We start from the raw sequence: 72,089 nt of genomic DNA on the forward strand, positions 1-72,089 counted from the left end.
ATGAGTCTCATTCCAAAATATAGGGACATTCAAGATCAAGACACACACACACTTACACAAGAACTCCACGCTTATTTATAGGGTTTATTGACATGCACACTTGATCAAAATGTCAGATTAACATCTGCACCGACACAGATACACGGATCAAGTCCAGGGACGTTCTTTTGCCGTAACTTCTTTACTAAAAGGTTTTCGATAAACCCAAAGGCATGCAAGTCAGAACACATCACTTCCATTAGACATTCTGCCCTCTGTGCAGTCATAATACAGCTCCTATATCCCTTATAAATCCTGTAACAAACAATGTGTTTCATACACCTACGCCTGGAGCTGACGTGTCTAAGGCGGAACATGACCTAACCACAACAAATCACTGACATCTATACCACAGACAATAGACAAAACAAAAAGGACATTACAACAAACAAGAAAAACACAAGACGTTACCAGGCAGACAAGATACCATTGGAAGGGAGAGGCCACAGACATTTTCAAAAGGGGATTTCTTAATCATCTTATGAGACTAGTTAAATATGTCAGTATGAGAGCAGTATAGGAATCAAAGGATATTAAGAAAAGCACATATAATTTTTCTTCTCATGCTGATGTTGTGTCTACTGTATCATCCAGAAACTAATGAAAAACAGAACTGCTTGTAAATAAAGTTTTCGCCATCAGAGATTAATGTGCAGATCTGTGCCCATTGAGGCAAATTCATCCCTGGCATAGCCCCACTGACTCGAGCAGAGTTATGCCAGAGAGGAATATGACCCCTGGGTCCAATATTATAAGAGACCTGTTATCTCCTGCTATCCAGTGGGAGTTATTCCTTTCACTCCATATGCCCCATGAAGCTCACTCTGTCATCTATCATCTATCATGCCGGTGGAGCTTAAATGCAAAGTAAATCAGAGCTATGCTAAAACTCAGCCGAGAACCATTTTGTTTTGCAGGGCTTCCTTCTCTGGGCTCCATTCTGAGAGAGAGCCAAGGTTTTTAAATTGATGTAGGCATGAGAATCCATATTTAGGCACTTCACTACAGGGCCTGATTTTCAGAGGTACTGAGTGCCAACAGCTCCCGTTGGTGACAATGCAGTGAAATGGCTCACGTGCAGGAGGTCCACGGAGAAGGTCAGCTACATGACATAGGCCCTATACTGGTGTCAGCTAATGGAGATTCTCATTTAGCCTGAGTATTTACAAGTGAGTGGCTGTGCCTGTGCTTTCACAGCAGAAGCATCTACGTTTGTCCTCACTGTAACCGGGGAGCTAAAAAGTGGCGTGGCATGCAGCAAGTGACAACTGTGGAGTCCCCAGGGGCTAAGGATTTGGTACTATACGTTCAGTGTAGCCCCTCTGCAAACGGGAAAGGTCAGCTTTGCACTCTGGCTAGGCTACTAGGAGCTGAAGATCATGTTGTAATTTACCATAGATTTGCAATAAGGTCTTGGGTTTAATCTGTGGCTTCAGTGTCATAGTAATTTGATTATTAATGCGCCTTGGTAGATTTCAAATGGGTGACCTTAGGCCCTGATCTTGCACTCAGGGACATTCACGATCTACTCCCAAGAGTATGATGGGATAACATGATTTTGGCAATTAATTGTTCTTTAACTATTCATGGTAAATAGGCCCAATGGCCTGTGATGGGATGTTAGATGGGATGGGAATCTGTGTTACTACAGAGAATTCTTTCCTGGGTATCTGGCTGGTGAATCTTGCCCACATGCTCAGGGTTCAGCTGATCACCATATTTGGGGTCAGGAAGTAATTTTCCTCCAGGGCAGATTGGAAGAGGCCCTGGGGGGGTTTCGCCTTCCTCTGCAGCATGGGGCACGGGTCACTGGCTGGAGGATTCTCTGCACCTTGAAGTCTTTAAACCATGATTTGAGGACTTCAATAGCTCAGACATAGGTGAGAGGTTTATTGCAGGAGTGGGTGGGTGAGATTCTGTGGCCTGCGCTGTGCAGGAGGTCAGACTAGATGATCATAATGGTCCCTTCTGACCTTAATATCTATGAGCATATGAGTAAATTTCTGCACATACTTAAGTATTTGCAAGATCAGGGGCCTGGATTCCACAGCTAAGTACATGGCCAGCAAGCTACAGCTGCCTGTTGAAGCGTATTGTATATTACTCCTGAGGGCATTCTGTGCTAAACAATTAAAAATTATGCACCAAAAAATTTAAAATGCTGCACGCAATATTTTAAAATTCTGAAAAATTCTGAAGGTTTTATTTTTGGTCAATAAATAAATGCAGAGGCTCCAGCACGGCAGTGGGGAGCGCAGGCCACTGGCTGCCTGTAAGTGGGAGATCACCCTACAGCCTCCCCACCGCCTACTTTGGGGACACAGACTCAGTGGTGAGGCTGCACCTGACCCTGACACAGCACAAGGCCTGGTCCTACCCCAGAAACACCCTGGGGCCCTGCCCCTGTGCAGCAAGCGCACCAGGTGTGAGGCATGCAGGCTCAACCAGGCAGCATCCAAGTGAGAAGGGGCTCAGTGTGGGGGGATTCAGGTGTGGGGTGAGAGGATTCTGTGTGGGACAATCTGGGTGCAGGCAGCTCAGTGCGGGTCTAGGTGTGGGGGGATCTGGATGCACAGAGGCTCATTGGGAGGGTTCCAGGTGCAGAGAGGACTCTGCAGGGGCTTCCAGGTGAAAGTGATTGGAGCTTAGCAGAGGGGTCTGGGTGTGGGGATCTCAGCAGGGGGGTCTGGGTTCTGGGGGAGTGGGGCTTGGTGGGGTGTGGGTCTGGGAGGCAGTGACCATGAGTTGGTTGAGTTCAGGATCCTGACTCAGGGAAGAAAGGTAAGCAGCAGGATACGGACCCTGGACTTCAGGAAAGCAGACTTCGACTCCCTCAGGGAACGGATGGCCAGGATCCCCTGGGGGACTAACTTGAAGGGGAAAGGAGTCCAGGAGAGCTGGCTGTATTTCAAGGAATCCCTGTTGAGGTTACAGGGACAAACCATCCCGATGAGTCGAAAGAATAGTAAATATGGCAGGCGACCAGCTTGGCTTAATGGTGAAATCCTAGCGGATCTTAAACATAAAAAAGAAGCTTACAAGAAGTGGAAGGTTGGACTTATGACCAGGGAAGAGTATAAAAATATTGCTCGGGCATGTAGGAATGATATCAGGAGGGCCAAATCGCACCTGGAGCTGCAGCTAGCCAGAGATGTCAAGAGTAACAAGAAGGGTTTCTTCAGGTATGTTGGCAACAAGAAGAAAGCCAAGGAATGTGTGGGCCCCTTAATGAATGAGGGAGGCAACCTAGTGACAGAGGATGTGGAAAAAGCTAATGTACTCAATGCTTTTTTTGCCTCTGTTTTCACTAACAAGGTCAGCTCCCAGACTGCTGCGCTGGGCATCACAAAATGGGGAAGAGATGGCCAGCCCTCTGTGGAGATAGAGGTGGTTAGGGACTATTTAGAAAAGCTGGACATGCACAAGTCCATGGGGCCGGACGAGTTGCATCCGAGAGTGCTGAAGGAATTGGCGGCTGTGATTGCAGAGCCATTGGCCATTATCTTTGAAAACTCGTGGCGAATGGGGGAAGTCCCGGATGACTGGAAAAAGGCTAATGTAGTGCCAATCTTTAAAAAAGGGAAGAAGGAAGATCCTGGGAACTACAGGCCAGTCAGCCTCACCTCAGTCCCTGGAAAAATCATGGAGCAGGTCCTCAAAGAATCAATCCTGAAGCACTTGCATGAGAGGAAAGTGATCAGGAACAGCCAGCATGGATTCACCAAGGGAAGGTCATGCCTGATTAATCTAATTGCCTTTTATGACGAGATTACTGGTTCTGTGGATGAAGGGAAAGCAGTGGATGTATTGTTTCTAGACTTTAGCAAAGCTTTTGACACGGTCTCCCACAGTATTCTTGTCAGCAAGTTAAGGAAGTATGGGCTGGATGAATGCACTATAAGGTGGGTAGAAAGCTGGCTAGATTGTCGGGCTCAACGGGTAGTGATCAATGGCTCCATGTCTAGTTGGCAGCCGGTATCAAGTGGAGTGCCCCAAGGGTCGGTCCTGGGGCCGGTTTTGTTCAATATCTTCATAAATGATCTGGAGGATGGTGTGGATTGCACTCTCAGCAAATTTGCGGATGATACTAAACTGGGAGGAGTGGTAGATACGCTGGAGGGGAGGGATAGGATACAGAAGGACCTAGACAAATTGGAGGATTGGGCCAAAAGAAATCTGATGAGGTTCAATAAGGATAAGTGCAGGATCCTGCACTTAGGATGGAAGAACCCAATGCACAGCTACAGACTAGGGACCGAATGGCTAGGCAGCAGTTCTGCGGAAAAGGACCTAGGGGTGACAGTGGACGAGAAGCTGGATATGAGTCAGCAGTGTGCCCTTGTTGCCAAGAAGGCCAATGGCATTTTGGGATATATAAGTAGGGGCATAGCGAGCAGATTGAGGGACGTGACCGTTCCCCTCTATTCGACATTGGTGAGGCCTCATCTGGAGTACTGTGTCCAGTTTTGGGCCCCACACTTCAAGAAGGATGTGGATAAATTGGAGAGAGTCCAGCGAAGGGCAACAAAAATGATTAGGGGACTGGAACACATGAGTTATGAGGAGAGGCTGAGGGAGCTGGGATTGTTTAGCCTGCAGAAGAGAAGAATGAGGGGGGATTTGATAGCTGCTTTCAACTACCTGAAAGGGGGTTCCAAAGAGGATGGCTCTAGACTGTTCTCAATGGTAGCAGGTGACAGAACGAGGAGTAATGGTCTCAAGTTGCAGTGCGGGAGGTTTAGATTGGATATTAGGAAAAACTTTTTCACTAAGAGGGTGGTGAAACACTGGAATGCGTTACCTAGGGAGGTGGTAGAATCTCCTTCCTTAGAGGTTTTTAAGGTCAGGCTTGACAAAGCCCTGGCTGGGATGATTTAACTGGGAATTGATCCTGCTTCGAGCAGGGGGTTGGACTAGATGACCTTCTGGGGTCCCTTCCAACCCTGATATTCTATGATTCTATGATTCTAATTGGGAGTCAGTGGCATGGGGGTCTGGATGTGGCTCAGGGTGGTGCTGGGGGTGGTGCTCATCAGCGTGGGGGTTTAAGTGCAGGGAGCTCAGTAGGGGGTGGTGTGGGTCTGGAGGCAGGGGTTCTGGGGTCCAGTGACTCCAGGTGCAGGGGTTGACGTTCAATGAGGTGTGGTTCAGGTATGGAGGGCTAGGGGGTTCTGGGTGTGCGGGGTGAGGCTTGGTGGGGGTGTTTGGGTATGGGAGGTCCAGATGCACAGGGGTTGGGCAGATGGGGGAGCAGCTCCCCATATAGTGACCCCTCCCGCAGAGCTGAGGAGCTATGTGGGAAGGAAGCAGGGGAGGATGCTGAGCTTCCTGCAGCTGGGGGAAGTTTCTGGGAGTGCGTCTAACACACAGCCCCAGCCACTCCTTGCAGGGGAAGAGGAAGTCCTGTCTTCTTCTGCTTCCAGCCCAGCTGGGACTAGCAGCTTATCCCGGCTCAGGGTAGGAGCCACTGGCTGAGGTGTCTCCAGCCCGGTGGTGATTTACCTCTACTCTGGCTGCTCCGGATTCCTGAAGCAATGTACCTGCGCAGCGAGGGAGTGGTGCATGACTGTTCTTGCAGCTTCCCTTTGCTTCCCTGTCAGCAAGTCATTTTTCTGCAGGGAAGCAAATAAATCTGTGGGGGACGTGCATGTGCGGTGGTGCAGAATTCCCCCAGGAGTCGTATATTCGTACTGTAGACCCAATGTGAGGCTTGCTGTCAGTATGGAGGTGAGAAAAACAGTCTCTGCATGCCCAATGTGAAATCAGAAGCTAGCTCTAAACATGCTTCTCTGCATCTCCTTGTGGATCCTGCCCATGAAAGACTCCAGGGGAAAAGCAAGAGCCAAAAGTAACATGTTGCAAAGTTCTCTTTAAAAGAAAGCATTACATCTAATCAAGGAAACAGCTTGAGGTTAGCGGCTGGGTCTCTTATTTGTTCTTTTGGCTGTACGGTGGGAAAATGGAGTCACTACAGGATCGTATTTTTTTGCTCAGTCAAGCTGTTAAGGAGACGGCGTTGCTTGGGATGAGACAGAGGAGAAGAAAATTTGAAAGATGGTTTGTTTGCTTTAAAAAGCCATTTAAATTAGCTTTGTGAAATTAGCCTTGCACAGATTGCTGTGAACATGGCTGTAACTGAATAAATCGAGCTACACTTGGGAACATTCTCTAATGCAAACCAGCTTCCTTCCCATGGGCCAGACTCTGCTCTCATTTACACTGGCGCCATTGCCCTTAGAGGGATGCCTCTCGATTTATACTGGCTTAACTGAGAGCAGAGGCCTGACTAACTGCCTCCTGCTAGAGCCAGCTGGGGGCAGGGAGGAAGAGTCTGTGGGGATCCTCTCCCACCCCACCTCATCCCAGCAGGGCTGGAAGGGCTTCACTCCTCCTGCAGAAATGGCTGCAGGGTCTGAACACAAATCTGGTAGCTACCCAGGGATCCACACGGATCAGCAGGAGGCCAGGGTCCTCTGTAAAGGGCCCCCCACCACACACACACACTGCCCAGGCGCCTTAAAATTCAGGTTTGGTAAGAAACCAAAGGGGTGTGTGCATGCCTTCATGTTTCCTCATGTGTGTGGGCATTTGCTTGCCTCTGTGTGTGTATGTGCGTGCATACATGTGTGTGGTTTTGGGCACATGTGTGGTTTGTGTAGAGGCATGATAGGAGGAGAGGGGGCAGGTTTTTTTATTTTTAATTTAAGTGAAAACTATAATAAAATTCAAGGGTGGAATTTTCCAGGCCAGCCAGGGGGGTTGGATGCCTATTTCCCATTCATTTCTAACAGGAATAGAAGGTGGAATTTTCAAGATCACTAGTGGGAGTTAGGCACCTAAATTCCTTTGAAGATCTTGGCCCTAGTTACTAAAGAGCCTAAATCCTATTGAAAATCAGTGGAGCTTGTGCTCCTGAGTCACTTATTTTCACTTTCACTCTTTTGAAAATCCCACTTTGGGCATCGAAATCCCTTTTGCATCTTAGCAAACAGTAACAATAACTGTTGTATTGCCCAGGCGTTCCAGGCATTGATGCAAAGTGCCTTCTTCTGGTTTAGTTTCATCTGCTTTGGAAGTCGATTAAGCTAAACAAGACACTCTCATTACGGAATAAGAGTATCCACACAGGGACCTATTCCAGAATAGCTAGTGCGCTTTACATTCACACTGTACTGTAATCTGAATTAACTTTCAAGTGTGGACAAGCCTAACCTTGCCCACATCTTCTAATAAACCAAACGCCCCGCCCAATATTCTTGTTCTCCACTGCTTGGTTCTTAGAATCTTTTATATCATAACCACCAGCACAGGTTCCAGGGACTTACTGCCAACCACCGTTTTCAGCCCACTGGCTTCTGACCAGTGGAGATGAGGTACCGAGTCTCAAATATCAGACTCATTGATTCAGAACAAAGAATTGTGCTGTAAACTCTGTTGGAGGCTGTGCACATGAATACTTGGAGCCAAATTCTGAAGCGCAGAAGAAATTTATACTCACTCCTCCCTGTCTGCTGAAGGTAGGACAAGAAGTAATGGGCTTAATCTGCAGCAAAGGAGATTTAGGTTCTATATGAGGGAAACATTACTAACTATAAGGGTAGTTAAGCTCTGGACTAGGTTTCCAAGGGAGATTGTGGAATCCTCATCATTGGAGGTTTTTAGTACAGGTTGGACAACCAGCTGTTAGGGAGGGTCTAGATATACTTGTTCCTGCCTCCGCGCAGGGAGTTGGACTAGATTTCCTCTTATGGTTCCTTCCAGCCCAGCATTTCTATTATTTTGTGAATCTAAATGTCATTGATTAAATAATACTTGACCTTTATCTGTAGATCTCAAGGCACTATACAAAGAAAGATTAAGATGGGGAAATGGAGACATGTGGAGGTTAAGTGACGGGCTAAAGTCAAACTGAGAATAGGTTTCTCCATAAGCACTGGACCATGTTGCCTCCCAAATTAAATACAGAGCAGATTTATCTACATGATACCATTTCCCACAATACATTTGCTGCAGGTTATTCTGAAGGATTTATAAAAATTTGGGGTCCATTCTCTAGATAGTCTGTTCTGCTGGGATTGTACCAGTATGGCATCACTTGCCTGCACTAACAACAGGACCACATCTATTGTTAGAGTTACATCCTATTTAACAGCATGTATGAAATGGAGGACACTGAATGTAATGACGATGACGTCGTCATTCATTCATTCATTAAATGGGAGACGCAGAAACAAACTCTGAACCATCTGACTAAAATTTTGTCTTTCTTCTCCAGCAGAGACTTGTTCCCCTGCTCCAAACAAGATGACTAGCCTACACTGCTGATGAAAGAGCTGATGTGGGAAGAAACATTTTTGCATTAGTCTTGCTATTCAACCAATAAACCAGCATATTAGTATACATAGCAGTACATTTTAGTCTCATGATGTTTTTATTAAAAATTTCAGATAATACATTTTCATACAGTCTGATCTAAAATGCCAGCTGCTTCTTTCTGCTTTTTCCCATCAACTCTATTATAGAGCTATTTGTCATGTGTATTACGGTAGTGCCTAAGGACTCTAGGCGTGCATCAGGGCCACATTATGCCACGCGCTGTACAAACACAGACCAAAGAGACACTCCCTACTAACAATCTCACTGCTTTAAAATGATCTTTCTTGTAAGGTCTCAATTCTGAAAAGTTCAATGGTATTGTGAACTAAATAACTTTTTTTTTTAAAGACGTTTGGAATCACTTTCCAGTTCTCTTGTTCTGGTTTGCAGTCTCTTAAGGCCTTGTCCAATGCCCATTGGTTTTAATAGGAATCTTTCCATGGACCTCAATGGGCTTTTGATTAAACCCCAAAAGTTACATTTTCAGCCCAGCCTCTCCTTTTGCATGTGCTCCCTTTTCATGTAGAAATGCTGTTTGTGTGTGTGTAAATCCAGCATATAGCCATGCATGCAAAATTACCTTTTAACTCCTGGCCCCCAAATCAATGCAGCAAACTCACTGGGATTAAGCCAGGGTTATAATAAGGTGCATATATGTTAACACCCTAAATCGAGGTGACCTAATTTACTGACCTTCCAAGCGGCATATGATAACCTTCAGATGTTCGGGAGCCGCAAGACACGTACAACCTTTCTGCATGCATTTTTAAAGATAGTAACATCCTACTTATGGTATCACACAGAGGCCCTGACTTTCAAATTTCCCAGGGGGGCGCTTGACCCCACTCTGCCCCAGGCCCCTCCCCCATGACCCCCTTCCCCCAAGGGACTACCTCGCCCCCTTTCCCAAACACACCCTGTCCTTGCTCTGCCTCTTTCTGCCCCCACTCTTCCTCTTCCCCCACCCCAGCGCCTCCTGCCAGTCGCTGAACAGCTGATCCTTGGCGGGTGGGCGGGAGGCACTGGCCGGGGGGAGCAGGGGAAGGAGCTGATTGGCGAGGCTGCTGGTGGGTGCTCACCACCCACTATTTTTTTCCTGTGGGTGCTCCGGCCCCAGAGCACCCACACAGTCGGGGCCTATGATATCACAGGTAATTATTGCTAGAGCTAGAGGCCTTGTGGGTCACCATCCTGGCCATAAGTCTTTGGAAATCTGGTTGATATGCTGTGAAGGTGATATGGAGGAGCTCACTCAGATGTTGATTTGTAAGGACTGCACGATGTTTCATGAACTTCATCACGGCGTGCAGCAATTCACAGCCATGTGTTATGCTGAACATTGAAATGCATCGCACACTAGTCTTCAGAGTGCCAGTCGTCAGAACTCGATTGTAGACTGTGATTTAGAGCCATCTTTAGAGCCTGGCCCTCGAGGAGTTCCAATAGTTCCATTGCTACCGTAGATGTTTCCGTAACCACAGTTTTGGGAAATGGACAGCCTTCAATGATCACATTAACTATGAATGGGTTTACAAGAAAGGTGAAGCAGGATCTCAACTTCTGCAAGTCTTCAAACCTGGTCTGAAAGTCATCAAGCAGTCCTTGTAATTTACCTCAGCATTCCTCGAGTTTGTGATCTACTTCGATTTCGGGGACTGTGTTTACCCTACTTTTGAGATGGGGAAAGTGGTTGAAGTCTCTTGACACTATGTCTCTTTGCAGAAGATTTAACTTGTTCTGGCAGCTGAAGACTTTCTGAGTAAGGTCAGAAATAATCTTCTCCTTCCCTTGGAGTGCCAGATTGAGAATTTGCAGATGGTGCATAATATCAGAAAAAACCATCAGATCCTGCATCTATTGCTTATCTTCCAGTGGTGGATAGGACTTTTCCTTTTCTTCAAAAAAGCATTGATAGGCCTCCAACAGTTACACAAACCTATTTAAGACATTGCTGGTTGATAACCACCTCACAATACAGTAGAAAGAGACGTCGTTACATTTGTCTTCAAGGTCCAGCTCTTTGATGAAATTTTTGAACTGTCAATGAGTCTTTCCATTCGAGTGGATGAAATTGACAATTTCTAGGATCGTTTTCATAACATTTTAATACTTGAAGTATCTGCCTAAGAGATGTATTTGATGGATGATGCAATGAACAGACAGCAACTCTGGAAATTTGGGATTGATTTGAGTGAGTCCGTTAAGGCCTACTTTTCCCCCCAGCATTTCAGCTGTTCCATCTGTTGCAACACAGACAAGTTTATCCAGTGGTAAATTGGCATTTGTCAACGCTTTGTCAAGTCCATTCTTTATGTCAGCACCGTGTGTTTATTGCCACTAAGTCCAATATTTCTTCTTTCACAATTACATCTTCAGAAACATAGCAAACAAATATCACTATTTGTGGTTTATCTTGTATAGCTGTGGATTCGCTGAAAGGTAGGCTGAATGCTAGAGAATTCTTGAGAATTTTTTGCATCTTGCAACTTCAGCACTGGTCTGGGAGATATGCCTCTCCATAGTGTGGCGCAAAATTGGAATTTGCTTTATTAGTCATTGATATTTTGTGTTACTTGGATCCAAAATTGCAACCAGTTCTGCAACATTCTCCTTAACCAATTCTCCATTAGAAGATGGACATTTAGCATGAGCAATATTTCATGACATAACAAAACTAGCTTCAGTCATTGTGTCAGCTTCCTGATTGAATGCTGAAAGTAGTGTCTGTTGACTCTTTAGGCATAATTTTAATGCGGTTAGCTTGTTTTTCCTTAATTCTGATTCAAGAGGGTATTTAAATGAAAAGTTATTGTGATTTGTTTCATAGTGACGTTTCTAGTTGCTCACTTTGTAGTGAGTGAGCAATGCTTTGCAGATAAGGCACAGGGGTTTACCACCTTTAACAGCAAATGCAAAATCTTCTTCCTGTTCTGTCTTAAAACTTCAGTTTTCTTCTTCATATTTGCGTTTCTTACAATTTGAAGATGTCATTGTTGTCCACTAAATTAACATAGGGTTTGAGTCTAAAACTATTCAAATGCAATCTATGAACAGTAAACACAGTCTGTATTCTGTGGAATGCAGGGAGACTGCAAGCACAGGAGGTCCACCCAGCACAACCTCTGAATGCAGAATGACTCAATTTCCGATACCATGCACATTTGCGAGCTTCTCTTTCTGTTGGTCTCACGCTCACACTATGGAGTTCCCTCAAGAGTGAAAACCAGTTTTGAAATTCTTTTTTTAATTTCATAGCGCTATTAATTCTAGCTGCAAAGTGTGTTGGACTGTAATTTCTTTTACCTGTAAAAGAGCCGCATGCGGCTCGTGAGCTGCGGTTTGGCCACGACTGCCCTAAATCTCATGTCTGCTGGGTCTACCGTGTCAGAGGTGCAGAAAAATGTTGAGCAAGCTTTTCGTTTGCATTATTCACTCTGCTGTGATTGTAGAGAAGGCCATTTGATTGTGCTCAGTCCTCACTCAAAGTCAAATTCAAATGCCTCGGGTTAAAGTTTGTTTGCAGTGTTGTAGCTGTGTTGGTCCCAGGATATTAGAGAGACCAAGTGGGTGAGATAATACTTTGTATTGGACCAGCTTCTGTTGATGAAAGAGACAAGCTTTTGAGCATATACAAAGCTCTTCTTCAGGTCACTCCTGTTAAAGACACAATAGAAGAACTTTACTAAGAAAACAGTCTGTAGACATACAAGTACCAGCACCCTTTGAGCGGATGTACAGTAATTGTGCGATACTTACACAATACCGTAGGCTAGAATACCTCACTGAATAACCCCATATTACTTGTGGCATGAAAGCTAAGAGCTCCATTCAACAGCTGCTCTTTGATATTCCATACTGCCCAAAAAGCAGAACCTCTTTTCCTCCTTGGAGGATTGTCTCCGCGGATTCTACCACTTGGCAGCAGCCTCTTTGCAACAATAAGTCATAGATCCATTAGGGACCTGTATTCTCAAGGTAGAAAGGAAAGCTGCTGACCTTCAGCTGGAGTTTTCTAGGTATATTGCCTCTGCAACTCCATCCTTACCCACCCTCCTTCCCTGCTTCTTTATTAGATTTTGATTAGTGGAAGAGATCTTCATGGTGATTGCTTTTAAACTGGGTCCCACACTCGCAGCATCAAGTCATGCACTGCCAGGAATGGAGATCTGCAGAGGCAACATACTCTGAGAATTCCAGCTACAGGACAGGTTCTTTTCTTATTGTCCAATCAGGACAAATGGGATGGCAGGGGAGAAGGGCTCTCCCAAGTGCCAGCCCTATTCAGATCTGTGGCCATATGGTATTCTTGGGTACCTGCTGTCAGCTTCTGTCCATGACTCCCACCAGGAGGGAACTAGATGGATGAGTCTCACCCTTCTTACTTCACATGGAGTCCTGCTGAACCCAAGGCTAGTGCTGAGTCCCCCAGCTGTGGAAGATTTCATTCCCAAAATTCCCATTGAGCCTCTCTGGCTTCTGGCCCAGTGACATCCTCTCTGCCTTTGTCAATTACTCAATTATCCCACTGCATACGAAGGTGATACTATTCCTTCTCATAACACAAGAACTAGGGGTCACCAAATGAAATTAATAGGCAGCAGGTTTAAAAAAACAAAAGGAGGTATTTCTTCACAAAATGCACAGTCAACCCGTGGAACTCTTTGCCAGAGGATGTTGTGAAGGCCAAGACTATAACAGGGTTCAAAAAAGAACTAGATAAATTCATGGAGGATAGGTCCATCAATGGCTATTAGCAAGGATGGGCAGAGATGGTGTCCCTAGCCTCTGTTTGCCAGAAGCTGGGAGTGGGCAACAGGGGATGGATCACTTGATGATTACATGTTCCGTTCATTCCCTCTGAAACACCTGGCATTGGCCACTGTCCGAAGACATGACACTGGGCTAGATGGACCTTTGATCTGACCCAGTATGGCTGTTCTTATGTTCTTATGTTAACTGGGCAGACTCAGAGGCCAAGTCTACACACACAGATACTACGGTTTAGCCAAAGGTCTGATGTTAAGTTGATTTATGTTCACTGATGGGGTCAGGTTAAACTGGGCTAAGAGGGTCCACATCAGGGGCTCTGGAACGGGGTCGAGAGGGTCAGGGGGCCATGGCCCTCCCATTTTTGAAAGTGGTCAGGCCTCGCCCACCCACTTTTCGCTCCAGATCCCACCCCTGCCCCTCCTTTCCCACCCTGAAAGCCCCGCCCCCGCAGCCAGCCAGCAGCAGGAGCCCAGCCCAGGCAGCTATGGGGAACTGCAGACCCGCCACATGCCCAGGACTGGGGTGGGGGGAGGGCTCTCTCATTGCCACAGGGAACAACAAATTCACTCCTCAGCTGAGGAGCCCAGCATAGTTTCTTTACCACTTCATCCTGACATGAATCTCAGATATTAGCATAAAATATTAAAGGGGGAAGTCATGGTAATTCCAGGTATCACCAGTATCTAACCTGTGGGGCATAAGCTGCTTAGTAGCCACAACAAAGCATACATATTAAACTGTAATGACAAGGATGCAGAAAAGTTATATTAAGCTATCACCTTCAGCATAGCCTGTATGGATATTAAGCTGCACCAAAGATCAGAATCTCACGTCCCTAGAATGTAATTTGAAATAACCATCTGTTTATGGGTGGGCAATGAAGTCTAAATGGAAGACATGTAAACCATACCTTGCAGCACAATTAAGAAAATATCATTACAGATCTCAAAGCAGATTTAGATATTACTTGGGAATGGATGATGGTAGCAGCCTGTTGGAAACAGTAGAGATTTTCCAGGGGTCATTGGTAGGGGAACATGTGGGAACAGAGTTCCTATTGTTATACGCTTTGTGGTACATAGGGCTGGTGAGAGACCGGATTCCCATTTTTAAATGCTTTGGAGGTTCTCAGAGGAAGTCAAGTTCCATTTTAAATATTTTCCAAGCTCATTGGAAATGTTAATGTGTTTTCATTTATTTCCCCCCTCCCTCTTTCCATGCTCTTGATGAGCTTCACACTCCTTGATCATCCCACGGCTACCACTGATCTTTATGCCATTCCCCCTTGGCAATGTGATGTCATCCAGGATCAAAAATGAAGCTGATTTAGATCTAGACGGAAGATCTGCTAGGCAGAGGTGCTGGCGATTCAATAGGCAGTACTCTTTCTGAGTCAGTACAGAATGAATGCCCCAGCACCACATTAGGGAGTGGTATAAGTGGGGCTCTTTTTCAGATGCAATGTGAAATCAAGGTACTGACCCCTTTGGGGCCATTAAAGGAACTTTAAAGGTCATCTAATTATTATTATGTATGGTAGGGTAGTGTCTAGAGGCTCTAACCCAGATCAGAGTTCCATTACGCTAGGTGCTGTACAAACACAGAGTAAGAGATAGTTCCTGCCCATAAAGGTACACCTACACTTCAAATAAACCAAAAAACCCTGTGGCAGTGAGTCTCAGAGCCTAGCTAGATCAACTGACTTGGACTCACAGGGCTTTCTCTGATGGGCTAAAAATAGCAGTGTAGATCTCTGGCTTGGGCTGAAGCTCGGACTCCGAGACCCATCCCCTCCCCACAATCAGAGCCCAGGCTCCAGCCCATGTCTGAATGTCTACACTGCTGTTTTTAGCTCTGCAGCACACACCTGAGACAGCTGACCCAGGCACTGAGACTCATTGCTGTGGGTCTATTTTTCCAGTGTGGACATACCCTAAGAGTGTGCAATACTGAAGACAAAGGATGGGAATCCTTCCAGTGCATTATCACTCTTGCTTTTGACTAGTCCTTAGAGCTGGGCAGGAATCAGATTTTCCACTTTGCAGGGAATTCTGTGATTTAAAAAAAAATTAATTAATTAATAATAATTCCCATGAAACAAAATTCAAGAAAAAATTTGTTTCAGGTCAATTGCAATATTTTGTTCTGATCAAACTGAAACATCTTGTTCTAATTTTGACCTTTTACAACTTTTTATTTTTTATATCTAAGAAACCATTTTGTTTCAAAAAGCTGTTTCAAAATGAAAAATCAAAACATTTCATTCTGAAGATGTTGAAATGGGGCATTTTGACATTTTTAAGCGGCTGTTTGTTTTTTGAAAAAAATGTGTTGTTGTTGAATTTGATGTGTTTTTCTAAACTTTTTGATAACAATGGCGTGTTTGTAGAAAAAAAAAAAAGTTCAAGAAAAAATTTCTGACCAGCACTGCTGGCAATGTTGTGGCCAAATTCTAGCGGGAAAAAGGGTCTCAGAATTTGGCCCTTTCCATCAGAACTATTGTACGTTTCTCCTGCGTAAGGGACAAGCAAAGTGGTTTAATGATGGCAGCTCTTTCTCCACTTCTCAGCATCTGGTATGCAATCTGTTATCATACCTCCAGGTCATTATGCTTGTAATGGTTATTGGAAAAATCAATCTTTAACTTTAAGACTTTGCACAGGAAATATTAAAGTAAATTAGGACCTATACTTCCATTTTCAAATTTCCTTTTTACCTCAGAATGCTTAGTTCTTTTATAAAAAAGTACATATATACAGATTTAAAAAACCCCACCATGTCTCATTTTGCACAACTGACCAAAAAAACCACCCCACCCACCTCTGGAAATATGATTCTCCTGGCTAGCTTCTTTATTATCTCAAATGGATATAAGTAGCTAAGGGCTTGTTGACATGCCCTTTCAATAGTGCTACTAAAACTCCATGAAGCTTCTGCAAAATTTATATAAGAACGTCAACTCATTTAAAAAATATGTAATGTGTAATGGGAAAAGGCCAACCAATGCCTTTCTGGCCACCTACATTTCAGAAGGTATTGGCTGGTATTAAAATATATACAGATATATTTTAAGAAACCACACATTTTCTGGGCCAGGATCCAAAGGCATATAAAATAGTTTATTCAGTTATGACTGGATGAAGAGGTAGAGAGAAAACAGAACATTCTTGGAACATTTGGGCACATCTGAATTTCCTTCCAAACCTAATATGAGTGGGGGCCATTAATTTAATTTTTTATTTTCTTGGGTGAAATTTAGTGCTTATGAAATGAAGGACTCACGGCCCCACTCAGGCCCATGTATTGTTTAGGTAGCAGTCTTCTGTGGCAGCCATCAATGCCCTTCACAGTGCTAAGTATAATGACAGGTTTCAGAGTAGCAGCCGTGTTAGTCTGTATTAGCAAAAAGAAAAGGAGTATTTGTGGCACCTTAGAGACTAACAAATTTATTTGAGCATAAGCTTTCATGAGCCACGAAAGCTTATGCTCAAATAAATTTGTTAGTCTCTAAAGTGCCACAAGTCCTCCTTTTCTTAGTGCTAAGTAGAAACACTCCCTGCTATTCAAGCCCTTGATTCTTCAGTGGAGACTGACATTCAGCCACAAGAAAATGCAAGGACAGCTCTTGCTGTGAGGACAGTAGGGACAAGCCCCTGAAGGAGCAGGGTGAAATCCACAAAAACATTTCCTGTTCTCGTTCTCCAATAGATGATTTCATAATCCCTGTCAAAGGTTTTAGCATGAAGTCATATCAGCAGATCTGGCCTCCTGCACAAAGCCCGTCCCCACTGGTAGATTTCTGCACTGGTTACCTTGTTTCATTGTAGCATATGGTTTTATTTTTGAGTGTTTATTATGGTATCTTGAGTGTCTTTTTATGAAAGAGAGGTAGGACTATTGCTTATGATCGTGGTCCCAAAATACAAGAAAAATATCTCTCTTTTAAAAAAGATCTGATTCCTTTGTAACGCTGTATTTTATCATCGTGTGCTTGCCTCTTTGGCAATAGTAAAGACACAGACACAAACAATTTTCAGTTGTTTAAAACACAGAAATGAGTCAGGTGACCCTGATGACCTTGTTCCATGGGACTATTGTCAAGAGCACTTCACTTCTAGTGATAGTAAAGGGGGTAATCTAATTTTAATAATAACTGTTATTATTATATTTCACTTAAACAGCACCTTTCATACAGGGACATCAGCACGCTTTGCAAACATTAGTTAAACTTATCTCAGTGGAACTGTCCAATATTATCGTCCCCATTTTACAGAAGTGTAAACTGAGGCTGCGAAAAGTTACATTCCTTACGTCTTGATGGTGGTTCTACTCTAGCAAAACCTGCATTCACTTCAATGGTGTGGGATTGGGCTCATAAAAAACATCCTGGCTCCCACTCCTCTGCTTCTGCCCCCAGTTACACCCTGGCAATCCAACTGACGTCAAAGGAGTTGTCTGGGTGTGACAGGGCAGAATCTGACCACTGACTATGAGACTAACAGCAATGTAAAGATTGGGGGGTGGGAGAGGAACTTCTCAGAAGAGAACATTTCCCATTGACATTAATGAATGCATGGGATTTGGGGGATGGACACAGCTGTGAGGAATGAGATTTTTGTGTGTGTGACCCTTGTCAGTGAGAACACAGACCACATTTAAAAAAAAAAGTCTGTCGGGGACTTGGGAGCCCTAGAGAGTGAAGTTCTCCATTTGTCTACAGAATATACGTGGACAGCACGAGCAATAGTCAATATGGAAGCTTCCCCCCACGACTTCCCTGCCGCTGTTGCTTAACCCTGAGATGCAGGGCCAGGATGGTTCAGTGTGCACACCTGTTCAACCCCAGGCCTCTGCAGAGGCAGCCAAAGAGGCTGGCAGATTTGGAATGACAGGGGCACTTGTTCACTGGGAATCAGACTGACGTCAGCTTATTTCACAGCCACCTTCAGATGTTAAGTTTTGGTCACTGGAACATAAGAACGGCCACGCTGGGTCAGACCAAAGGTCCATCTAGCCCAGTATTCTGTCTTCTGACAGATGCCCCAGAGGGAATGAACAGAACAGGTAATCATGAAGTGATCCATCCCCTGTCACCCAATCCCAGCTTCTGGCAAACAGAGGCTAGGGACACCATCCCTGCCCATCCTGCCTAATAGCCATTGATGGACCTATCCTCTATGAATCTATCTAGATCTCTTTTGAACCCCGTTATAGTCTTGGACTTCACAATGGATTTGAACTGTTGATCCCAGGGGATTGGCTTGCTAGCTTATTACCAGCCCTCTGAGCTCTTCTGTCTGAGTCACTGTTTCTTTTAAACATCTCTTCCTCCCATGTCTGGTTATAAGTAGCTAGCTCACAGCTCAGTAAGTCAATACAAATTCTGTCCCCCACCAAAGAAGCTGTCAATTTCTCACAACAGAAAGACGGTTTGTTGGACTGCAGACAGGAAAGTCCTATATGATGGATTTGCTAAGCAGGAGCCTACAATTCCCACCAGCCCCCACCCTCCTGCACTTCCCTTTCCTGGCTGGTCCTGGTAAAGGGACTGGTCCTTGTGGTGGGGCTCACTCACCCTTGGAGTGCCCCCTTGTGTTAGTGCGGGGAGTTGCCAGTATTTTCAGCTCCTGCACAACACCTGCCTCTGTTTCCGCGTCTTCTGTGGCTCAGCTCTCCAGCCACGTCACGTGAAGTTCTAACCCCCTCCGGGATATCGTAAACAAGTCCAAATGAAACTGAATAATTCTTCTGCCCTCTTGGGCTACTGAAGTCATCTCGGTCTACTGACAAACCCCATCTCAGGGCTCCCTTCCCCAAGAGCCTATTCTGCTCCTTGTAGATTTCTCTCCATAGGAGAACCCTGCCTCCTCCACTGCAGTCTCTGCCTAGATCTTACCCCCTGTCCAGAGCCCACCAGTGGGATCAATCCTGTCCCTGTGGCCTTCCTCAGTCTATCTACTTCAGCCCCTTCCCAGAGAGAAGGAACTCCCTATCTCCTCCCTCCTGGGTCTTCTATCCACATCTGACCTCCCCTGTCTACATATAAGGCCCGGCTCCACCACTTCTGGCCTGGAGATAATTAGTTAATCACACACACACACACACACACACACACACACACCCACCCCAGGTGCAGAGCATGACTAATTGGGTTTCTATCCCTTTATTTTGCAGGTGATGGGGGTTAAGCCCAATCACAGTCTTTACCCAGGTGGCTCAGCTTGGTTTGGGAGTGGTGGCCGCACAGAAGCCAGAAGCTGAAGGAAACTGAAGCAGCAGCCATGTGGCAAGTAGAGAGCTGGAGAGATGCTGGGGGCAGGAACGGAGGCAGAGCCACGTGTGGAACAGGCTGTGACTGCTGGGTGTTATAACCAGGTCCAGGTCTGAGTGGGACTTGAAAGCCATCAGGCTTTAACAATGAGCTTTTCTGGGGGAATAACCACTGTAAATAGTAGTAGGAACTGGTTTAAAAAGAAGTACCAAGAGCAGTTTCCTTTGAGGCCAAATCCCACTCACCTTACTCACACTGGTGCTGTACTGCCCTTGTGCATACCCAAGGAAACCAGTTTAGAGATTCATGGGTTTTTAAGCTAAAAGGGACTTAGTAGACCATCTAGTCTGACCTCCTATATAGCACAGGCCATATAATTTCATCCAGTTACTCATGTACTGAACTCAGTACTACCCCTACAGATCTCAGTGAGCAGTGAAGTACATATTGAATGAGGAAGCAATCTCTCAATGTGCTTAAATATGCAACCTTAACCCAGGTTCTAACACTGTTTTTTAGTGGAATATTGTATCTACCTTCCCTTTGCCATCCCTCTGTGACACAATGTGCCTCAAAGTAGCACCCTGTAACCCCCATATTCATCACGGTATATAGTTGTGGTATTTCATATAGGGCTGTTGATTAATCGCAGTTAACTCACGCGATTAATTTTAAAAAATTAATCGCGATTAAAAAAATTAATCACAGTTTTAATCGCACTGTTAAACAATAGAATACAAATTGAAATGTGTTAAATATTTTGGATGTTTTTCTACGTTTTCATATATCTTGTATTCTGTGCTGTAATTGAAATCAAAGTGTACATTATTTTTTATTACAAATATTTGCAAAGTAAAAATGATAAACAAAAGAAATAGTATTTTTCAATTCACCTCATACAAGAAATGGAATGCAGTCTCTTTGTCCTGAAAGTGCAACTTACAAATGCAGATTTTTTTTGTTACATAACTGCACTCAAAAATAAAACAATGTAAAATGTCAGTCTACAAGTCCACTCAGTCCTACTTCTTGTTCAGCCAATCGCTAAGAGAAGCAAGTTTGTTTACATTTACAGGAGGTAATACTGCCTTCTTCTTATTTACAATGTCACCTGAAAGTGAGAACAGGCATCCGCATGGCACTTTTGTAGCCAGCATTGCAAGGTATTTACGTGCCAGATATGCTAAACATGCATATGTCCCTTCATGCTTCAGCCACCATTCCAGAGGACATGCTTCCATGATGATCATGCTTGTTAATTAAATTTGTGACTGAACTCCTTGTGGGAGAATTGTATGTCCCCTTCTCTGTTTTACCAGCATTCTACCATATATTTCATTTTATAGCGGTCTCAGATGATGATGTTATTTGTTCTAAGAACATTTCCACTGCAGATTTGACAAAACACAAAGAAGGTACCAATGTGAGATTTCTAAAGATAGCTACAGCACTCGACCCAAGGTTTAAGAATCTGAAGTGCCTTCCAAAATCTGAGAGGGATGAGGTGTGGAGCATGCTTTCAGAAGTCATTAAAAGAGCAACTCTCCAATGCGGAAACTACAGAATCCGAACCACCAAAAAAGAAAATCAACCTTCTGCTGGTGGCATCTGCCTCAGATAATGAAAATGAACATGCATCAGTCCACACTGCTTTGGATTGTTATCGAGTAGCACCCATCATCAGCATGGATGCATCTCCTCTGGAATGGTGGTTGAAGCACCAAGGGACATATGAATCTTTAGTGCATCGGGCACATAAATATCTTGCAACGCCAGCTACAACAGTGCCATAAGAATGTCTTTTCTCACTTTCAGGTGACATTGTAAACAAGAAGCGGGCAGTATTATCTCCTGCAAATGTAAACAAACTTGTTTGCCTGAGTGATTGGCTGAACAGGAAGTAGGACTGAGTGGACCTCCGGGCTCTAAAATTTTACATTGTTTTATTTTTGAACGCAGTTTTTTTATACATAATTCTACATCTGTAAGTTCAACTTTCATGACAAAGAGATTGTGCTACAGTACTTGTATTAGGTGAATTGAAAAATACTATTTCTTTTGTTTTTTTACAGTGCAAATATTTGAAAATAAAAAATATAAAGTGAGCACTGTACACTTTGTATTCTGTGTTGTAATTGAAATCAATGTATTTGAAAATGTAAAAAAATCCAAATATATTTAAATAAATGGTATTCTATTATTGTTTAAAGAGTGCGATTAATTGCGATTAATTTTTTTAATCCTGGGATTAATTGCGATTAATTTTTTTAATTGCTTGACAGCCCTAATTTCATACAAAGCATGCCTTGTTAGGTACAGTATGAAAGTCATCTGCTGAAACTAATTGTTCTGTCACAATATGTATATTGTTATTGTGTATGAAGTTATGAGATTTTTCTATATGGTTGTTATTGAAATATGTTGTGAGTTTGGGAGACACCCACTGCTAGCTCTCCAGTGACAACAGAGGTGGTGACCCACACCCAAACGGGCGTTAAGTGACCATCATGAGCCATTGACCAGCAGGGGAATTGTAAACGAGAGTTACTATTCTGTAAGAGACAGTTACATAAGCACCACACAATGGGGATTGCTCAGCTCTGTGGGTATGTCTTCACTAGCAACATTAAAGTTGCACTTTAACATGGATGTGTAGTCACAGCACCAGCGCTGGGAGCTCTCTCCTAGCGCTGTAAAAAACCCACCTTCACGAGGGGAGGAGCTACCAGTGCTGGGAGCACGGCTCTACACTGCCACTTTACAGCGCTGAAACGTGCAGCGCTCAGAGGGGTGTTTTTTCACACCCCTTAGCGAGAAAGTTGCAGCGCTGAAAAGTGGCAGTGTAGACAAGGTCTGTGACTCAGCAAGGCCCACCAGGACATGTCTGGGCCAGTATCTTCCTTGAGACATGAACTGAGAGTATAAAATAAGGGATAGTGGTGTTCTGAGACCACGTCTTTCCTTCCCCACCTATGCTGAAGGCAACAAGAATGCTGGGAAGACTAAGACTTCAAACTGAGGAGATTGGTCCCAGGCTGAGGAAGAAACTCAGCCTGTGTATTAAGAACTGTAACTTGCCCGTAACATCTATTGGGGTGAGAAAAGCTGTTTGATTCAGCTCTTGCTTAGTCTGAAAGTTTATGATTTTGAATACGTGTTTACTTCTTATTTTCTTAGGTAACTATCTCTGATCTTTATGCCTACCACTTATAATCCCTTCAAATCTATCTTTCTGTAGTTAATACACTTATTGTAATGTTTTATTTTTACCAGTGAGTTTGTCTGAAGTGCTCGGGGAATCTGCTCAGATTACAAAGGCTGGTGCGTGTCCACTATCTTTGACGAAGTGGTGAACTAATTAATATCTTGCATTGTTCAAGAGAAGATCTTGAGCAGTGTAAGACAGTACATTTCTGAGGTGAAAGGCTGGCGACTGAGGGGATTTGCTCATGTCTCCCTCTGTATAGTTCATGCAAATTAACTGGGTGTGTCTCTGTATGCTGGTGGCTGAATGATAACAACACCTGGAGGGGTTTGCTGCCTGTCACTAGGAAAGCACTGTGAGAGACAGCCCAGGCAGGAGAGTTAAGGGGGCACATTGGTCCCACAATTGCAGGTTGTACCCTGGAGATTCCATCACACCTCCAAGTCTCTTTTCTCCCCCCACAACATATTTATTATAAACCTGATTTTTCTTTTACTCTCGAGTCTGTTTTTCAGGGATTAAAATATGTTTGGCTCTTGACCTTGGAGTGGTCTTAAATTCTAGGAACCACAATGAAAAGAGACAGATGCCCATCACTGTGTGTCCACATACAGCAGGTATGAGAGAGGGCTAACACCTTCCACACCCACTGTCTTCACTCTATTTTCAATATCAAGTGGGAAACCGAAGTTCCTAACACTGAAGTAACTGAGGAAGCAAAATTACCAAGCCTAATCACTGCTGTCAAATACAGACATCTCTGCTGGCTTGGTCATCTGGACCCTGGATGCAAAGGATCTCCTCTATGGAGAACTTGCAGATGCTCCAAGGCCAATGGGTCTATCTAGGCCAAGGGTTCTCAAACTTTTTTTGCTGGGACCCCCTTGAAAATATTTCAGGCTGTGATGACCCTTCCAAAAGTGACACACACACCCCCCCGCATATCAGGCCACCCTTACTTGTGCGCTGCTGCTGTCGGCAGCGCTGCCTTCAGAGGTGGGCACCCGGCCAGCAGCTGCCACCTTGGCAACCCCCCTACAATAGTCTTACGACCCCTTTTTGAGTCCGGACTCCCAGTTTGAGAAACGCCGACCTAGGCTCAGGTTCAATGGCAATTGCAACAGGGAATTGCAAACTTGCCACATTGACACTGTTAGCTGGGAAGATGCAGCTAGCAACAGGTCACAGTGGAGGGCTGTGCTGCACCAGCGAGTCACAGAGGCTGAAGAGACGTGGCTGAGAGAGAGGAGAGCAAAGAGGTAAGCGCAGCAGGCTTCAAGCATTACTAGCGCCAGGCTTCATCTCCTGGCCCTGTGCTTTACACCTGCACCATTTGGGGAAGGGCCATCACTCAAGAATTGGATTTTTTAGCCACTTGTGATGTGCAGCATGACACACAGTAACCAAACTGCTTTGGAGTTTACACCATCGTCTTTGGAGATGGACGGTTGCCATTATCAGTCCAGAAATGAGGAGCCCCAGTTAGCAAGGTCTCAGGGAAATCTCATAAGATAGTCTCTGGAAATGGTAGAAGGTCACTTTTCCTCCCAGGATTTCACTGGTTCTAAAGGATCCCACTGTGTGTTCTTTTGGTCTGGCCTCTTTTTATCAAATAAAATGTTCTTGGTTAGCAGCTATGCAAGCACCAGTTTATGGCCAGCTAAAGCAAATCCCCCCCAAAAGCCCCCACTTTCCCAGTGGCCAGTGAAAGAGAAATGGTATAAATGGAACTGATTTTACTGGTTCCACTCCATATAGCACCAGGAGAACAGCTGGAAATAATGCAGGAAAAGAAGCAAGCTCATGTTAATGTTCCCTTGAAGCCGTGGCATTAAGCCCTGGAGCCTTTGATGGCTATATCATCACTGAACCTTTACAGCTTTGTGAAAAGTGCAATGAAATTGGAATGAAGCTATAGCTCATACTCAGCGATGAAATTCAGGACATTAAGCCAGTGGCGGATTAAAGCTAAATGGGTCCCAGATAGATCAAAATATTGCTACCAGAAGGAAAACTTCATGGCCTTCTAGGGTTTTCTCCCTCCCCCAGGGCATATAGACTCTCCAAGACCCTGCCGTATAGACTCTCAACTTCCACTCGTAAGCCCCTAATCTAGACTGGAGCAGCCCAGCCCATCAGGAAGCAATCAGCTTTGTGCTACACTGCACTTCCTCCTGATGTTCTGCTTGCTGCTCCATCTGGTCCCCCACCTGCCTGACTGTGAGGTCTGGATCTCAAGAATCCAAAGGGCCTGCTTTACTCTGCACAGCTTTAAGCATCACAAAAGCCCAGCACACTTATATAGAGCACTGCAGTATGTAATATATATGGTATAATATTTTCAGACCCTGGTCCTAGCCCTGTAATTATATAAGGTAAAATTCTGCTGTGCATCCTCCATTCCCATTGGCTTCCAATGTGGGAGAAGGAGTTTTGTGCCTTCCAGGAAGTGGTCAAAACTTTGCAAGATCAGACCCGCGATGGACCTAATTCTGCTCTCGTTGAAGCCAGCAGAAGAAAACTTGCTTTGAAGTCAATGGCAGGAAAATCAGCTCCTAAGGTTGCAGCCCAGCTTCCATGATATGTCCTGGTTTTGACACAACCCCATCCGAATTCCGAAAAAACAAAAACAAAACCCTTTTTTCCTGGAATCTTTCATACTTAGTCCTGAGCCCGTCAAGAATTCTCCTTTTAAAGTCCGAAGCAGGTTGGCTGAGCGTGAAAATTAGACACAGCCCCTGACTTCTGAAAAAGTGTCTATAATGTCTCTTTTCAGAGTAACAGCCATGTTAATCTGTATTTGCAAAAAGAAAAAGAGTACTTGTGGCACCTTAGAGACTAACCAATTTATTTGAGCATAAGCTTTCATGAGCTACATGCATCCGATGAAGTGAGCTGTAGCTCACGAAAGCTTATGCTCAAATAAATTGGTTAGTCTCTAAGGTGCCACGAGTACTCCTTTTCTTTTTATAATGTCTCTGCATTTTTTTAAAAGGAAAAAATTGAGGAAGCAGTTCAGATTTATGAGTTCAAACTCCTCTCACTTTTCATTGTTCTTAAGAACTAACACACAGAATAGATTGGAAGAAAATTGTTCTAAAACCAAAAAAGTTATGAATGTTTTTTTTTCCTGCTAGTTGCTTGATTCTTTGGGAGCAGCTGTGGTGGTGAAATATTTTGTTGATGATTTGGTGGCTTAACCTTTCAGGCATCTCGTCTTTCATTTGAGAAAACAAAAGAGCAACTCCTGTTGACTTCAGTGGGCTTTGTGTCAGGTTCTCAGCCTTAAGTCTCCAGCCATTTCCATTGTGAAGATATCCCTCCACATGCAAACTGATCCCCCGCAGCCACATTCTGGTCTCAGTTACACAGGTATCACTCCCACTGAAATCAGCTTGAATTTGGTCTGAAGACTGAACGACTGGTAATACTCCTGCTGCATCCGACAAGACACAGTTTGGTTGCAGCCAGAGTTGCTATGTTCCTTGTGACTGGTGTTATAGGACTAATCTATAAATTGGAGAGAGCTGTATTTATGGGAAGAGACAGTTAATAGATAACTGCCAGGAGGTGGTGCTTAATAATGTGTAGCATAGTTTCTGGGTTTTTTCTACGTCTGACTACCAGAAGCTGGGAATGGGCAACAGGGGATGGATCACTTGATGATTACCTGTTCTGTTCATTCCCTTTGAAGCACCTGGCACTGGCCACTGTTGGAAAACAGGATACTGGGCTAGATGGACCATTGATCTGACCCAGTATGGCTGTTTTTATGTATCCTGTAACCAGCTCAGTCATATGGGTATTACTTTATGATGTTTCAATGGCTGGTGTTATTTTGATGATGCTTTTCTCCTCTTTGGGACCTGTGATGGGGAACTGAGGCATATGGAGGCTAAGTGGCTTGCCCAAGGTCACACAGGAAGTCTGTGGTAGAGCAGAGATTATAGAATCATAGAATATCAGGGTTGCAAGGGACCTCAGGAGGTCATCTAGTCCAACCCCCTGCTCAAAGCAGGACCAATTCCCAACTAAATCATCCCAGCCAGGGCTTTGTCAAGCCTGACCTTAAAAACTTCTAAGGAAGGAGATTCTACCACCTCCCTAGGTAATGCATTCCAGTGCTTCACCACCCTCCTCGTGAAAAAGTTTTTCCTAATATCCAACCTAAACCTCCCCCACTGCAACTTGAGACCATTATGCCTCGTTCTGTCATCTGATACCACAGAGAACAGTCTAAAGATCCATCCTCTTTGGAACCCCCTTTCAGGTAGTTGAAAGCAGCTATCAAATCCCCCCTCATTCTTCTCTTCCGCAGACTAAACAATCCCAGTTCCCTCAGCCTCTCCTCACAAGTCATATGTTCCAGTCCCCTAATCATTTTTGTTGCCCTCCGCTGAATGTTTTCCAGTTTTTCCACATCCTTCTTGCAGTGTGAGGCCCAAAACTGGACACAGTACTCCAGATGAGGCCTCACCAATGTCGAATAGAGGGGAATGATCATGTCCCTCGATCTGCTGGCAATGCCCCTACTTATACATCCCAACATGCCATTGGCCTTTTTGGCAACAAGGGCACACTGTTGACTCACATCCAGCTTCTCATCCACTGTAACCCCTAGGTCCTTTTCTGCAGAACTGCTGCCTAGCCATTCGGTCCCTAGTCTGTAGCAGTGCATGGGATTCTTCCGTCCTAAGTGCAGGACTCTGCACTTGTCGTTTTTGAACCTCATCAGATTTCTTTTGGCCCAATCCTCTAATTTGTCTAGGGCCCTCTGTATCCTATCCTTACCCTCCAGCGTATCTACCTCTCCTCCCAGTTTAGTGTCATCTGCAAACTTGCTGAGGGTGCAATCCACACCATCCTCCTGGTCATTAATGAAGATATTGAACAAAACCGGCCCGAGGACCGACCCTTGGGGCACTCCACTTGATACTGGCTGCCAACTAGACATGGAGCCAGTGATCACTACCCGTTGAGCCCGACAATCTAGCCAGCTTTCTATCCACCTTATCATCCATTCATCCAGCCCATACTTCTTTAACTTACTAGCAAGAATACTGTGGGAGACCGTGTCAAAAGCTTTGCTAAAGTGAAGGAACAACACGTCCACTGCTTTCCCCTCATCCACAGAGCCAGTTATCTCGTCATAGAAGGCAATTAGGTTAGTCAGGCATGACTTGCCCTTGGTGAATCCATGCTGACTGTTCCTGATCACTTTTCTCGCCTCTAAGTGCTTCAGAATTGATTCCTGGAGGAACTGCTCCATGATTTTTCCAGGGACTGAGGTGAGGCTGACTGGCCTGTAGTTCCCCGGATCCTCCTCCTTCCCTTTTTTAAAGATGGGCACTACATTAGCCTTTTTCCAGCCATCCAGGACCTCCCCCGATTGCCATGAGTTTTCAAAGATAATGGCCAATGGCTCTGCAATCACATCTGCCAACTCCTTTAGCACTCTCGGATGCAGCGCATCCAGCCCCATGGACTTGTGCTCGTCCAGGTTTTCTAAATAGTCCCAAACCACTTCTTTCTCCACAGAGGGCTGGTCACTTCCTCCCCATACTGTGCTGCCCAGTGCAGTAGTCTGGGAGGTGACCTTGTTCGTGAAGACAGAGGCAAAAAAAGCATTGAGTACATTAGCTTTTTCCACATCCTCTGTCACTAGGTTGCCTCCCTCATTCAGTAAGGGGCCCACACTTTCCTTGAACTCAGAACTCCCACATCCCAGACCAATGAGCCATTCTTCCTTCACCTTGGGTTTTTTAGAGCCAATAAAACTTGTTCTTGTGCACGGCCAAGCTTCCTCTGTGCAACTCCTTACATCACCTCTTAGTAGCCTGCATCCTCCATACCAGGAGGTATAGTTAGAAGCAAAACCATAACCTTCATCTTCCTCACATTCCCCTCTTTGCTTCAGTCACTCCTCCAGCAGCTCAACACGGAGAAACAAACTGACAGCACCTCCATCCTCCAGTCCATGAGCCACCATCTCTGCCAACTCTCATGATTTTATCGCGAGTCTGGTGCTACTCCATGTTTGCCATAAAGATTCAGCTCCTGGAGTCATGTGACTACACAAGAATCCCTGCTTTCATTTAAAAGAGGTACATTTTTAGCCCTCATGGTTGCGAAGAAACACATAAAATCATGAAGCAAATCCATGCTAACAGATCTGAAACCAGAAAGCAAAGAAAAAGAATCCCAAATGTATTATTTTTTAAAATCTCAGGATTTTTAAGACAATCTCATAATTTTGGGGGGTTTACTCATGATTTTGGAATGTTGGAGGTTGGCAGTACCCTTGGGATGGCTGGTTGGGTGTCTCTCCTCCACACTCTCCTGGGCTCACCCACACCTCCCTGCCTCCGACTGCAAAGCACAGAGCTGCCTAGCCCTCCTCCTACAGCCAACTCGTCTTCTCCCAAGGTCCTTTCAGAGGTAGCATGGATCAGGTGCTGAGCTGACTAACCCCTACTGCAGGGGGTGAGAGGCAAAATATTCACACCTCAATCCATGCAAGGGGTGAGACAGCAGCAAAATATCCATCCCCCCGCAGAGGGAGCAGCATCTTCCTTTATGGCTGGGTTACTTCTCCATGCTGGTAAGATAAGAACAAGACAAAGCGACGGACGGTAAGTAAACGGTGGAAGATCACAGAACCGCTGAAACCCAGAAAACCCACGGTAGAATTACTTCCCTATTAAATGCACAAGTCTGGGATGCTTTGTGATGTAGAGCATGAACGGGGATTGTGTGGTATCTGCTGCCCCAGCTCATCACCGGGCATCAACTTCCTTTAAGGGTGGGGAACGGGTGCCAGACTTCAGTACTGGGTGTAGAGCTGCTGACAAACGCTCACTCCATGTGCCCCTGACAAGGTTCCTTAACAATCGGGGCTTCAAAGTTTCTTAGCATCAGGCCCCGATGGTCTTGTTTCAGTGTAGACTATTCCAGGGGTTAAGAGCTGCAACTCCAACACTTTTATCGGGGAGAAAAAATAAAATCATCACCGATAAAGTTTGCAGGTGACACAAGAACTGGGGAAATGGTCAATAGAGAGGAGAACAGGTCACTGATGCAGAGTGATCTGGATCATTTGGTAAGCTGGGCGCAAGCAAATAATGTGTGTTTTAATAGAGCTAAATGGAAATGTATTCTTCTGGGAACAAAGATCGCAGGCCACATGTACCGGGTGAGGACTCTATCCTGGGAAGCAGTGACTCTGAAAAGGGAGTTGTGGTGGATAAACAGCTGACCATGAGCTCCTAGTGCAATGCTGTGGCCAGAAGGGCTAATGTGATCCTGGGAGGCATAAACGGGAATCTCAAGGAGGAGCAGAGGGGTTATTTTACCTCAGTATTTGGCACAGGGGTGACTGCTGCTGCTGTGTCCAGTTCTGGTGTCCACACTTCAAGAAGGGGGCTGATAAATGGGAGAGGGTTCAGAGAAAAATCATGAGAATGATTAGACGATTAGAAAACCTGCCTTACAGTGATAGACTCAAGGAGCTGAATCTATTTAGCGTCACAAAGAGAGGGTCAAGGGTTGACTTCATCACAGTTTATAAGTTCCTACATGGCAAACGAATATTTGATAATGGGCTCATCAATCTAGCAGGAAAAATGTAACACAATCCAATGGCTGGACTCTGAAGCTAGACAAATTCAGACTGGCAATAAGGTGTAAATTTTTAAGTGAGAGTAATTAACCCCCGGGACAATTTACCCAGGGCGGTGGTGGATTCTCCCTCACTGGCAATTTTGAAATCAAGATGGGATGTTTTTCTAAAAGCTCTGCTCTAGGAATTGTGTTGGAGGCATTCCATGGCCTGTGTTACACAGGAGGTCAAAGTAGCTGATCACAGTCATCCCTTCTGGCCTTGGAATCTATCAACCCATCGTTTTCATAGCAGCGGGTGAGAAATAGAGCTTGCTGAATCATACACAAAGGGCCAGATTTTAAAAGGGATTTTAGGTGCCGAACTCCAGTTGAAATCAGTCAAGTCTAAGTGCCTAAACGCCTTTAAAAATCTGGCCCAAAGGGACTTGCAATTTTACAAAAAATAACCATAATGCATTCACTCTCCCATGATTCAAGTGGTCGTTTTATTCACTGTTTGCAAGTATGCTGACAACAGAGCAGATATTTATACAAACATTTGCAAACCACCAAGGTTTCAGCCCAAGTGATTATTTGTCCAAAAAGTCATATTGGAGGGTGCCATGTTTGTTCAGCATTATTTGCCTGTTTCACAAGTTTTACTTATCCAATCAGGGAGCAGAAAAATGCCATGTGACTTAGATCAGTGGTTCTCAAAGCCGGTCCGCTGCTTGTTCAGGGAAAGCCCCTGGCAGACCGGACAGGTTTGTTTACCTGCCGCATCCAGAGGCTCCCACTGGCTGTGGTTCGCCACTTCAGGCCAATGGGGGCTGCGGGAAGCGGCATGGGCCAAGGGACGTGCTGGCCGCCCTTCCCTCAGCACCCATTGGCCTGGAGCGGCGAACCGCGGGCAGTGGGAGCTGCGATCGGCCGAACCTGCGGACGCAGCAGGTAAACAAACCGGTCCGGCCCGCCAGGGGCTTTCCCTGAACAAGTGGCGGGCCAGCTTTGAGAACCACTGACTTAGATGACCTGTCATACAAACTGAATAGTGAATAGCAAATAGTCCAATGCTGAAATTCACCCCTATGCAGAGGGCCAACACAAGGCTATGTCATGTTTAAATCTCCCTGAAGGTCTTTGCTAGCTAAAGGCTTAAAGGTGCCTTATACCAGTATAGCTAATTCCCCTTCCTGTACAGAAATTAGCTCTGTTTTGCCAACATAAATGGATCCAAAGGGGGGGTGTTGTGCCACTTTAACTAAGCCAGTATAATTAATACAGTATGTAGGGTTGCCAACTTTGTATTTATAGAAAACCGAACACCCTTGCCCGCCCCGCCCTGCCCCTTCTCCGAGGCCATGCCCCCACTCACTCCATCCCCACTCCCTCCGTTGCTCACTCTCCCCCACCCTCACTCACTCTCTCATTTTCACGGGGCTGGGGCAGGGGGTTGGGGTTGGAGAGCGGGTGAGGACTCGGGCTGTGGGTGCGGGCTGTGGCATGGGGCTGGGGCAAGGGGTTGGGGTGTGAGCGGGGTGAGGCCTCTGGCTGGGGGTGTGGGCTCCAGGGTATGGCCAGAAATGAGGGGTTCAGGGTGAGGGAGGGGGATCTGGGCTGGAGCAGGGGTTGGGGTGCGGGAGGCATGAGGACTCTGGCTGGGGGTGCAGGCTCTGGGGTGGTGCTGGGGTTTGGGGTGCAGGAGGGGACTTAGGGTTGGGGCAGGAGGGTTGGAGTACAGGAGAGATTTCAGAGTGCATGCTCTGGGTAGCACTTACCTCCGGCAGCTCCTGGGAAGCTTCTGGCATCTCTCTCTAGCTCCTAAGCGGAGGCACGACCAGACAGCTCTGCCTGCTGCCTGTGCCTACAGACACCGCCCTCTCAGCTCCCATTGGCCATGATTCCTGGCCAATGGGAGCAGCTGAGCTGGCACTGGGGGCGGGGGCAGTGCGCAGAGCCTCCGTGGGCGTCCCTCCGCCTAGGAGCCAGAGGGTGATGCTAGCAGATTCCCGGGAGTCACGCGGAGCCATGTAGGGAGCCTGCCTGTGCCGCCAACCGGACTTTTAATGGCCTAGTCATGGTGCTGGCCGGAGCCACCAGGGTCCCTTTTCGACTGGGTGTTCTGGTCGAAAATGGGACACCTGGCAACCCTAGCGGTATGATGTGCGTGTAGACAAGGCCTTAAACAAAATAAACCAATTCAACTGAAAAACGCAGGCCGCTATCCTCGGAGGCTTTTTCCTGTTTTAACCAGCCGGGGAGGAGAACACACCCCTATAAGTCACCCCTCTCTCCGCCTGCCATCCAGATCTCTCTTCCTTATATACCCCACCTAGCTATTTGATATGCAGTGATTCCTTAACCCTTTCCAGGCTGCTGCTTTACCTTGTTACAGGTGTGAATCATAATACCTAGCTTTTATATCACACTTTTGATCCAGAGCTCTCCAAGCACTAAACAAAGGAGGTCAGTACCATTATCCCCTTTTTTACCAATGGGGAACTTGCCCAGAAGGCCAAGGGCTAAGCTAGGACTAGAACCCATATCCCCTGAGTCCCAGATCAGTGCTCTGTTTCAGAGAAAGGTCCCAGTCATGAAACCCAGTTGGATCCAATATTCCCCAAAACTGCAGGGGAGGGGGTGGTGTTAGGACGGGATGCGCTAGCTTAGACCAATAGCTAAATTCAATAGCTATGACTTTATATAGCAAATGTTGGATGAACGTGTGTCTTGAAGATATCTACCTTCCCTAGTATTTTGATTTGTTTATTTGATATTTTGATCCCAACTGTAGAAACCAGAGGAGTTAAAACGTGAACGAGGAAAACTGCCAAAGAACCAAGACCAAATTAACTCAGCCTCCCAGCCCGCTTTTGCAACCACCCTCTGCATCTCTGCTACTTCTGCAGATGCCTGCAAACTGGCCGTGAATAAGAATACTCCTCCTGACTTGAGTACTAGTTTCAAGGCTGATATAAAATAAATAACAACACCATGTAAGTCATTGCTGAGCTTTGGAAGAATCTCTGCCGTCGGAGACTTTCCCTGGCTGGCAGAGGTCACAACCGAATGTAGGCCAGAGGGCACTCAGTCTCTCCATTGTTGTTTTGTTTAGCTCTGCAGATTAAGCTGATGATACAGTTGGAAACACAGAAATGTACTGTGGGGAATGTGTCTTGGGAGGACGATGAACACCCTGTAACCCTACAGCATAGACACTGAGCCACAGCTCGGCTTCTCCCACTGCCAGCTCCCCAGGTGGAAGCAGAAAGTTTCTGCTGCCCTCGGCGTCCGTCGGTTTCAGTTCTGTTCCCTCCGATGAGCTGAACTGAAGCCGATGCGGGCAGTTATTTGCACTGCGTTCTACCGGGCAACCTCCTGACCCACTTCTCTCTAGCCCTGACAGACGTGGGTAATGGTGCTGGCTGATTGTGTCGGAAGGGCGGAGAGCGCATGAGGGGAGTGGTGCTGAGCCAGCCACTGGCTTATATCGTACAACGACCACTCAGCGCCTCGTGCTATTGGAAGTCTCATGGACCTGTGCAGAATGGCTAGACTGATCCTCCTGTCATGACGAGGCAGGAGAGGAAAAACCCCTCACTGCTTGTACCTTCCCAAAGCAGTACCGGATGGGGAGGAAACGTACACTCAACCCCTTCCCCTAGCGGCTTGGTCCTGGCCAATGGAAAGGAGGCCGTGGATGTGGCTAGCACTGGCATACCTGGTACCATTTTGCCATGGGAGTAAGTCACAAAGGGCTAAACTATGTGATTTATGCACAACAACGTGCCTGGGGGCCTCTCTCAGCTGCAGTTTGCCCTGGGGAACACCAGGAGAGATTGTCTCAGGTGGTACCGTCTCTCCAAGAGCTGCTTAGTGCACAGAGGCGGCCCACGCTCTGCACCAGCCATTAACATGGTGCAAAGTGCTCCCCCAATGATTTGAGGGTCAATGTGGAGGGACATGCTGAGCGGCCCTCCCTGCTCTTTTCCAGGGGATCTGCTTCCCAGAGGGAGTGAAGACTGGGCAGTCCCTGTTCACAGGAACCTCTATTATAGTTTGACCTTATTGACCATGCAATGAAGGTGGGAGTGCGGGTGGGGTGAGCCCTTCATGCACCCATGCAATGGTAGATCAGAAGCTGGGCACCAGAAATTGGCACAGAGTTAGGAAGCAGATGGAGAGGGAGTGCTCTGAGGCATATAATGGATAAACTGCACTGCAGAAATGTAGCCCAGCAGGAACATTATCATATCTGGGAAACAGCTGACCACAGCGCACAGCTGCTGTCCTGTCTGCCCCAGGAGAAGAGGTGAAGGAATTTCAAGGGATAGCATGTGGGAAAGGGTGTTAATGAGTTCCAGGGACCTCAGCACTTGATGTGTACGATTCCTTTGTAGGAAACTGACAGAGACTGCTATTTCCTCTTGCTTCATCTTAACATTTCTTCCAAATTCCCACTCCCTGCAAAATTAAAACTCCAGTCTTGGGTTAAAAAAACAAACTCTTAGTTGCAATCAAAGCTTCTTTTCCAACTTTTCTCTCTCTCTCTCTCTGTTTTTTTAAGCACAGACATACTTTTGACATTTTATTAGCTGAGTACATTGCATAATGCACTGGCAGAAAATCTGAAAGCCCTTTATGTTTATCCCTAGCTGCTTTCTCAGCTTCCAGTCTGCAATCTCCATTACCCCAAGCCAGAGCGGGGCTGCAGCCATGGGCCTGGTTGCTAATTGGCTGGGAAAGGGAGCAAGGCACCAGCCTATCTATGTTTTTGAAGAGTGGGGTATTGCATATTAAAATACATCAAGATCTAACTTTGTGCAGCATGTTAGCTTGGCTAGGAGAAGTACCCGAAATAATCTTAACAAGACCCACAAGGCTGAGCTGACTGACACAAAGGAATTTCAGGGTTTTATGATCAAGGTCACGGTCAGCAACAGAACCCAACTATCATGATAAACCATCAGAAGCTGCTTTATTAGCAAAATGGTGAAATCTCTGGGCCAGGTGAATGCAGGGAGAACTGTGATCTCCCTATAATCAAAGAAGAAGTTATTAATATTTATTTTTAACTTATGATTGGTATTTATTTGTGTTACCACATTATCTAGAAGCCCCTCCTGAGACTGGGTCCAAATGAGCCCCTGCCCCAGTCTAAATAAACAAGACAGGCAAAAGGTGGGAGGGGAAACAGTCGCAGAGAGGTGAGGTGACTTCCCGAGGTCCCACAGCAGGTCAGTGGCAGAGCCAGCCATAGAACGCAGGTCACCTGACTGTTTTGGTTGAACTCCACTTGCCACCAATATGTAGCTTATAATATGCACAATCCCTTTTATAGGGGGCCTGATCCAAAGTCCATCGAAGTCAAGGGATATACTCCTATTGATGTCAGCAGGCTTTGGATCAGCACCAAGGAGAGAATGAACCCTCAGGGTTCAGCTGTATAAATCTAGAGTACAATTCCAGTGGGTCAGGAGGACCCTCCTTCATTAGGGAGGGTTGGGTGCGGAGTTTTGGGGTTTTTTTAGTTCTGCAAGTGGTGTTGCCTGGGGGAATGGTGTGAACACCACCACTCAGGATTGGAAGCTGGATCAATGCTACTTAATCCTAAAGTGTTGAGCTGTCCTGATGCCAAACAGCTTTCATGACTAGGTGTTGGGTTGGGTTGTTTTTCTTTTTAAACATCCAGAAGAGAAGAATCTCCTGCTGCTGGTTCTATGTGTTCCCCATCTGGCTCACCACATCATTCAGGCTTGTCTAGTGTGAGAATTCAGAGGTGGCCAGGGTAGCATTCCAGCTGCACAGTGCTGGGGTTTGAGTCTAAGCTCACTCACATGGGCATAAATCAGGAGTAACACCACTGAAATTAACAGCACTACGCTGGTGTAACTAACTTCCACTGAAGCTAATGGACAGACTCCTATTGGCTTCCTTTCAAGTTGCGCTTAAAAGTAGCTTTCTGAATTGGGAGTGCAGACTGGAAATAAGACACAAATTTTCAGCAGGAAGGGTCATGAACCATTGGAACAATTTACCTAGGTAAGGGGTGGATTCTCCATTACTTCAAATTGAGACTGTATGTCTTTCTGAAAGATACACAAGATATTGGGCTCGATTCTGGAATGGCTGGGTGAAAATCTATGTCCTGTGTTATGAGTGGGAGGATGCTCATAATGGACCCTTCTGGCTTTAGAATCTATGAATCTATGATATACAAGCTCTTACTTCAGCTCTTGGGGCTGGAATCCTCTAAAGACTCCCTTTACAGATGGCGCCAACATATTTAGGACAAAACCAACAGCAGAGTAACATTACAATCAAATTCACACTTCCGCTGGGTTTCCAGCATATGCTGTCCTTTCAGTTTGATGGTTACACCGTAAACTCTTTGGGGCTGGGACAGTCTGCAGTTTGTGTCTCGGACAGAAGCAAACACATTATCGATTGTGGACAAGTAATAACGTATGCTATTAATGAATGTAAAATACAAACACATTGCCTATTTGGGGATGTTTTTAACTGTACATTATTTTAACTGTTTGATTGATGGCGCTGACATTTTGTTCCGGGCAGGGTGAATACGCTTTGTACATAAAATTGTCATTATGGATTATTCTTTCTCTGTGCTACCTTTTAAAAAATCTCCTGTACACTCGCTTTAGGATAGCATATGCGAAGAAGCCAAATTCTCTGCTGATGTAAATTGGAGCAGCTCTATTGACTCCAGTGGGGTTAGCCAATTTTACACCAGCGGAGAATTTGGCCCTGTGTTATTAATGGGTTCCTGTACAGTGAGACCAAACGGGTGGCTTAATGGAGGCAGATTTCAAAGGAAAGCAAAAAAACACAGCGGACTTGTACTTCATGTGCTTGGCTTTGGAGATACTGCAGGATGGCCTCTTCCCTTGGGAAGCTGTCCAGGAAGGGCAGCGGTCTCTTAGCCTTCACTGCTTGGTTTGTCCTTCTGCTGCAGATCTTCCCCATAGCAAGTCAGATGAGTGTCAGCCAATTCTCCTGCACCGACTAGCCCATGTCCCCAGACCCCTGCAAGGCCCTCCACACAGCTGGGCTTCAGCACATTAGGAGGAAGGTTTGGGAGCAGGGTAGGGTCTGGTGCCCCATGTGTATTGCCCACCACTCAACTGCCAGGGAGTTTCTGGAAAGGTTACACAGCCTGAGCTGCTATTCTCTTTTCAGAGCATTGCTTCTGTATGGTGCAACCGGCTCTGTGGTTAGCTCAGGGGGAAGCAGGTAGCTGAGGGAGCCTGGCCGTCGCAATTACATTGAGAAGTAGTAGGAGCCAGTGTGGAGGCTCTGACTTGGGATGAAAACTAAGAAAAACACGCTGTCTCTGGCAGAGAATTGCTGTTAATTTCGGGGTGAGGGGTAGGTTTGTTCAAACCACGGGTGCTGACTTTTATTTTTCCTAGTGGGTGCTCCACCCCAGCTCTGCCCCTTTCCCCAAAGCCCAGACCCCGCTCCAGCCCCTCCCTTGAGGCCCCACCCTTGCTCCGCCTCTTCCCGCTCCCACTCCACTCCCTCCCCCAGACAGCCCGCCCGGCGCACTCGAGCGCCTCCTGCCGGCCGCCAAATAGCTGATCAGCAACCCCTATTTTTTTTCCCGTGGGTGCTGGAGCCCTGAAGCACCCATCGAGTCAGCGCCTGTGGATCAAACCTTAAGCTCAGAGCAGAGTTTTGGGACTGAGCATCCATAAAGAAAAACTAGAGAAAAGGGTTTGCACCAACTCTGCTGAGACCAGAAATGAGCCAAGTTCACCAAACTCTCTTGGGTCTTCTCTAATTTTGACACCTGCTAGACCAGGGGTGGGCAAACTTTTTGGCCCAAGGGCCACATCTGGGTGGGGAAATTGTATGCGGGGCCATGAATGTAGGGCTGGGGCAGGGAGTTGTGGTGCAGTTGGGGTGCGGGGTGCAGGAGGGGGCTCAGGGCAGGGGGTTCGGGTGTAGGAAGGGTGCAGGGTGCAGCAAGGGACTCAGGGCATGGGGTTGGGGTGCAGAAGGGGTAAAACAGGGGGCTCGAGGCAGGGGATTGGGGGCTCAGGGCAGGGGGTTGGGGTGTGGGGTGAGGAGGGGTTCGGGGTGTGGGCTCTGGCCCAGTGCCATTTACCTCGAGCAGCTCCGGGGTGGCAGCAGCACGCAGCGGGGCTAAGGCAGGCTCCCTGCCTGCCCTGGCCCTGCACTGCTCCCGGAAGTGGCCAGCATGCACTGCCTTTGCCTGCAGGTACCATACCCGAAGCGTCCACTGGCCCCGGTTTCCCGTTCCCGGCTAATGGGAGCTGTGGGGGGCGGTGCCTGCAGGTGAGGGCAGCACACAGAGCTCTCTGCCCCCTTCACCCCCCAGGGACTGAAGGGACGTGGTTCCAGCTGTTTCTGGAAGCAACATGGAGTCAGGGTAGGCAGGGAGCCTGCCTTAGCCTCGCTGCGCTACAGGGCTGGCAAGCCCACAGGCTAGATTGAAAGCCCTGACGGGCCGGATCCAGCCCATGGGCCATAGTTTGCCCACTCCTGTACTAGACCTTTGCTTTTTTGTTGGGGTCATTTCTGCTTTTCTGAATTTGTCAAGACCACAATGAAAACAAAAATCTCTGGGCTGGCTGAGCCTCCCTCAGCAGAATATATGAATGATGCCATTCTCAGGCTGAGGCAATAAGGAATAGATAGCTCGAAACTGAAAACTGAATTCAGGCCAAACTGCCAAGGTTCACCTAGCATCATGTTGAACCCATGTGAAACACAGAGCTTTGCATGGAGTCTGTGCAAAAACCAGGACACAGCCCAGATCCCACTTGCTGAGGACTCACCTGAAAGTTGAACCTTAGGTCTGTTGTATTAATGTAGATGGAATATACGGGCTGAAGGTGTTAACATTACCCAGTGGCTGTTCCACATTAAACAGTTTTTAAACAAGGTTCAAGGTTTGGTATACAGAAACCTCAGCCTGCTTAGTATCACAGCAAACACACCATTAAAAATTCTTTTTAACCTTTTATTAAAGATACAGAAAAGAAGGAAAACCAGGTAAAGCATTTGAAATGTAAAGTATGGAATAAGGTTTTCATTTTAACAACATCCCTTGTTCCCTTGCCCTTTAGATGGAAAAAAGTATGGGGAGAAAGCCTTGTTTGACAGTATTTTAGATGGTATCAAAGGCGGTGATAACTATTCTTTCCGGGGGAAAGAGAAGATCAGCTAGAGCTGGCGTTGGTCCTGTTGTCCGATCCTGTTTCCTAGAAGCCAAAACAAGAGAAAACCAAAAGGGAAGGGAAAAGAATAACAAAGCTAGGAAATGCAATGTCTGTCTTTGGTGTTGACCTTCCCTTGCAACCTCATTGTTGGAAAAAGACAGGCAGAGCACACGGTTTTATTGGCCACTTTGAGACCTGTCAAACTTGTACCAGTATCAGGCTGTTTAGGACATTGTTTTTAGTTGCCTCTTTCTGGTCAGAGGCTTACAGTAGTGTTGCAAAATGTAGTCTTCACAGGCTAAGCCAGACGCTTATTAGACAGAAGTCGAAAGGAGAGGGATAGAGAAGAGAAGAAATAAAGCGGGGAAGGAAAAAGACACACTGGGATGGGGTGGGGGAGGGGGAGAAAGTCTCATATCCCAGGGGGTATTCAGGATTTAGCTGGAGCTGGTGGAGACGGTGGTGTCATCCGGGTCCCTCTCAGGGTTGGTCTGGTCAGGACACCTTTCAGGATTAGGATGAAGAAGGTCCAGGGTCCCAGGAGATGGTTGGGAGTAGCAGCCATGATGGTGAAGCTCACCTCAGTAGCCAATGCTCCACCCCCCCCCCAAAAGTCTTTCTTTAAGAACCTAAAAATAAAAATAAATTTGTTAGTCTCTAAGGTGCCACAAGTCCTCCTTTTTTTAAAAAAGGCAATGATGGGCGGAATAGCCCATCCCCTCATAACTGGTGGACAAAATAAGGCCTAGTTTCTGACACACCAGTTTTGGCTCATTAATTTTTGGTCTCACACTGTTCTCGTTTACCAGGCATGATCTTAACATAGTCCTTGAATTATACCAGGAGTTCTTTTTGTTTGGGCTGACTCAGTCTTTCAGGCACTTTTTTGCACCTTTTCCCATTAGCACTTGTTGTTATAGTTTATTGTGACATCTTAGGAACTTACACTCACTTTTTACAGTTGAACAACCAATTAGGGTCAATTTGTAGGCCCAGTTATCACAGCAAATCCCCTTGAAATTATGCCATGTTTGGAACTAAATCACTAGGCCTCACTTGGGACTCAGGTCCCAGTCTCCAGTAATAACCTCAAAACACACAGTTCCAGGCATTGCTCAAAACATAGGTCAAGGTCTTGCCACTTGAAAATATGCCCCACTCATTCAGTCCCCACTCAGAACTCACACTTCAGACTTTTCTCAGAATTCAGGGCCGCAGACCCACTCAAAACAGGCTCCAAACTTACTTGAAACGTTAATGTACTTCTGTGAACCTGGTCCGAGTTTCTGGCTTGAAACAAAGTTTTTCCTCATATCAAACTTCCTTACAAATACCTGGCCCTGTTCTCATAAAAATGCTGTCCTAAATGCCCACGAGCTTGGTTCTCTATATGTCTGTGAAACATAAACAGAGAACAGCCTATACCCAAACTCCAAATCCCAGCCCTCCAGAATTCTGGGATGGTGGAAATCCAGATCTGAATTTTGCAACTTGAGCCCAATTCTAAACATATATAAACAGGTCTGAGAAAATTAATATTCTAAGGGTTTGGGCCTTGGTTTTCTGATATAAGATCATACGGCAGGAGTTGGCCAACAGCCACCCCACCTCATATGCCAGCCACCCCACTCCCATCCCAGGATAAGTGCAGGGAAGGGGAGGCCTAGGGACTGGACATTGGCAGGGCAGGAAGGGTGGGGTGTGGTGAAGCAGAACTCAGCTATGTCCATTCCTCCATTGGTGTAAATTAGGCCTACCTCTTGTGTTGGGGCTCTACAATTCTGAATCCGTTAGTTGCAACCGGCTCCCTGCAGCCACCGTTCTCAGATGTGGGGGAGAATCAGGGCATTTGTCTTTGAATTCGACAGTGGGCTGAACAGGATTGCATACATTTAGGGCCAGAACCTCAGCTGGTGTAAATCGGTGGCATTCCACTGACTTCAATTTTAAAAAGCTGGTACATGGAAGGATGACTGCAGCAGCTCTCCAAACCACAATCGACGGTTAGAATTTATGCCCGCCATGATAGACTCCTTTGCTAGGTGCTCCTGATATGCCCTTCTCCCTTCAGCATAGAAAGAGTTAAAGCTTCCAATCAGGGGCTTGTGTCTAGGACTCAGGGTCACAGAATTAAAACTGGCACAGCATACTGAGCCCTGGCTGAAAAGGCAGGAAGCAAAAGAGAGATGTCAGTGAAACCACTGCGAGCTGGAAAGAGGCTGCCCCAGGGGAGGCATGTTGCAATCCCTGCTGTTGGTTTTGTTTTTTAACAGGAATGACTTGGATAATGGTAATGAAAGCAGGGATTCCAAATCTGCAGATGATTCTAAATTAGGAGTCAGAACACAATGCAGCCCATTACAGAAGGATTTAGATCATTTCAGCATCTGGTTAAATGCAGAGGAACATTGAATAGCAGTTCTTAGAGCAAAGGACCAGAAGAGGAAATATCTGCTAAACGGAAAGGTGCTGCAGACCCTACTGGCTGGGAAAGAGATTTCTGAGTTATTGCAGAAAAGTGCCTAAAGTCTTTAGCCCAATGTGCAGGTGCAGGGTAAAAGGGAAAAGGACCCAGGGCTGCACTGCTAATATAAACTGCACAGTAAAAGGAACGGCTAAAAATCTGAGGCATTTCTACCCAGGGCAGGTCAGCATGCATTGGAAAAGAGGTAAGAGGTGGAGAATCAATACAGTAGAATGAGACGTGTGTGGGATGATTTAAAGTGCTTGGAAAGATAAAGAAAATGTGGTCTTTCTTATCAAGCCTTCACACTGATCTGTCGAACATTGTAGGACTCAGTAGGAGATTTCAACTGTTAGTGAAAAGGGGACGATGGTTTCTACCCACCTTTGCAATGCTTTGGGATTCTCCGAGGGAAGGGGCTACACAAGTGGTCATTATCATCCTTGTGCGTCTATGTGAACCATGGCAAAAGAATGTGATCAGGCAGGTGCACACACACACAGACAGAAGAAATAGGGTAGTCTGCCCCAAACCACCGCAGAAGAGTTCACTGGAGGCAAAGAACCATTCAGGAGAAGCAGCTGCTGCAGCTCCCTTCTGGTAGCACAGCTCCATGGATCTCAAGAGGATTATCACGTTGGCCTGATTCTCCACCGCCGTACACCTTGCAATTTCATAGGTGCCAACTCCGTGGGTGCTCCAGGGCTGAAACACTCATGAAAAAAAATGGTGGGTGCTGAGCACCCACTGGCAGCCCCCCATCAGCACCTTCCCCTCCCCTCTAGCGCCTCCCGTCCGCCACGATCAGCGGTTTTGCAGCATGCAGGAGGTGCTGGGGGCAAGGAGAGAGGAGCGAGGGCCAGGCGCGCTCAGGGGAGGGGGCGGAACGGGGTGGGAAGAGGTGGGGAAGAGGCGGAGGGCAGGGCAGGGGCAGGAAGAGACAGGGTGGAGGATTAGCTTCGGGAGAAGGGGTGGAGTGGGGGCGGGACCTTGGGAGGGAGCTGGGGGAGAGCAACCCCCTCCCCCGCACATTAGAAACTCGGTGCGTATGCCTTGTATATTGTCATTTAGACTGGTGCAAAGGAAGTACAAAGTGGGTGTGAAACACGACCAGACCAGAATGGTAGCACTTGCCCTTCACTTTGCACCAGTGTAAAGGACTGAACAAAGAGCACAGCAGTAGGGGATCGGGTCTCTGTCCATGACAGTGCAACAGCACTGCAGACTCCGGATGTAGTGAGGGCCTAAGATGAGAAACATGAGGGTTCTGAATAATTGGTGTTTTGGGAGAGAACTTGAAAGAGTGGTGTGAGGACTCAGAGAAGGGGGTGAAGATTGGTTTGGGAACATGGAAGGACGCGAAGGGGGACACTACAGCATATGAAAAGTTTTGCTTTGACACATATTTGCTCTTTGCTGATGTAGTAAAAAAAAGACCAAAAAAAAAAAAAAGGTAGGAGTTAACACCCTACTTTCCTGGACCTCCTCTCTTTTTTTGGTCCTCCAGTCTCCATCTGGGAGGATTTTTGAAATATGAACAAATGTCCGTGATTTTTCCTTGCTCATCCTTTTTCCAATATTGATTCTGGTAGCACTGCAATGCCCGGCGGGCCTCATAGTGGCGTTCATGTTTACTGGTTTGCCACCCTTACTTCTGCGCTGCTGCTGACGGCGGCGCTGCCTTCGGAGCTGGGCAGCTGGAGAGCAATGGCTGCTGGCCAGGTGCCCAGCAGTGCACCTGCCAGCAGCTGCGCAGAAGTAAGGATGCCATGGTATGGTACTGCCACCCTTACTTCTCTGCTGCTGCTGGCGGCGGCGCTGCCTTCAGAGCTGGCGGTTAGAGAGCTGTACCCACAAGTCTCCAACTCCCCTGCCTCTGGCAGTGTCCTCTGTTTTGGAACTTGAAATATGGTAACCGTGACCCCACTGAGACACACGACACAATTCCCACCTTTCGGAGCTAGTGTTTCGGGATCTCTGCACACTCCAGCACAGGGATGGCAGAACTGGGGGTAGGGAGGGGATCAGGGCTAGCACCCTTGCAATGGAAATATGGATGGGGCTGATCTATATTTCTGCCACCCCAACGTCATTCTGCTTTCCATTCTGGGAATGAATGTTCCCTGCAAACTATGCACATGCATGGGGGAGGGGGGTCGGAGGCAAGAGCGGGACCCTGATGGGCTAGAGCAGCCACCGCAGTGCCCAGGATCAGGCCGGGGCTGAGAGCAGCTATCCCTGGAACCCGACCTCCCAGCATGGAGCCATCTGCCCCACCCTCTGCCAAGTCCCAGTAGCTCCCTCACTCCCCACCCTCCCTGCTCCCCCTCCTGTCCCTCCACGCTCCCCATTCAAAGCGAGTGCCCGCTGCCTCTGTCCAACAGACATTACTATGCCAGTTACACTTGCTTCCCTTACTTTTGTTTTTTAATGAAAGCTGAAATTCAGATGTAATCACAGGACTCCAGGAGCTGGGGCCATAGGCATGGGCCCATAGTGCCTGTGACTTAATCAGTCCCTAAATCCCACAGCATTTCAAGTTTCCTGTTGGGAAAAAACCCTGTGTCCTCAGAAGTGCAAGTAAGGCGGTCCACTCCGGTACGCCATTCCAGCAAGATATTTATAGCTGGTACGGCGTACCAGAAAGAGGAGCAGCAGAAAGTGGGGCTGCTGGGTAGCCCCACGCCGGCAGCTCCTCCGGCGCAGCTGTACCACCCCCAACCCTCCTCCGTCTGTACAGCAGCCCCACCGGAGGACAGGGCTGGTGGCGGGGCTGGGGGTGGGACAGCCGCCGGAGGAGCTGCAGGTGTGGGGCCTCCCGGTGGCCCCATGTTCTGCTCCTTTCCTCACTGCGGTTCCTGGGAGAGCCCTGCGGTGGGGAGGGGCGGGGGGAGTGTGGGGGCCCCAGGCTGGGGGCAGGGCAGGGAAGTGTCACGTGGAGGGTCACGTGAGGAGGTCATGTGTCCCCCATGTTTCCCCCCACCCCCGAACCGGTAAGAAATGGATTCCACTTGCACCACTGTGTGTCCTTCACTTTGGGTCTTTATAAGTATAGCCCTTCACATGGAGTTTGCCAGTTTCTTGGAGTTTGCCAGTGCCACCCTGAGCCTCTAGGGCAGCAGTTCTCAAACTGTGGGTCGGGACCCCACAGGGCTGGCATTAGACTTACTGGGGCCCAGGGCTGAAGCTAAAGGCCGAACCCCACCACCTGGGGCCAAAGCCCAAGCCCCACCGCCTGGGGCTGAAGCAGATCCCAAGGGCTTGAGCCCTGGATGGCGGGGCTCAGATTACAGGCCCCCTGCCTGGTGCTGAAGCCCTTGGGCTTCAGCTTGTTTCCCCGCCACAAGTCAGCTGGACTCAGGTGGGCTCAGGCTTCGATCCCCTCTCCTGGGGTTGTGTAGTAATTTTTGTTGTCAGAAGGGGGTCGCAGTGCAATGAAGTTTGAGAGCCCCTGCTCTAGGGGGTCCTACCCCGGGACTGCCACTGTAATAGCCAGCAGAGCCCTCTGACACCATTTCCCAGCATGCCTGGAATCAGTGGTGGGGACAGAACGGGCTGGAAATTCCTGCGGAGCCAATAGGGTGGTTTCTGCGTGGGTGATAGGGTCAAGCAGTGTGCAAGGCCAGGGGCGAGCCAAGGTTGCTCAGCCCTCTGAGGAGAGCCTGTCTCAGAGACAAAGAGACTCGGCTTAGTTTCAGTTTGGAGCTTTGAGCTTGGGAGCTGAGGGAAGCAGAACATCTCTGGTTAACTATCACACACCACAAAGGGTCAGGCAGTTCCTGCCCTGCAGAGTCCAGAGTGGCAGAGCTCCAACCCAGCTGCCACAGGACTCTAGACCAGGGAGCCGGTGAGCCAGGTCGGAGCCAGGAGACGACCCGGCCCCACCAAAGGGCAAAGATACAATAAGGGAAACCCTTTTTGTTTAAGCTGGCCAACACTCACAGCACTGCAGCATTCAAGCACCCCTTGTGTCCCAGGCACATGAGGAGTGACCTTGACTGCAGGCATCAGTCGTCCAAAATCCCCAAGCCGTGCAAGGAAAGGGGAGAAGTCACCCCAAGTAGTGAGCACTTGAGTGGAGTGGACTTGAGCCACCCCTTGTGGGAGGGGCAACATCCCACATTTGGACCGTGGTGGGTTTCTGGCAGTAGATCACATGACAATATTGATATTCACAAAGAAGGAATATCAGTAATGACAGCATTAAGGGAACAGAAAGATCTGGGGTTACATTAGATGTGAGAGTTTTCTCAAATCTATTAAAGAAATAAGGTTTAACAGAGACATTTAGAGCTTGATCTGAATTTTCCGAAAGTTCAAGATTGTTCAGATCCAGAGTTTTTGTTTAGGTCCATCTGTAAGAATAATATTAATAATTAATGTCTTATTAATATGATTAGATCTTAGCTTGCTCTGTCTTTCTGGCTTTTTTTTTTTTTTTTGTAAAGGAGCATTCTGGTCGTTCCATTTTTGAGAAGAAGAATCTTCTGTTTAGATCTAATTTCTTTCATGGGGCCCATCTATTGCATGTTTAGGCGGTCTGACTCTATAAAATAATACCAGCAAAGAAATTTCAGAGTCTTCCCTGACCCCTTCTTTCTACCTAGATTAGGCCCCAATTTAGGAAAGCATATCAGCACAGCTTTAAGGCATTCTTGAAGAGGGATGAAGTTAAGCGTGTGCTTACGTGCTTTCGTGAACTGGGGCCTGTGATGGGGGTTAACCCCTATCACCTGCAAAGCGAGGGAAAGGACCCAATGAGTCATGCTGTGCACTGAAGGAGGTGGGGAGGAGGAAGGGGTGTAACTAAATGCCTCCAACTGAGGGAACTCTGCTGTGGGGAGACTGCAGAAGCTGATGGACAGAAGTCCAGGACTAGGCCTTCACAGGCAGGGTACAACAAGGGAACTATAGTGAAGCCTGAGGGGGGCAGAACTATTAATCTGACAGCTCGATGGGATCTTTATTTGGACTTGTTCGTGCTATCCCAGAAGGGGTGTAGACTTTTATGTGACTTGACGGGACTTTTATGTGACTTGACACCATGGAACACCCAGGAGGGAGTGCTGGGGGAAGATGCAGATGGAGAAAGGCCATTGCAGGCCAAGAAACTGGCCACTAAGGAGGGTGTGAGAGGCAAAGTCCCTTGCAATGCTACATCCAGGTGCAAGGGGGCACCCTCCAAGAGGCAAGGATACACCTATAGAGCATCTTAAAGAGCGACTAAACTTTGTAATGCTAATGATCATATCTTAAATTTAGATACAGTAGTAGCTTACATCATCAGTTATCCCAATGCATTTCCACTTGACATATCACTTCACTTACCACTGCACTGCAGCCATTTCTGGAGTGGGATGCAACAGTTGTTTTAACTGTGTACAGTAATACAACACAAAGAGTTTAGGACAGGAAGTGAAGTAAAGAAGAATTCCATATCCTGTTGAAACTTTAACTAAAAGGATTTGATTCCTAAATGAATTTGCGAATATACTATATTAACTATCTTCCCTGGACATTTTTGGCACATGAAAGTCACATGAAAATAGGATTCGCAAAAAGAAAAGGAGTACTTGTGGCACCTTAGAGACTAACCAATTTATTTGAGCATAAGCTTTCGTGAGCTACAGCTCACTTCCTTAGGGGATTCCTTTCCTGTTCCCTATTCCCCACCTTAAGTCATAATCTTCTATTTGTGACATTACAAATGGTTGCTGTGGAAATAATTATGATGTCCACAAGCACAGGATCAAGCACAAGTCAACCTGTAGAACTCCTTGCCTGAGGAGGTTGTGAAGGCTAGGACTATAACAGGGTTAAAAGAGAACTAGATAAATTCATGGAGGTTGTCCATTAATGGCTATTAGCCAAGATGGGTAAGGAATGGTGTCCCTAGCCTCTATTTGTCAGAGGGTGGAGATGGATGGCAGGACAGAGATCACTTGATCATTACCTGTTAGGTTCACTCCCTCTGGCGCACCTGGCATTGGCTGCTGTCAGCAGACAGGATACTGGGATGGATGGACCTTTGGTCTGATCCAGTATGGCCATTCTTATGTTCTAAGATTGTGACTTCAGATTACCAGCAGGAGTAGATGAACTCCTGAAGAAACAAAGATCATGTTTTCATACAAGCTTCATTAACACAGAATGAGGAGAGAAACCTACAGTGTAGGGAGAGCGAGAGAGAGCAGCCCGGATACATACAGAATTATTTCTAAATGCAATGTGTTTTTTTAAGGTGTGATCTGTTTTTTAACTCCAGTTATTTTTTTTAAAAGTCTGTTCACTCTTAATCTAAACCTGAGGAATTCTGAATCTATGGAGCCTATGCTGGGGCTCTGAAGCAAAAGCATTTTAAATCTCATCAATCTATCTTTAATACTTACACATCTGAGTGTAACATGGCAGTGTGGGTTCAGAGAGGTTCACCACTCATTTTTCATGGTATGTGACTTTGTACTCTTGAGTTTCAAGTTCGAATGAATCCCTCCCAAACCCACAGCAAAACTCAGCCAAAGCCACAGCGTTTTGCTTGGTTTCAGGTAGAAATAATACAAAACCTACTGTCTTTCACATAGTTTCCACCTAAAATTATGCACCAATCCAGATTCACTTGAAACTCAGCCTTGGCTCTTCCAAATTTTAGGGCTTGGGTCACCCAGAACTCAGTGCTGGCCTAACTGAAATTCTGGGGCTTGTCCATCCAAAACTCCAGCCCTGTCACCCCTGAGATTGTCCCCAGGCCCATCTGAAATTCAGCCCCGAGCTTGCGGGAAATTCAGCCCAGCCTGCTGAAGACTCAGACTGGGCTCATTGACAGGTCGATGAGAGGTTAATATCTGGGTTCTTTATTTTCCTGTGTTTGTCCCCGATTTGGAAGATTGAATCTCGTACACTTCAGTAATCGTTTCCAGATTCTCCAAAGTGCCCCTTAATTTATTTTCTTCAGAGGGACAACCCGGGATAACCTCTTACTAAAGCTGTGCACCTTTTTATTCTCCCTGGGTGATTTTTTTAAAAATACTTTTATTTTTTATTAGGGTCACCAGACATCATCCTTGCTTGGCTGTGACAGACCTGTCTAAATGCCACAGCATGCATTTGCCTGGGGACTGATGAGGCAGCAGAATAGCAAGGGGAAATATTGGAAGGAGGGGCAGTCTGCCTATTTTTAGGGTATTCTTTGGTTTTGCTAAAGAAAGGGGTAGGTGCAGTAGGGTTTACATTATAAATAGAAACGTGCTCCTGGTTTTTTAAAAATAATCTCTGAAACCAGTCTTGCTTTTTGATTTCTTATTAGTACTGAGGTGGACAGTGGTAGCCCCTAGGCCCCATGCTGCAAGTGACTAAGAGTGGACAGTTCCCTGTGCCCCCATGGAACTCCAATGGGGCAGGAGTGGGCCCACAGGGAGTCCCTTGCTTTCAGCTCTTCAATCGGGATAGGAACCTCACTGTGCTAGAGCACTGTAATTGAATCATGTCCCAGGAGTGCTGGAAACCCAAACGCAGCAGCACTGTGCTTATGCATGAGATTCGGAAAGTGAAACTGTCAACAACAACAACAAAAAACTAAACAAACCAGCCTATTTTCACCAAAGAAATGCACCTAGTAGGCAAACAGCATAACTATGAAAAGTAAATTAGAATTTTAGGGCCTGAATCACCCTTGCCTGGCACTTTCACAGGCGTTTATGTAGAGTGAAGTAAAACACTACCAAGCTGATTTGGTCATGTTTTCACCCACTTTGCACTGGTGTAAATGACAACACATGGTGTAGGGTGTCCTTAAAACCTAGGGAGTTCTCGGTAAGAGAGGTACAGTGTTTTTAATATGAGTTGCTGTTGAAAATGCCCTTTTAAATGACTTGTTAAAAGTTTTCCAGTAATTTTCATGGAGAACTGTCTTCCCTTCCCACTCCCTGAAATATTTGGGGCTAAGCCTGTGGAAGAACTCAAAACATTCATAGCCTGAGCCTTTGGAACATGAGGGAAAATCCTAATGTGTGACACTGAAAATCAAAGTGCCTAGTTTACTAAATTGTATGCATTCTATTTCCTAATACCAGGTGCCCAGACACCACTGTGATGGGCACAGTATAAGACCCGGAACTTAACATCATCATACAAGATATGAGGGAATGTAGGCTGGATTCACCTTCTACTTGCAAGTCCTGTGGCCTGATTCCCTAGAGTACAGGGAACTCCCTTATTGACACCTCTTGAGCAGGGAAAACGGTGGCCCACAGCTGCTTGAGAACTCCATCTGGAGAAAAGCTCCATAGGCAGAGGATATCTTGCTCACCATCTATGGGTGAGCAAGGGGAAACAACGAAATGAGCCAGGCCTCATTTGCATTTCAGTCATGTGACCGTTTGGGGAATTTTGCTCAAAATTCAGATATGTGTAGAGTTTGGGTGTACTGTTATCCTTACCGAGAAACAAAAAGACAATACAATGGCACCAAATGTGCCTGGGCTGAGGTGTCAACATGCCCAAAACCATAGTCTTCCACTGTTGGGTTTTGGAGCTGGGGCACAAGCTGGAGAGGGCTTCACGCATCAGCAGAAGACTATGGCTTGAGTCAAGGTGCCTCCATACCAAGGCTGACAGAACAAAACCACATTTTAAAATCTCAGAATCCTCTGCAAAATGGAATGACTGTTCTCTGCCCGGCTCTCATTCCATGCAGATTGTCTACAGCTTGATAAATGCCAGTGGACAAAAATAGGTTCTTCAAAAGTATTTTGATTTTATCTAAATTGTACCGATTTCTATAGATTTTATACCCTCATAAGTTAGACCACAGACAAAATGGCCTGATTCTGAACTCCCACAGGGATGTGGTATGTTGGTGTAAAACTAGTGCAAATGAGATGAGAACTGGCTTGGAATCAAGGGTTGGACAGATATTGTTTCATAGATTCCTAGATTCCAAGGCTAGAAGGGACCATTGTGATCACCTACATAACACAGGCCACAGAATTTCCCCCAAATAATTCCTAGAGAATATCTTTTAGAAAAACATCCAATCTTGTTTTAAAAATTGTCAGTGATGGAGCATCCACCTCAACCCTTGGAAATTTTTCCGGTACTTAATTAGCCTCAATCTCAAAAATGTGCACCTTATTTCCCAATTCAATTTGTCTAGTGTCAACTTCCAGCCATTGGATTGTGTTAGACCTTTCTCTGTTAGGTTGTAGAGCCCATTATTAAATATTTATTCCCCATGTAGCTACTTGTAGATTGTAATCAAGTCACCCCTGACTTTCTCTTTGTTAAACTAATAGATTGAGCTCTTTCAGTCTGTCACTGTAAGGCATGTTTTCTAATCCTTTAATAGTTCTTGTGGCTCTTCGCTGAACCATCTCCAATTTATCAACATCTTGCTTGAATTGTGAGCATCAGAACTAAACATAGAATTCCAGCCATGGTTACACCACTGCCATATACAGAAGTAAAGTAACCTCTCTAATCCTACTTGAGATTCCCTCGTTTATGCATCTGAAGATGGCATTAGTGCTTTCGGCCACAACATCACACTAGGAGCTCATGTTGCTCTGATTATAGACAATGACCCCCAAATCTTTTTCAGACTCATTTCTTCCCAGGATATGTTCCCCCATCCTAAAAGTATGGCCTACATTCTTTGTTCCTAGATGTATATTTATATTTAGTCAGATTAAAACATATTTTGTTTGTTTGTGTATGTTTATCAAGCAATCCAAATTGCTCTGAATTGGTGATGTGTCCTCTTCATTATTTACCACTCTTCCAATTTTTGTGTCATCTGCAAACTTTATTAGTGATGATTTTATGTTTTCTTCCAGGTCATTGATAAAAATGTTAAATAGCATAGAACCCCACTAGAAACACACCCACTTGATTATGATTCCTCATTTACAATTACATTTAGAGACCATCAGTTAGCCAGTTTTTAATCCATTTAACATGTGCCATGCCAATTTTATATCATTCTAGTTTTTAATCAATATCTTTTATAGTACCAAGACAAATGCCTTACAGAAGTTTACATATATTACAATAACACTATTACCTTCATCAACCAAACTTGTAATCTCTTCAAAAAAGATATCACGTTGGTTTGACAAGATCTATTTTCTGTAAACTCATGTTGGTTTGCCTTAATTATATTACCGTCCTTTAATTCTTTATTAATCAAGTCCCATATCAGCCACTCCATTATTGTGCCTGGGATCAGCTTCTATTGTATCTGGAGCCCAAAATTCACAGAGGTTCATATCACTAGTTCTTGTTTGGGTCCACCTCTAATAAATACCAGCTTTTCCAGGGAAACCCTGCCCCAGTGGGGTCCCACAGGGGTTGGTTCTTTGCCCTCAGGGCCGACTCTAGGATTTTTGCTGCCCCAAGCAAAAAAATTTTTGGCCGCCCCCACTTTTTTTTCATGTTCCCCCGCCCCCGGCTCTGCCCTAACTCCGCCCCTTCCCAAACCCTTCCCCAAATCCCCGGACCCGCCTCCTCCCCCGGGTGTGCCGCATCCCCCCGCCCCATTGCTTCCTGCGGCTCCACCCCCGCAACCCCCCCGCTCACCTCCGCTCCGCCTGCTCCCCTGAACACACCGCCACTCCGCTTCTCCCCCCTCCCTCTCAGGCGAGGGAGAGGCAGCGCGTTCAGGGGAGCAGGCAGAGCGGAGATGAGCGAGGGTGGGGGGGGAGCGCAGGAAGTAACGGGGTGGGTAGAGGAACCGGTCCCTGCCCCAGCTCACCTCCGCTCCACCACCGCCACCTCCCCCGAGCGCGCCACCGCTCCGCTTCTCCTTCCTCCCTCCCAGGCTTGCAGCGCCAAACAGCTGTTTGGTGTGCGGCGAGCCTGGGAGAGAGCGAGGAGAAACAGAGCGGCAGCGGCGCGCTCAGGGGAGCAGGCGGAGGCGGAGCGGAGGCGAGCTGGGGAGGCGGGGGAACATTTCTAGGGGCGGCATGGCCGGCGCCGGAATGCCGCCCCTAGAAACGTGCCGCCCCAAGCACCGGCTTGTTTTGCTGGAGCCTAGAGCCGGCTCTGTTTGCCCTATGCTACGCTATTTAACATGTTTATCAATAACCTGGAAGAAAACATAAAACCATCACTGGTAAAGTTTGCACGTGAAATTCAGACTGGAATTCAGACTGGAAATAAGGGGTACATTTTTAACAGTGAGAGAAATTTACCATTGGAACAATTTACCAAGAGTCATGGTGGATTCTCCATCACTGACAATTTTTAAATCAAGATTGGATGTTTTTCTAGATGATCATTAGAACAGTTATACTGGGTCAGACCAAAGGTCCATCTAGCCCAATATCCTGTCTACCGACAGTAGCCAGCACCAGGTGCTTCAGAGGGAATGAACAGAACAGGTAATCATCAAGTGATCCAGCCCTTGTTGTCCAGATCTGCTCTGGGAGTTATTTTGGGGAAGTTCCATGGCCTGTGCTATAGAGGAGGTCAGACTAGATGATCACAATGTTCCCTTCTGGGCTTGGAATCTATAGAAAAGGCCACCACAGAAATCCTCTAGTCCCTTCTACCCCCTTGGAAGGGTTGAACTAGAACCACAGGCTTCTCCAGCCATTAGGAAGGGCAGTAGTCACAGAGCAGTACCACTGCCAATCTGCAGCCTGAAGGGAAGGATTTATCCCCCTCATTGGGTGGAAATCTCTGCTCCACAGCCCAGTTCATGGAGCTGGGTTCTGGGGACAGTTGATTTGGCCCTTGCTGGATACTAATCATTGTTATTTTTATAAATGAATAAGTGGCAAGTCTTTCCCACTCCCCAGATGGTATTGTTCCCCTTCAGGAGGCCTTGTAGTGCAGCCCCAGTAGAATCATCAGCTAAACACATTTTCTGCTGCTTCACACATCTGCCAGAGGGGCCATTTGCTCAGGTCTCTTTCCCTGCAGTGATGTGAGCTAAAGCTTAGGATCAATTGTGCATTTTGCTTGAAACTAAACATGGCTCATTAACTAATCATGTTGGCATAGAGAAGCCTGGAGATAACAAATGCAGCCTGGATCCCAGTCAAATGGAAACAGGAAACAACATCATACCGTAGAGGAATTCTCCTGACACCCCGGCTCCTTTCCCCATTCGCCATTTGCTTCACCACGTCAAAGCAAGCGCTCAAAAATTATTGCTCTATTCTGGTGAGTCTGTGTCATGTCTTTAGATCAGACTGAAATACAACCTTCTGGCAGGCTGCAATAGGCAGCGGGGGCTGTGCACGGCCAATTATTGTGTAGAACAGACTGAGATCTTAAAATGAAACGCTGAGAGTCCTGGAATGGAAAAGCAGAACGGAAAAGCATCTCCTTCAGGAGGAGGGGGGAGATGACATGATCAAAAGGAAATAAGCTTGCAGTGCAGAGATAAATTTGTTTCTCCCTGATGATTTTAAGTAAAGCTGGGGTCTCCTTCAGGTGGATGGTACATAGTACATGTGTGTGACATAGATGCTATATAGGGAAGCACAGGTGGGAAGATACCTGCCTCAGGTTTTGGTTATGGTCTAACCCAGAGGTTCTCAAACTGTGGGTCGGGACCCCAAAGTGGGTTGCGACCTCATTTAAATGGCGTTAGACTGGTTGGGGCCCGGGGCCGAAGCTGAAGCTCGAGCCCCGCTGCCGGGCTGAAGCCGAAGCCTGAGCCCCACTGCCCAGAGCCAAAACTGAAGCCTGAGCCCCACCGCCCAGGGCTCAGGCTCTGCTTCTGCCTTGGGTGGCGGGGCTCAGGGTATAGGCCCTCTGCCTTGGGATGAAGCTCTTGGGCTGTAGTAGCTTTGGCCCCTCACCCACCCAGGGTGATGGGGCTCAGGCTTTGGCTTTGGCCTCCCTGCTGGGGGTGGCAGGGCTTGGGCAGGCTCACGCTTTGGTCCCCCCTCCTGGGGTCGTGTAGTAATTTTTATTGTCAGAATGAAGTCACAGTGCAATGAAGTTTGAGAACCCCTGGAATAACCTTTAAATGACAACTTCCTCATTCAGAAAGTGTTGCAGCCAACACGGGGTAATTCTTTATTAGACCTTGTCCAAATGAATAAAGACGAACTGACCACAGAACTAAAAATTAATGGTAGCTTAGGCACAAGTGATTGTGACTTTCTAATGTGCAAGCAGAATAAAGTCCAGACCAGTAATATATATATGTGGTGCTTTAATAGGGCCAATTTCACAAAACTGAAAAGAATTCTGAGCCAGAACAACTGGGAGGAAGAATTTCAGTACAAAAATGTGAATGATAATTGGGAATCATTTAAGAACACCTTACTAGATGCCCCAAAAGCCACAATCGAGATAGAAGACAGATCTGGTTAAAAACCTGACCTGGTTTAGAAGGGAAGTAAAGGCAGCTATAAAAATAATAAAATATATTACAAATGGGAGAAAGGGGAAGATGATAGTAATGAATAAATCAGAAGCTAGGCATTATAGAACATTGATAAGGGAAGCAAAGAGACACCAGGAGAAATCTATGGCCAACAGTGTTAAGGAAAATAAGAAGGAATTTTTAAAATGTGTTAGGAACAAAATGAATCCTGACAATAGTATTGGTCCATTACTAGATGGAAAAGGTAGAATTATCAATAATAATGCAGAAAAGGCCAAAGTGTTCAATAAATATTTCTGTTCTGTATTTGGGGAAAAAACAGGTGATATAGTCTAATCATATGATGATAGTAACACTCTTTTCATTTCACTAGTATCTGTGGAGGATGTTAAACAGAAGCTATTAAAGTTAAACATTTTTAAATCAGCAAGTCCAGATAACTTGTATCCAAACATTTTAAAAGAGCTGGCTGAGGAGCTCACTAGACCGTTAATATTGATTTTCAGTAAGTCTTGCAGCACTGGGGAAGTTCCATAAGACTGGAAGAAAGCTAATGTTGCGCAATTTTTAAAAAGGTAAAATGTGATGACCTAGGTAATTATGAGCCTGTCAGCCCCAGTGATATGAACCTCCCTGAATTTTGGGCTCTGGATACAATAGAACCTGGAGCCAAGCTACCCCTGGTTCTACTAATTCAGAACCCAGCTAGTCAGCCAAACCAGAACAAAACACAAACTAACCCCCTACTTATGCCCATCTATATTCTTGGCTGTAAAGGAAAATCTGATCTGAAAATGCAAACAATGATCCTGATTTGCTGAAAGACGGAGGCTGGAATTTCAAGTTAAAGCAATGGATTTTGTTTCCAACCTCTGCCCACAGACTGCTGACATGGAAACAATACGCAGGACAGACACATTTATATCATTAAGTGTGCTGAGTGAAAGCTGCTGGCTTGCTTGCTGTGCTGTGTATCAGGTTAGTGTCAGCGAGCCATCTCTGCTTGCTTGCTTTCTGACTCACTTGAAGCCAAATTGAAAAGTTTATTGTACTGCCACTTAAGAGAGCCACTCATGAAAAAAATATCTGCCTATTTGTTTATGCGTTTAAGTTATGTTGTTTACTTGATTTCTGTAAGCAGGAACTGGCTGATTCTTTGAGGGATTCTTAATAGAAACAGAAAGCTATTTTGAGCACACTCTCTGGCATGAGGCAGAACTCATGGCACATACATTTGTTCACAGAGCACACGTGGATGCACAAAATGGCCTCTGGCTTTCACAGTGCGCAGCCATAAATGGTTACAAAACCTCCAAATATTCTGCGTTTAGGTGCAGCTCAGATAAGCACGCATTCCGCAGTATGCTCCAGCAGCTTTGTGCCATAGCAGGGACATAAAGCAGGCAATAACCGGGTTAAATAACTTGAGGGCACCTTTCAGTCAGAGTGTACAAGTGAATCTTGTCCAGCCTCATGCCGGGGGAGAGGGGGAAGAGAGGGGGCCCCTCTCCCAGAGCTCGCTACTGCCGGTGGGGAGAAGGCTGCGGGGAGTCCTCCTCTCTGGCCCCAGCCCCAGGGCAGCCTGCCTGCTGCACCCCAAAGTTTGAACTCCTCATCCCCGGCCCAGCCCAAACCCAGAGCCCGCACCCCCAGCCAGAGCCCTCACCCCCCCCCCACCCCAACCCTCTGCCCCAGCCCTGAGCCCCCTCCTGCACTATGAACCCCTCATCCCCAGCCCCACCCCACAGCCCTCACCCCCATGCCCCAACCCTCTGCCCTAGCCCTGAGCCCCTCCCACACCCCAAAACCCTTGTCCCCACCCCATTAATTATGTGTAATAATAATCAACAATGGATATATTCTTAATAAATGTACCCAGAGAAAAAGAAGAAAAGAGTAATTCATCAAATGACGGCCTGAGTTCAAAACCCAGCTTGCAAACTGAAGTTAGACAAAAGAAAGATGTAGCAAATCTACAAGATAAGCAAAGGAGTTTTCATGAATCTTGGCTATCAAGATTTACATGGTTGGAGTATAATAGCAAATTAGACAGAGCTTTTTGCTTTTGTGGGTTATTGATCCAAGAGTGCTTGCTTGTTTCCATATTCAAAAGAGTATTAATAAAATTGATACTCTTAGTTAAATAAAATTTTTCTCACGATAGGGATATTGTGCAATACAGGGAAACTGTTAAACACTGTTTCCAGTTCATGTTTACGTTATTTAAATATATATATATATCAGCTTACAAGGTGGAGGGGAGGGAAAGGAGGAGGGGGGGACTTGGACCCCTTTTGGGCACCACCAAAAATTATACAAACCTGCCACTACAGCCCATAGGCCCTGTCATTCAGCCCTTGTTCAGTCAGAGTTTCCACTGAAGTCTTAGGGTATGTCTACAGTGCAATTAAACACTCATGGCTGGCCCACAGGGGTGCTGGAACAATTTGTATAGTTGGGGTGCTGAGAGTCATTTAACCAAACTGTAAACCCTGTGTATGGAAACCACTTCAAGCGGGGGGGGGGGGGGCAACACCCCTAGCACTCCTAGCTCCAGCACCCATGCTGGCCCATGTCAGCTGACTCAGGCTCGCAGGACTTGGGCTATGCGGCTAATTCCAGTGTAGACCTTTGGGCTCGGGCTGGAGCCTGGGCTGTGGTAGGTTCAGACTGCCAATTAGTTAGTTAAATGGAGACAGTGTGAACTGGGAGCCATGTGAACCCATAGGCCTTGTGGAACTGGCTGCAGCACCCTCTGTGTAAGCTCCAAACAGGAATAAACCCCTGTTGCTTACCTTTAACAATGTTTCTGACTGTCCTAGACTCCAGTCCTGTCAGCTGCGCAGAGCTCCCAATTCCCATTGACTTCACCACACTTGAGAATCACATCCTTATTTGGGGGAACTCCTGAAAAGAAGGTGCTAAACCTCAGGTCTAAGATGTTGTTGGTCACCTAGCAATTTGGCACATGGACAATATGAACAGAATGAGAACGCCCTCAAAATGCTTGCACTAGTCAGGGGGCCACCAAAAGGAGAACCCATTCCTGATATGGAGCTCTCAAAAAAGAGGAGGAAGAATCAGCCCCATATCCTCGACTCAGGCCTGTCGCTGCTCTGTTCATCATTAGTGGAGGACAGTAGCAAGCAGAGAGGACCCAGAAGGCCGGATTGGCTAGCAGTTAGAGTACTGGAACAGGACTCAGGTCTGGGTTCTGTTCCCAGCTTTGCTACAGACTTCCCTCTGGGTAAGGCACTTAGTTCCTCTGTTCCCTCCATACAATGGCCATAATAATACTCCCTTATCTCACATAGGGGCTCTGAAGATAAACTCATTAATATTGGTGAGATGTTTAGACGCCACAATAGCGGGGAGACCATATAAGAACCTAGACAAAGAGATTCTCCCTAATCCTGGTGGAGACAACAAATATTTCACCTATTATCTTTTATACATAAACATGTAGGGTTAATGCTTAAGCTGAGACTCCATTTTCCCAGCCAGCTGATCCGTGTTGGGAGGGACATAATGTATAGGCATTCCACACAGCGGAAAGATTAATACTCAGTGACATATATCTGTGCCCAGTGTCAAATTCTTAGGAATGTATGTCTTTGAAAAGAGACTGGCATCCATCAAGGTGGAAAGAGATGGAAGGAGTGGGCCAGGTGTCTGGCAGAATGAAGGACCCTGCTCCATTGATGGGGAGATGATAGACACTGGATCTTATTACAAAGGGAATCCTTTCACAGTGCTATTTCAAGGACACAGACCTGTGTGAGGTTTGAATTATGTTCTGGAGCTCCTCCCATGCACACAAAAAACACCCTGAGTTATTTTTCAGTTGCCTGTTGTATTCATTTTTTTTTCTTTAAAAATTTGTTGCACAATCCTGCTCCCATTGAAGCCAAGGGCAAAATTTCCATTGTATTCAATGGAGCAGCATTAAGCCCTTAATCCATGGCTCCATATCACTAAAGACTTGACTTGCTTGTACCACGTGACTTTAGGATGATTTATGCTCTGGAAGAGAAGGGTACTCACCTTGTGCAGTAACTGAGGATCTCCAAGATATGTGTCCAGTTCAGCTGTTGGTGCGTCCTGGTGCCGTCGTTTGGAGATATTCGGTAGCAGTGTCTGGTCGGGGTGCACGTATGCAGTAGCAGTCTCGTGGCGATGATGGTGCCTCATCTAGCATGCCTCCACTGAGTCCAGATGCGCACCTATGAAGTCTAATTGTTGTAATGGAGTGTGATGGGGTATATCAGCCCCACACTGGTACAGCAGGGGTTATCCCTTCTCTCTTAGCTGAGGAGGCCACACACCCCCGGCTCTGCTGGGAATGCTCCAGCTGGAAGCAGGGTATAAAAGCCAGCAAAGCAGCTCAGTCTGGGCTGACCACCGGTGGGAAAGAAGGTGTGTTGCTAGCTCCTGAGGGAGGAACGCCTGCACTGCAAGACATGGAGGCCAGCCAGTTGGAGACGGACCCCGACACACTGGCTTGGGATGGCACGGAGAGTGGAGAGACCGGAGAATCCCAGAGACAGACAACTCCAGAGACTCGGGTAGGAAGTAACCCACGGAGGTTTTCTGGGGAAAAGGTCACAGAACCGGAGCAAGGCTCAGCATGTTTCCGTTGGAGCCCCACCGAGCTGATGGCGAGCAACCCCACCACGAATAGGACCCTGGGTTGCGATCCAGTGGAGAGGGTGGGCCCGGGTCCCCTTATCCTGGCCACCACCCATGCCTGGGGTGGTGGCCCCGCTCACCAGTATTACAGACTCTGGCCGCTATGCTGCACTGCCCTGAGAGCAAGGGCCATAACATTGACTCTGGCCATTGGGCCACACTGCCCTGACAGGAAGGGCTGTAGTATGGACTCTGGCCATTGGGCCGCACTGCCCTGGGAACAAGGGCTGTATTACAGACTCTGACCATTAGACTGCACTGCCCTGAGAGCAAGGGCTGTATCCCTGACTCTGACTATTAGGCTGCATTGCCCTGACAGCAGGGGCCATAGTACTGACTTTGGCCACTAGGCCAGACTCCCCTGATAACAGGGACTGTATCATTGACTCCGGCCATCAGGCTGAGCTGCCCTGATTATAAGGGTCATCAGACTAAGGCCACAGGGCCATGCAGCCCCGAGACCAGGGTCAGCCTACAGATGCAACCGCAGGGCCGGAACGCGCCCACCATTGCACCCCCAAAGAGTGACAGGTGTATCAGCCCTGCGACATGGAGTTAGGGTGGATTTATTTTAGTTGATTTGTAGCCCCAGGGGACAGATCATTTGTTGAGTAATGCATAACGTTTCTGGCAGGGTAGGGCCTTTTAGCAGGCAATCGCCTAAGTATCGGAATGTCAATATTCCCTGTCTGCGCAAATGAGCAGCTACCATCACTAGGGTTTTGGTAAAGACTCATAGAGCCACTGACAGTCTGAGTTGCAGTACTCTGTATTGAAAGTGATCTTGTACCTCTGTGAATTGTAGGAATCGTCTTGAGCGGGATGCATGGTAATGTGAAAATATGCATTTTGTAGGTCAAGGGCTGAGAACCAGTCCTCCTCTTCCAGCACAGAGATCATAGAGTTCAGTGTGACCATTCTGAATCTGCAGGTACAGACAAATTGGTTGAGTTTTCTGAGATCTAGTATGGGTCTCCAACCTCTGTTTTTCTTTTGAGTCAGGAAATAATGGGAATAAAATCCCTTCCCTCTGTGTTGTGTTGGAACTTGTTCCATGGCCCCTAATTGTAGAAGGTGATGTTCTTCTTGTCTCAATAGGTGCTCGTGAGAAGAGTCCCTGATAAGGGATGGGGAAGAGGAGTAGGTAGGTGGAATGGAGATAAAGGGGATGATATAACCTATTCAAATTATCTCTAAAACCCAGTGGTCTCTGGTAATAAAGGCCCATGTATGGTAAAATGGTCAAAGCCAATGACAAAAGATTTGGATTGTTCGTTTCATTGCCACGAACATTGGTCAGGGGAGGTTGGTCAGACCCTCGACCAACGTTTGTTTCAAAATTGCATCTGGTTTGGTGGTGCTTGGGACATCGCAGTTTGAGCTTGGTTAGGAAGATGTCTCTGTGGTCTGTGCTTTTGTCTTTGATTGTCATATGGTCTCTGCTGGCATTGCGACGTGCTGTCTCTGTTATGATTGTAAGGCTGGTATCTGCGTCTCCTGTTAGGGTGTGTGTAGATCCCTAGGGTCCTCAGTGTGGCTGTAGAGTTCGTCATGGAGTAGAGGACCTCATCTGTTTTAGCTGAGAAGAGTTTGTCCCTGTCGAAGGGAGGTCCTCTACTTTGGTCTGGAATTCTCTTGGGATACCAGATGAGTGTAACTAGGATGCTCTGTACATGATGATGGCTGTCGTCATTGTGCGTGCCACTGTGTCCACCACATCGAGGGATGCCTGGAACACTGTTCTAGCAATAAGCTGTCCCTCGTTGACAATGGCATGGAATTGGTCTCTTTTTTTTCCTCTGGAATTTCCTGGATGAAATCATTCATTTTTGTATAATTGTCGTGGTCATTGTTAGCGAGTAATGCTGTGTAATCGGCCATGCAGAACTGAAGAGTCGCACAAGAGTAAACTTTTTGCCCAGGAGGTGTAATCTCTTCCAATCCATGTGTTGTGGCGTGGATTTGAATTGAGAATGTTTGCCCCATTGGTTGACCACATCCACCACTAAGGAGTTAGGTTGTGGGTGAGAAAAAGGAAGTCCCATGCCTTTATTTGGCACATAGTATTTCCTGTCCGTTCTATGGAGGGATGGTGGCTAGTGTTTGCCACACTGTTTCTGCAGGTTCCATCAGAGCGTCATTTATGGACAAAGCTATTTTTGTCATGGATGAAGTGTGTAGAATCTTGAGGAGTTGGTGTTGTGTCTCTGGTACCTCCTCAAGAGGAATATTCTGGCTCTGTGCCACCTGCCAGAATAACTCCTGAAAGTGTTTGAAGTCATCTGTAGTAGTGGCAGGCAGGGGGATTACAGCCTTGTCAGGGGAAGAAGAGGAGTTGTGTCTGGGAATGTTTAGTTTTCTCTGGTCTCATCACTGTCTTACTCCGCATCCTCTGTTACCTCAGAGGGCTCCGGTACTGATGTCGTCACAGAGCGTATAGATTTCCTGTGAGAAGTGGGAGGTCTGTGGAATTGAGACCTGTAGGCTGCCCATGGGTCCGACTGGGGCCATTGAATAGGAAATGGCATGGGAGGGCACATCCATGGGTTAGCAATCCATGGGGGCAGGTCACTGGCTCTGTTCTGTGGGTCTAGAATGAGGTTCCATGCCTGCTGGGGAAGAATGTACAGAAGAGAAAACTGCCACCTCCACGTCCTCCTCCTCATCACCCGAAAAAGGCGGAGCAGTGGGAGATTCTGGTTGGACCGGTGCAGTCGGTACCAGCGAGCAGGCGGTGCCGAGCAGTGGAGATTTGGGAGCAGTGGACACTTCCATATCTGATGAGTGTATAAGGGGAATCGGTGCCATCATATGCGGTGCCATATCCTTCTGCGCTGCCACCTGAGGTGGAAGTGAGGCCAGTGCCGACCTTTTGTGTGCAGCCTTCTTCAGTGTGGGTGCCGGTCTTAGTGGTTCCATGGTCGGTGCTGATGAGCTTGGTGCTGGAGGGGTTGAGGTTGCGGTACCATGCTCTTCACAGGGGTAATCGGTACTATGGAGGAGGAGGCCGCTTTGTGCCTGCTACTTGACTCCTTGCTTCTGCTGGCAGAGCTCCCGGAGCGGACGGTGCCAGAGGTGCCTGGTACATCAAAAGTGCTCACTGTGGAGGAGGTCGGCACCATGGACAGAGATCTTGCCGGAGACCATTTATTTTTTTAATGGTTCTCAGGTTGGTGGAGACATGGCCCTTTCCCTCAGTTTTGTAGCGGAATTGGAACTTAGTCTGTCCACAGAGGATGCGCCCAGGGAGTCCCTTGTTGTAGGTTGTCTGGGCTTCCATGAAGGCGTGAGGGATTTCTCCATTAGAGTAAGTTTAAGGCAAAGATCCCTATCTCTTCTTGCTCTAGCTTTGAGATTGTTGCCATGAGCGCACTTCTGTGGTATGTGCAACTCACCTAAGCATCGGACACACTCCATGGCCATTAGAAATTGGCATTGCATCCTTACATGAAGTACATCTTTTAAAGCCTGAGAAGCCAGGCATATTTAAAGCATCCCTTTTTTGTGAAAAAAGGGGGGACGGGAAAAACAATTTTTTTTAAATGGCTATCTAACTGAGTTTAACTAACGCTAACTATACGTATACTAATTAAAGCAACAAATTACTAATAACTAGGCTATCCAACTTAATCTATTTTAGTTGAAGGTTTTAGTGATACTGCTAACGGACTCCGCCTCAAGCCGAGGACAGTTGAGAAGGAACTGAGGGGTTGGGGCATGCACGTGCAGATGAGGCACCAGCGGCGGCCGTGGCAGACTGCGACTTCACAGGTGAACCCTGACCAGACACTGCTACTGAAAATCTCCATTCGAAGGCACCGGGACGCACTGACACTCTTCTTCGGGTCTTGTACAGGTTTTTGCCGGGCAAAGGTGTATATTCATCTGTTGGCCTCAGTTTACATGTAAATTAAGCATTGTAAGCCAACACAGTGAAAACCCCCTTTGCATATGAAGTCAACACGAGGAGGCAAAGTCGAAGGCAGCATGCCAGGGAATAAACCACAGGGACCCATCCTGACTCTGGGCACAAACAATGGATTTGGGGGGAATATAAGGAGAAGGCAAAAGGGCATCTCTTACCCTGCACCTGAAGAAGTAAGTGGGCAGTGCAATTACATTCATGAAAATGGAATGCCCTGGTTGGAAGCACTGTAAAGGACATTTGGGCAAGATAAGACTGCTTTAGATAGGTGGATTGCTTGTTAAGTTTAATCTCTAGGAAGTGTGTTATGGTTTTGGTGTATATGTAACTTTTCTGTTTCCATTATCCTTACTAACTCTTAAATCTTAACCTTTGATAATAAACTTATGACTGTTTTCACTATAAATATATCTCAGGGCTGTGATGATATGTAGGAGCTCATCCTTGCGGATGATACTAAACTGGGAGGAGTGGTAGATACGCTGGAGGGCAAGGATAGGATACAGAGGGACCTGGACAAATTGGAGGATTGGACCAAAAGAAATCTGATGAGGTTCAATAAGGATAAGTGCAGGGTCCTGCACTTAGGACGGAAGAACCCAATGCACAGCTACAGACTAGGGACCGAATGGCTAGGCAGCAGTTCTGCGGAAAAGGACCTAGGGGTGACAGTGGACGAGAAGCTGGATATGAGTCAGCAGTGTGCCCTTGTTGCCAAGAAGGCCAATGGCATTTTGGGATGTATAAGTAGGGGCATAGCGAGCAGATCGAGGGACGTGATCGTCCCCCTCTATTCGACATTGGTGAGGCCTCATCTGGAGTACTGTGTCCAGTTTTGGGCCCCACACTACAAGAAGGATGTGGATAAATTGAAAAGAGTCCAGCGAAGGGCAACAAAAATTATTAGGGGTCTGGAACACATGACTTATGAGGAGAGGCTGAGGGAACTGGGATTGTTTAGTCTGCAGAAGAGAAGAATGAGTGGGGATTTGATAGCTGCTTTCAACTACCTGAGAGGTGGTTCCAGAGAGGATGGTTCTAGACTATTCTCAGTGGTAGAAGAGGACAGGACAAGGAGTAATGGTCTCAAGTTGCAGTGGGGGAGGTTTAGGTTGGATATTAGGAAAAACTTTTTCACTAGGAGGGTTGTGAAACACTGGAATGCGTTGCCTAGGGAGGTGGTGGAATCTCCTTCCTTAGAGGTTTTTAAGGTCAGGTTTGACAAAGCCCTGGCTGGGATGATTTAATTGGGGATTGGTCCTGCTTTTGAGCAGGGGGTTGGACTAGATGACCTCCTGAGGTCCCTTCCAACCCTGATATTCTATGATTCTATGATTCTATGATCCTCAGTTGATTCAAAGAAGCTGGTGTATATACTGTCCCGTTTGGGATGGCAAACCTGGTATTCCTGTGAGTAGCCAGTGACAGGGGCTAGATATCACAGGGGAACATTTCAAAGGGGCTCGGGGACTGGGTGGCACCTATTGTTAACCCACAAAGCAAAGTAAGGGCTAGCATTGCCCAGAGGTGAGTGCTTGGGTGGCTAACAGATTGGTGCTGTCAGGAAGCTGACACCCAGTTAAGCACCAGCAAGTCTCTCTTTCACTGAAGGCAGGGGAGTGACAAGGTGACTCATAGTCCTGGGCACCCCAAAAAAGCATCTCACTGACTAGACCAGGGCATTGTCCAGTCTGGTTTTAAATGTGCCAAGCAATGATGCTTCCAGAACTTCCCGTGGGAGATTATTCCACAGGCTAGTGTATCTCAGTGCAGTTTGCAAATGACATTACTATGTCGTTCAAAGCTCTCATTGATCATTAATGAAGATATGAAAGGACCTCACACGAGTTTCTGGAGATCTCCTCCAAAGATCTCACCAAATTCTATACATTACTGCTTATCATTGCTGGATGGACATGGTAGTAGCCCTGTTGCTGCACACATATTAAACTAGACCAGAGAAACCCACTGGAGAAAATACTCTAGGGAACAATAACTAGTAAAAGGGGGGATTATGGGCTTGACCTAACCGATTCAGTCAATGGAAAGACTCCCTCTGACTTGACTAGGAGCTGAATCAGGCCCAAAGGGACATATTATTAAACACTATTATACATTTGTTAGCAACAACAACATACTTGGCAATCTATAAGATACAGCATATAAACAGCCCCTACCAAAGAATTTATAACCCAAAGGGTATTGATATATGAGATAAGACACATTGGGAGGCCCAGAGGTGGTATTATTTTTGAATTATTTTAACCTCTCCTTTCTCTCTCTTCCTCACCGATGTGATATTGGGACGGAGAGGGCATTGACTGTTATGTCCTCGTGTTTCTGGGCCACTCAGGAGAAGCTTAGCCATCAGAAGGGATTTGAATGATGTGGGAGGGCCCAGTATACTGGGAATGAGAGATCATTGTATTAATGGAAGAAGGCATGAAGAAGGGATTGGAAAAAGTGCCCATCAGGCTCTGTGTGTGCAGGCCTAAGGGACAGAGAGGATGGTGAGGTTGTCCATGGCAAGGGTGGAGGTGGAGAGGGCTTGGGGAGGAAAAATAATAAGCTCAGTTCTGGCCATGTTGAGCTTGAGTTGGCTGTGGGCCATCCAGGATGATGTGTCAGAGAGGCAGCCAGGTATGCAGTGCTGGATCTGGGTGTGGAGAGGTAGATTTGTGAGTTATCTGTAGGGATGGTAGGTGAATCCATGTGAATGGATGAGGTTACCTAAGGATAGGGTACATTGGAGGAATGGGTGGAGGAACTGCTTGGAGCAAAAAACTAAAATACCTAAGGTATGTACCTCTTGATATTTTGCTTATGAGTTGTTTGTCTGTTTAATATTTGCCTGTCTGGTCTATTTTAGATTACAATCTCTTTGCGTCAGCAATGTTCTTTTCTTATGTCTACACAATGCCTAGCACACAGACCACAATATGGCACAATCATAATGATGTTGCTGATGATGATAAAGGTGTAGAGAGAGATGATAGTCAGCTCTTTGCGACAGGCAGGGCTGGATTACCCAATAGGCAGACTAAGCACATGCTTAGGGCACCAGCAAAGCAGGGGGGACCAAAAAAAAAGAGATTTTTTTGGGGAAAAAATTTGATATTTGATATTTCAAAAAAAGCATAGAAGTAGTCATCATGGGAAAAATCAGAACTTTGTTAGACTTTCTTACACTCCACTCCACACTCAGAGACTGACCCTTCTTCTATTGATGAAACAAACACCATTCCAGAACATGTGGATGTGTCAGAGACTGTAACTGATCATCCTACTCCTGGTGGTAAAACAGACATTGTTCTAGAAGGTGTGGATGTGTCAGAGACTGAACCTGCTCATGCTGTCAATAACAGGAGAGAAGATCCTGGTATGTGGGTTGATTTCAGTACTGATGATGTAGCTTACTGGATAGATCGTGGACCAAATGACTGTCAACACCACACTGGGCCATTTGAGAAATCACGTCGGACTTTTACCAATGGCAAACAAACAAGATATTGTCCACAAAAAATATTTTTCGGCATGAAAGTGAATGGTGAGAAATACACTCAAGAATGGCTACTGTATTCACCGTCAACAGGATCTTGCAAACTTTTTGCATATAAACCTTCAATATCCCGGTTTGCTGCAGATGGATCTAGCGACTGGCGGAATACTGTTTTAATTGAACAACATGAAAATAGCACTATTCACTGAGATTCAATGTTGACATATTTAAACCGAAGACAGAGCTTTGGATTGACACAAAAATTGGAAGAACAAATTAAAGAGGAGCGTGAATATTGGCAACATGTCTTGCAGCGTGTTATAGCTGTTATTCAAACATTAGTTGAATGTGGTCTGCCTTTCCGGGGATCAAATGACACATTTGGATCATTGCAGAATGGAAATTTCTTGGGATTGTTGGAGCTTGTGGCTCAGTTTGACCCATTTTTAGCAGACCATATCTCAAAATATGGGAATGCTGGCAAAGGTAACCCATCATACTTATCCAAGACAATATGTGATGAACTCATTGGTCTAATGAGTGACAAAGTTCGTTCAGCTATTGTGGATGAAATAAGTACTGCTGAGTACTTCAGTTTATCTGTCGATTCTACACCTGATCTTTCACAAATTGATCAGTTGAGTATTGTACTAAGATATGTGTCTCCCACAGATGGAAAACCAGTTGAATGATTTATAACATTCCTCAATTTGAAAGGCCACACTGGTGAAGAAATGGCAAATCAAGTACTGCATTATCTGTGCCAAGTTTGCAAAATAGATTTCTCAAAGTGCAGAGGTCAATCTTATGACAATGCTGCCAACATGTCAGGGCGTTATCAAGGAATGCAGAAGAAGCTTTTAGAACAGAACAAATATGCCAGATTCATATCAAGTGCTGCACACTCTCTCAATCTTGTTGGCCACAGTGTTGGTGATTGTTGTCCGGTGGCAGTAAGTTTTTTCTCAACAGTCCAGTTACTTTCTCTGCCTCAACACATTGACGGGCAGTTCTTAAAACATATTTGGGCAATGATCGTGTGTTGAAATCTCTTTCTAATACTCACTGGGAGGCACATGCAGTGGCAACAAGTGCAACTCTGGAGTCCTACTCAAAGATTGTGGATGCATTAGAAAGTATAGCTGAAGACCAATCACAAAAGGGAGAAACTATGCGAGAGGCAGAAAACATTGCAAACAAGATGCAAGAACTAGAGTTCGTATTCATGTTGACCATGTGGAATGAAATTTTACAACACTTTTACCACACAAGTCAAGCTCTCCAAGAAAAAGAATTGGAGTTGAAAACATGTGCAGACCTTTGTCAATCATTAGCAGACCACTTACACACTTTGAGGAATGATTCTGAAAGATCTGAAGACGTATCAAAAGATATCTTGCCTGATACTTACTACAAAGAAGCCCAGTCCCGCAAGCGAATCAGAAAAAAACAAGCAAATGACAGCAGTGCACCAGAAACAGCATTGAATCCTAGAGACAAATTTTGCATATCTACTTACTACGCTATAATTGATACACTTGAAGCTCATATGAGGAGGAGAGGTGACGTGTATAAAGAAGTATCAAGTAGATTTTCTTTCCTAAATGATATGGACTTATCTGACGAACAATATTCACAAGGTTCCCAAAACTTGTTGACTCATACCCTGTTGACTTGAATATGAATCTCTGTGGAGAAGTACGACAGTTTCACTGTTATATGCGTGCAAAGTTTAATGAAACAGGAAAAATGAAATTCAGTCGCATTGATCTTCATGACACAATGTTGAAAGACGGAATACAATGTGTATTTCCAAATGTAGAGATCGCACGACGTATTTTTCTCACATTGATGATTACTAACTGCTCTGCAGAACACTCTTTTTCTCAGCTGAAAAGAATAAAAAACCCGCCGAGAACAACAATATGTCAGGACAGACTTGATTCACTTTCCCTATTGTGTATGGAAGCAGACATGCTTCTTCGAGTCAGCTTCGATGAACTTATCCAGAATTTTACAATCAGAAAATCTAGAAAGAAGCTATTTTAATTTCAGCATACGTGTAAGTTTTGTGTCATTTCGAAAAATAAAATTTTATTTTACAGTATTTTTATAATCCGGCCCTGGGGACAGGGAATGTCTTCTATTCTGTTTGTACAGCACCCAGCACAATGAGATCTTGATTTGGGCATCTGAGAATATTACTTATTATTATCAGTGTCCAGCGCCTAGTGGGTTGAGCCACTTTTAGAGATTGAGGCCAGATCCTCAGCTAGTATAAAACAGTGTAGATCCATTGATTTAAATGGTGTTATGTCAATTTCCACCAGCTGAGGACATGAACTCGTCGGGCTTATAATCACAGTTGCTGCAGCGCTGTGGATGTTAGGTGTGTGTCCCTGTACGCCTGAAAGGCATGCCTTTGAACTGGCACCCAGGAAATGATTGGCTTCAAAGGGTCTGCTTCATTAAAAAAATAAACTATAGAAAAACTTTATTTCTGTCCTGAGTTAAAAGAAAGAGGCTGGTGATTTAGGGCCTGATCCATCTCCCAGTGATGTCTAACATAAAACTTACACGGACTGCAATGGGAACAGAATTGAGCTCTTAAGTCTGCAAGTGGCAAATATCATCCAGATCACTGGATCTTTCAGAAAAGCTCCCCTTTCCCCTGTTTTTCCCTTCCATGCACTCATGAGAACAGCAGCCTATATCCAAATGCTTTTGAAACCGACTCCTCTTTCATACACTCACTAAACTATGTAACATTTATACAATCCAGCCGGCTCTGTCCCATAACTCCAGGCAATTCTTAAAGAAAGGGAGATAGCATCAGTATCACAAACCCAGTCTCACATCATCTGCTTTCACGCTCCAACTACCTTAGTGTTTATAGATCATATATCCCAACCACTTCAATTCAGCTTGCAACTGGTTTTCAAGTCTGCAGGCTACAGGAAAAGATATAATGGGCCATTCAGCTAGAATAAGGAAAAATAAAAAAAATTTACATACACAACCCCGTATTTGTTTACTGTCCTGATCCTTCTATATTTCTCATCTGCAATTTGGGGTTTATCTGAGCTATCTTTAAACATAACTAATTGGCAGTTTACCTTTAATTCTTGACCATCTTAAAACCCACAGTGGAAATGTCAAGTGACCTATAATGTCGTTTGGAAATTTGTTGGGCATATTTTCTAAGGTGGCTTTCAGTGCTATATTATTAGAGGGGGGAATTCATTGCATTCACTAGCCTATAGTAATAAAAATCCCTGCCAGTACAGGATACAGCACTTTAACCCAAGGATTTCATGATACTTTAATAAATACACATGAACCCACCCAGCCTCTGATAGATATTATTATCTAGGGAGAAATGATTATGTCTATTTTGCCCTGGGGTAGGTAGAGACGCAAAGGGCTGGACCAGCACCATGCAATCCAGCCTGAGTAAGGGAGTAGCAGCCTAGCTCCTCTAGCAGGGCAGGGTCTGTATCGTGACTGAGATTCAGTCCTTCTCCAATGCGGAAGGAACCATTCTTCAGTGCAGCTTACTTACCCCTCTGTGCCAATTCAGCTCGTTGGTCAGTGCATTTGGAAAGGGCAGAGCCAATGCTCCACCCACTCCCAACCCACCTTGGACTGGGGGGAATGGCAACTTGGTTACTCTCCCTCCTACGTTGCTGCCTGCAATATGGGTAACAAGGGCATGAAATGTGGCTCCCTATACCCCGTTACTCCCTGCACAAGTGAACACTGAGGGTCACGATCTGTTCTAAAGAGTTGAAGTGACTTGTCCAAGTTCACACCAGTCAGATGTAGAACCAGAAATAGAGCCCAGGAGTCCTGGCCCTCAGTTCTGAGCTGTAACTCCTAGACCAATGACGACCCTTCCCTTTTATTTGCTTTTACATCTTTATGCTAGTCTCCTTACGCTCTGCTGAACTCTCCACACCTGATCCAAACCCCACTGAGGCCAAGAGAAAGACTCCACTCACACTGCAAGCTTAGGGGGGAAAGATTTACCATCCCTAAAATTATCAGCATGATTCAAGAAGCCAAAATGTTCTGCTGCTAAGTAAAATGGTTAAAAATACAACATTTTGCATAGGGATGTCTCATTTCTGCAGCTCTACTAATTTCATAGCAGGCAAGAATATGTATAATGGGCAGGTTGCTAGATGTCTTTAGAGGTAACGTTTCTTACGTTGTTTGTCAGGACTTTGATCAAGTGCCAGACAAATAACACACTGTACCCAAAAATGGCTCAGAACTCAATTTATCTTGAATGACAGTTGGGACTTAGGTGTGGTTTGTTTTGAGAACCATTTGCAAAGTGGTTGGAATTTTTCACCAAACAAATTTCTCCGGAAGCAATCTTGTTATTTAGGGTGTTCTTTTATTTTTAATTGGACAATGCTTTGTCATTTACTTAATGACTGGAGCCAATAGAAATGTGTAGATGTTTTGGGCATGTCTGCAGGGTACAGTATGGGGCCTATACTCTGCTGCTATTATTTTTAAAAGCACAAATAAAATAAGCACATAGATTTATGTACATCTGACTCTCTGGGGTTTTTCATTTAGTTTAGATCACTTTCTGGAAAAATACATCTTGTAGCTCAAACTAGTAAGAGATTCATATCCTCTGTGGATCAAGCACAGTGTGAGACACTCAACACACTGAACAGTGCGGAACAT

This window comes from Lepidochelys olivacea (assembly GCF_965140295.1).
Source record: "Lepidochelys olivacea isolate rLepOli2 genome assembly, chromosome: 1".
Lineage (NCBI taxonomy): Eukaryota > Metazoa > Chordata > Testudines > Cheloniidae > Lepidochelys > Lepidochelys olivacea.